A 71,416-nucleotide genomic window follows, 5' to 3' on the forward strand; every position below is an offset into this window, starting at 1 on the left:
AATTGGAGTGGTTTAAATTTGGGTAATCGCGTAAACATAGCCGTCGTAATGTCCGATTTACTTTAGGCTGTTTTTGTTCTTAACATTAGGACCCGATAACTCCCTTCTAGTTTTTGACCACTGCCATGATTAGATAGTTCATGTTACGAGCTTCGTTTTGATATGTGGTTCGTTTGTTTCCGATGTACGGTTTAGGAGAAACGGCCGTTTTAAGTAACGACGTTTCACGAACGAACCATTACCCCTCGCCTTACTTTGAAACATAGGTTAAAGACCTTAAAGGACTAATTGGAGTATGAAACATTTATGTAAAGTGTAATAGGCAGTTGGTAAGACACTCGCAAAAGAATCGCCTTAAAACTCGTAATGGTTAATTTATTAAAAATGGTGGAGCCGAGGGTACTCGAGCGACTTAAGAGAATCAGTAAGCGCAAAGCGAGCGTTAGAGTCTAATTTGGTTAAAGTATAGATTTATAAGTGACTTTGGTTTAATTCCAACTTATATGTTGTTTATAGGTTACCAGACTCGTCCCAAGCCATTTGTAACCCCCAGTCGCTCAGGCAAGTTTTCTACCCGTATAACTGTTGTTGTGATGTATATGTGTATATGCATTATCTTGTGATAGATGCATGATTATTATTAGCAAATTCTTGCGATATATTGGAGCATGTGATATGGTATATATGCATGTCTGTTTCGTAATCTTGATATATATCTGTTGGTTCAAATGCTTATTAGTTGCATAATAACTATGCTAGAGATAAGCAGTAGTTGCGTATACCCTGAGGATAGGGGACCCAAAGGTGAACCCTTTTCTAAAACCGGGAGTAGATGTTCCCGAGTATATGATATATATATAGTTATATATATATATATATATATTGATATAGTTTTCAAAACTATTAATCGAATAAGGTTTATTCGATAACTTTATATTATTTAATGAAAATTTTGAATATTCATTCGGAGGCTTATGACTCTGTTTATTTTATTAATGAATATTATTTTGAATATTCATTCGGAGGCTTATGACTCCGTTTATTTTATTAATGAATATTATTTTGAATATTCATTCGGAGGCTTATGACTCCGTTTATTTTATTAATGAATATTATTTGAATATTCATTCGAGGGCTTATGACTCCGTTTATTTTATTAATGATTATTATTTTGAATATTCATTCGAGGGCTTATGACTCCGTTTATTTTATTAATGAATATTATTGTGAATATTCATTCGAGGGCTTATGACTCCGGTTATTTTATTAATGAATATTATTTTAAATATTCATTCGAGGACTTATGACTCCGATTATTTACTAAGTAATATTCTTTATTTTATTAAAGAATAATGTTTCGATAATCAAACTTATTTTTGATTATTCAAATAAAGATAGTACTTTGGTATAAGTATATCTTTGGTTATTTAATCCCCATTTCAAGTATGAGTTTTAACACTTCTACTTCGATTATTTTTATAGAGATTATCCTTTTTGGGAATATTATTTAAATAATAATATTCGGATATTTTCTAATATATTGAGACTGATTTATTTTAATAAATCAGCAATACTCCAAACATTCTTAAAAATGTTTTCGAGTCTTCAAAATGATTTTTAAAAGTTTAGAGCGGATCCCAAAACTCGTTTTCAAATTTAAGATCTTCCTTTTGAAGGGGACTTGAATACTCGTTCAAAAATCTAAAGGATCCGGCTCTGTGGTGTATTTTATATTCGCAACGAGGTTGCTGTTTTGATAAATGAATTGATTACTTACCCAACGTTCGGGAAGTAAGTCCATCTATTTGAGTCCGCATACGCAACATGGGCTCAGTGGGCGTCCATGAAAGTGTAAGTGGCTCAGTGGGAGTCCATCAAATGCGTAAGTGGCTGAGTGGCAGTCCAGCATAAGGTCCTATTGCGGCCAGGGTGATGACCAGTGGGGAATTCGTCCATCTACTAGTAGAAAAGGTTACTTATTGGTATTTTTGCCTGATCAGCAAGATATCAGGTTTATGCCATGGTTTTCTCCTTTCCAAATTCATTGGATATTGCAACTCTGTTTATAATTTTCATAACAGAGGTTTTCAAGGAGTGTATGAAATGTATATATATAGGTGTATATATATCGGGACTTAATGAAGTATCTCGTAACTTCATTATTTATAATGATATTCAAAGATTGAATATATTCAAACCTTGTCTTGTAGTCTCATCTATGTGATGAACTTTTGAAACTAATTATAACTTGAACGGTGGAAGTTCAAGTAGTATTCGGAAAAGATATAAGTATATTGGAATATCTTGTAACTTCATCTTTTAAACTTATATCTAGTAAATGATTATCTTATGCATGTCAAAGATTTTCAGAAAAACGTTGAGACAAGGTTAGATATATGAGATCACCTTGCAACGATAGTTTTATACAGTTATAAACTGGAACTCTGTGTATATTATGCATGGAAGAGGACTTCTAAGATTTTAAAAAGTATATATGTATATATACTGAATATTTTGCGACTTCATCGCATTAAGATATCAAACTTGGTTCATTTCTTTTGACCAAGACTTTCATGAGTACTATGAGAAGGCTCATATATTATTAATCATTATATATATATTATTTTGGTGGGCTTGCTGCTCACCCTTGCTTTCTTCTTTCATTACACAACAACAGATAGAAAAGATGAACAGGACCAAGCTCCCGATTTGCAAGCGGTTAGAAAACGTTCCGCAGTCTTCTGGAAGCGTTGATGCCGCCGTAGCTGAGGTAGGAGCTACCAATAGGCTAGGTTTTCAACTATTGATGAACCAGACTTATGTATAATATGAATTGTAATAATGGCAAGGAATATGTAAATTTATTCAGAACCCTTTTAAGGTGTAACGGTTTATAATTGTGGAATATAAGGACTTGTGTTATTTTTGAGTATTCATCTCTGAGACTATAACTTGTGGTGTGTGTGTGTATATTGTGGGGTCACAGTACAGAGTAGTTGATTGTTTAATAAGATTGGGTGTTATTAAGGGAAATGGAACTCGTGACAACCCGGATCCCCGAACCCGGATTTGGGGGTGTTACACTAATAATCAAAACTCAATCATACATCAAGACAATAATGAGTCGCCTTAAGCTAGAACTAATCTACCTAACAAAGAAAATGGACAAAGGATCACCCCTTTGAGCTCGTCATTGGTGATGTATCTTCTAGAGTTCAAACAAGGAGAGAAACTCAAGAAGAATGTCTATATAGCAGTTTCCTATCTAAGGAAGAACCAAAGAAGGTAGAAGAAGCTTTTTTGGATGTTGATTGGATTTTAGCTATGCAGGAGGAGCTAAACCAATTTAATAGGAACAATGTTTGAAAGCTGGTACCCAAGCCTAAAGGAAAGAATCCAATAGACACCAAATGGGTATTTAACAAGATGGATGAAAATGGCATAGTAGTCAGGAACAAAGCTAGATTGGTTGCTAAGGGCTACCGTCAACAAGAAGGAATAGATTTTGATGAAACCTTTGCTCCTGTTGCAAGACTTGAAGCCATCAGAATCTGCTTAGCCTATGCAGCCCATGCCAATTTCAAGGTCTGTCAAATGGATGTCAAGAGTGCTTTTCTAAATGGAGATTTGGAGGAGGAAGTCTATGTCAGTCAGCCTCCTGGTTTTGAAGATCCAAATCTACCTGACCATGTATACTATCTTTTGAAAGCACTCTATGGATTGAAGCAAGCACCTAGAGCCTAGTATGACACTTTGTCAAAATTCCTTTTAAAGAATCACTTCACTAGAGGTACTGTAGACAAAACTTTATTCTTTAGAACTGTTAATGGCTCTAGCATACTTGTTCAAATTTATGTAGATGACATTATTTTTGGCTCTACAGATGAAAATCTTTGCAAAACGTTTGCCAAATTGATGCAAAGTAAGTATGAAATGAGCATGATGGGAGAACTAACTTACTTTCTTGGTTTACAAGTTAAGCAAGTTAGTGATGGAATATTCATTAGTCAAACTAAATACATTTATGATCTTTTAAAGAAGTTTGAACTAATGGATTGCACATCTGCAAAAACCCCCATGGCCACTGCAACTAAACTTGAATTAAACACTACTGAAAAGTCTGTGGATATTTCAAGTTATAGAGGCATGGTTGGCTCACTTCTATACTTAACAGCTATTAGGATAGATATAATGTTTGCTACATGTCTTTGTGCTAGATTCCAGGATGATCTTAGGGAATCTCATTTAATTGATATTAAGAGAATTTTCAGATATCTCAAAGGTACACCAAAACTTGGCATTTGGTATCCTAGAGATTCTGGTTTTGATATAACTTGTTATTCAGATGCAGATTATGCAGGTTGTAGAATTGATAGAAAAAGTACAACATGAACCTGTCAATTTCTAGAAAACAAGCTTGTGTCCTGGTTCAGTAAAGAGCAAAATTCAGTTTCTACTTCTACATCAGAAGCTGAATATATTGCTGCTGGCAGTTGCTGTGCACAGATTTTGTGGATGAAAAACCAATTTCTAGACTATGGTCTGCAAGTGGAAAGAATTCTTATTTTCTGTGATAACACAAGTGCAATTGCCATCACTGAGAATCCAGTACAGCATTCAAGAACAAAGCACATAGACATCAAGTACCACTTCATAAGGGAACATGTAATGAATGGTACTGTGGAACTATATTTTGTTCCAAGTAAAAAATAGCTTGCAGATATATTTACCAAGCCACTGGATGAATCCACCTTTTCAAGGTTGGTAAGTGAGTTAGGTATGCTTAATTACTCTTGAATCTTTTCAGATATTTTGCAAGTTGTAAAGCAGCCAGAAATTTAATTGATTTTTCAATCCTGGATGAAGTTTTGGCTAAGTCAAAATTTACATCCCGACGGATAATCATTATCCATCGAGTTCGATCATCCGTCGGAATACAATTTGTTAATAAAATCAATTATTTTTCTGGAATTTTTATAACTCGACGGATAACTGTTTATCCTCATCCGTCGAATTGTCTAAATCCTAGCCGTTAGAACATTATCCATCGAGTATACTTACAGTTTGTAAGGATAACACGACGGATAATTGATGGAATTTTTACAGTTTATCTTTTTAAACGGCTATTTTGGGTAATTTTTATTAGTCACTTTATTTTACTTTATTATTTTTGACAGTTATTTTTTTGGGTATAAAAGCAGAATTCATTTTCATTTCTTTTCTTTTATCATTCTCAATTCATCTGCTCTAACTTCTTTTTTTCTAAAAAGCAATTACCCTCTCTCTATCTATAATTTTTACTCTCTAACATTAGCACCAGTCATCAAAATCATGTCTCAAACTGGTTTCATCTATGAGAAGAACAATTTCACGACTCTAGTGAACAAGGGGATTCAACAGTCTAGCGACTACCACAAAATGACGAATTTTGTGCAAGGCTGTAATCTCAAATATGCCATGCTAGAGTCTCCCACTATTTACTGTGAGGTTGTGGAGGAAATATGGATGACTGTAGTGTACAACTCAACTGACAAGACCATCACTTTCACTATTAAAGGTAAGGAATTTTGTGTTAATAGTGATATTGTTAAAGCATGCTTTAGGATTCCTGATAATACTGTCTCTACCCCACACACAGACATTGATATTGTTAACATGTTAAACTCCATGGGTTATGCACTCACCATCTCTAAATTAAGTGAAATTAGGAGATTAGGTCTTAGGAAAGAATGGAGTTTCATGTGTGATATAGTTACTAAAGTATTTTCTGGAAAAATTAGCAATTTTGATTATGTTAATATCTCCATTCTCAACATGCTTTACATGCTAGTAACTAATAAATACTTCAATTTTAGTGATCTAGTCTTGTTTGAGTTGGGTTTTAAGTTAGGAGAGCTTAATAAAAGGGGTAAGAGTGTTTATTATGCTAGATTTTTCATGATGCTTGCTAACCACCTCTCTGAGGACATTGTGCTTGAGAACCCAACCAACAAGTTAAACTGTTGGATTCAAGAGAAAAAAAATATTGCAAATCTCAATAGAGCAGATCACCACAAAGAGGTGCCACTCTTCTACTTTCTAGTAATGGAGGCACCTCAGGTAAGTGAGGTAATTTCAATTGTCTCAACTCTTCCAACCTCAAACACTTCTTTGCCTTCTAGTGTAGCAGTGGCATCTGTGTCAATAACCAGACAGATGCCTACCCAAGCTACCAAAACCAAAGTTTCAAAACCAAAGACAAAGAAAGCCCCCTCTGGTGTCTCTCAAAAGATGCCAGTTGTAAAATCTACTAAACACAAAGAGGGGAGTGTGAAGGTGGGAAAGACAGGTGAGGGACATGGTGAAAATCAAAGAAGCCCTAAGGATAAGGATGGTGAGCATAGTGTACCCAAACCAAGCCACACCACAGTTTCCCAACAAATTGTGGTTGTTAATAACGATAAAAGCTCAATTCTAGTTTCATCCTCCCAAAAGGATGTAACTATTGAAATAAGCTCTCAACCAGGAGCACAGAACAAAAGGGGTAGGGACACAAGTTCACCACAAACCTACACAAGAAAGAAGAAAACTAAAACCCTTGGGGATGCACGGGGTACACACACAGTGCAAACTAGAGCTAAAGACCCAGTCACTGCACCATCTCAAAGTCAAATTGATGTGGCTCTAACAAATGTGGAGTCACAGCCAAAATCTGTACAAATTGAAACACCTCAAACACCAAATTCTCCCACACACTCTTTGGATGTTGACATGATTCAAACATCACAACCATATTCTCCATCTTTAACTCTATTGGAGAAGCCAAAAATCCATGCAAGTGAGCATCATCTTCTAGATGATTTGTTGGCTCACTTGCCATTTCTTTCTGAGACTGTTGAGACATCTGTGCCAAAATTTTCATCAATCTGCACAGAGTCCACAATAGTCTCCACTCCAAACTCATTTATTTCTACTCACTCGATGGATATTTTTCATCCGTTGAGTAGTGATTGTATCCCGACGGATGTTCCTAACAGCAGTCATCCGTCGGATAGTCAAATTACTAAGCCAATGGATATTTCTCATCCGTCGGGTGTCTCTGCACAACTCCAAAGTTCAACTATAGTTACAAGTGGAGATGACTTAGTAATTGTACAATCACTATTAGGATTGAGGGAAGGTAGTGACTTGAGTGAGAGTCTGGGTTGCTCCCAGGAAAAAGGAGAGAAAAAGAGTGATCTAATGCAGTCCATTTCTTCAGGACTGGCAAAAGTGAGTATGAGGAGTCCCACCTTAGATGGTGAAGGTGAGGGTGTGAGGGTGGGGAGCCAAGGTGAGACCTTGATGCAAAAAAAGAGAGATATTGAGAGAAATGCAGGTACAGGAGATATAAGGGTGGGTGTCATTGCAAGTGAGTTAATGAATGTCCAGGATGATAACAGGGAGTAACTATTTCAGCAAAGTCAAGCTGTTGTAGATTCCACCTCCTTGGATGCTGAGGCATTTACTCACCCTGTTCCAGCATACCAACTTCTAGCTGGACAGGGCAATGATAACACAGAAATGATGCTAAATTTGGTACACACCACACAGTCCATGCAAAGAGCTAAGGATGCCATCACAGCTTTTCCTTCAACAGCTGGTGATGTTGATTATGAGACTGGTGGTTCGGAAAAATTCTTTGAAGGTGAGGGTGGAGATAGTGAAGAAGAGCCATTGGACATAGGGGGAGAAGTAGGCCCTAGTTCCAGATCAGGTATGCCATCTTGGGCATTTTCAAAGCAGTGTGATGAACACTACTTCAAGACAACCCTGATTCAACTTATAAATCAGACACATTCTGTTCTTCAAACCATACCAAATGCCAGCACCAAGAAGCTCCTTCAAGAACACCTTGCTTTTCTGCAACTACAACAAATCCAAGGTCTTCAACATACTCAAGATGTCAACACTATCAATGGTGATATTGATCAAATGAAAAGGGACATTTCTGAAAGGTTGGACTCTAAACTTCCAAAAGCTACAATGCTTGACATTAAGAGACAACTCAGGAAGAATTCTAATCTTGCCATAAAAGTAGATGCCTTGGATACAAGAATGACAGCAATGGAAGTCTCTCTCACAGCAATTCATCTCCACCAAGCACAACAAACAAACTTGCTTCAGAAACTGGTGGCTGCACAGACCTCCTCCTCTACTCAGCTTGATGATAACAAAAGGGGGAGAAAGAGAGTTCTAGGAGTGGGGGGGAGCAAAAAGTGCTTAACATTCAAGTGAGTAAAGCAATTGTACCAACAATTGCTTTCACAAAGCCACCAGCTAAAGATAACATTGATCTAATAAATGAAGTAACAGCCACTTTGAGAGCAGCTGAGAAGAAGCAGCTTAGTCCAATAAACTGGGAGAAAATTGATGAGGATATTCAAAAGAAATTTGGTCTAGAAAAGAAGCCAAAAAAATCAGTTATTCATCACTCTCAAGTCAGGCAAATTTCTGTGAATGATATGAGCATGAATTATGTGGAAAGAGGCCAGACATCCTGCATCAAATCCCCAAAGGAAGATCTAATCATGAAGCCAAAGGTGAACTACCCAAAATCTTCACTAAAGAACCCTTTGGACATAGTGTATGAGACACCAAAGCCTGATGAGAAGAAGCTGATGGCCAGATCTATAGTATTCTACAAAGATCCTGCAGATTCAATTCTAAAAAGGAGAATTGCCAAGATTTTCAGAAATGGTAAGGAAATTTGTGTGGTGGTTGGACAGCCTCAATTTGTTGAAGCAAAAAGGGAAGAAAAGGCAAGATTAAAGCAAGAAAAGAAGCAAGATGCTCTAGATACTAAAAAGCTCAAACAAAAGAATGAGCAAGCTGCTATCTTGGCCAAGTTGCAAGCTGGGAAACCCACACAACAAATTTCTGCACAACCATCTGTAATTGCTGAATCTCAAGATCAATTAGTGCAAGATGAACCTCCATAGACAAAAGAAACCAAGGTACAAGCAAAGAATCAAGAGAAAATTGGATTTCAGTGATGAGGAGATGGAAAAATACTTTCCCAAAGAGTCTACTTCTACAACAACTCAAACATCCATGCCCTACGTGGCACATGAAGGATTCAAGATAGATCCATCCAAGAATTTCCATGGTGAACCTATCATTCCAAAGGATGAGCCAATAGACTGGGATAGTCTACCAATTCATGAACTCAATCTACCTCATTTCATGAAGCCAAACAAGACAAAGACCAGAGCAGTCAAGAAAGTGAAGCCCTCAACTCTAAGATCCAAGTCCCTAACCAAAGCTCAAACTAAGGTCAACAAGGGAGATTCATGTACATCTGTGACATCAAGGAATTCTCTGATCTAAACCTCTATCTAGATGAACTGGAAGAAGTTAGAGGAATTGATGCTTACAGGAATCTACCTGAAAGGTTAGTATTCAAGTACAAGGGAGGAAAAGAGATACCATGGTCACTTCACAGGATTATTCAAGAGAGCCAATCCGTACTGATAAAAGTTTATTCATCCTTCAAAAAGAACTTTGGATTCAATATGACAGCTAGAAGATTAGTTCTAAAGAAGATTGAAGAACTGAGGAGTATTAGAACCAAAGATGCACTCCCAAAGACTTTAACTATTCCTTACACAGGGAACAGAGTGCATCTAAGGCCCTACTGGCTGATGGAATTCATGGATGATAAGGGAGTTAGAAGATTCTTCAGATTGGAAGACCAGTTGAGCATCTCTAGCAATGAGACTCTTCTGGAAATACAAAGAATGCTAGATCTCTCAGAATCACATGAACTTGAATTCCACAGACAGCTCCAAAATCAAATAGAAGAAAACAACAAGAGGCTTGGAAAGAAATCCAGACAATCAAGGAAATAGATCAATTTGCTCAGACTAGAGGAGCACCTTGAAAACGATTGTGAGCAAATCTTTGAACACTTTGTCTTGTAAATTTTTCAGTAAATAATGCAGCACTTTTTGATTTTATCTACTGCCTTTTAAATCTGTATTTTTAAGGTGTTTTGTTATCATCAATTTTCTCTTAATTTATGGCTACAATTCTAGTAGGCATAAATTGGGGGAGATTGTTGGGAATATGTTGTGAACTTTATGATTACATTAACAAAACACATTAATAGATTTAACTTTGTGAAAAATGTAGCACTCGACGGATGATCAGATATAGTCCTGACGGATGACTCAATATAGTCCCTACGAATGATGATTTGACATCCATCGAGTGAGTAGCTTATGTAACAATAAGTATTGTAACACATTTCTGTGAACAACTTTGTATAGATCCTGTAGTAGTATATGAGTCATGTTGACTATTATTAGATATGCAGAATAGGCTGATTAATTGTAAATATAAGATGTCTTGTAATTCTGCATAAGTGAAATGAAGTCAAGTGTCAAATAGCTACCCGGCGTATGATCAACAAAGCTACCCGATGGATGATCAACAAGGTAACCCGATGGATGACAAGCATGTACCCGACGGATGATCAATTCAAATATCTGTTGACAGTGAAAAGACAGTCACATGCGTTGGGTGTTTACAAAAGGAATGTGGGAGCCTATTTAACAGGAAATGAAGAACAAAGAAGCATTACCATTTACATGCAAGCTAAGAAGATTTTCAAAGATGCTGGAATAGAGTAGTGAAGCAGCATGGAGTTTGACTTGATAGTTTTGTGTTATTATCCGGTCTTATTACCATGTAAACTTGGTGATATATAAACCAAATGTAGCTAGTGAAACAAATAACTAAGCAAGCACTTTTAGAAGAGAAATAGAAAAGGCTGTAATTGTTAAGAATTTCTCTGTAGTTTATTTGTTCACTTGTAAAGCAGCTGTGAGACAACTTGTTCTTCACAGAGTTCTTAAATCGATATATATATATATATATCTAGTGGATACTTTCAAATCCACCAGAAAGTTTTAAAAGCCTGTGTTTTTATTACTTTGTATTTTTGATTCACTTAACTTGTTATTCCGCACCTTGCAAATCAAAACACATATATATACATAGTTTGAGTTAGAACATTTTATAGTTCAAGAAAAAGTTTACTAGAATTACATTCAACCCCCCCCCCCTTCTGTAATTCTTGCTGCATTGTTAGGGACTAACATTTACCGAACCCAATTTTTTGGATTTGGATTTGGATATGGATTTAATTTTTAAACCCAAAATTTTTGGATTTGGATTTGGATATTAGGTATACCGATCTGAAACCCGATCCAAAATCTGAAACTCTATCCAAATCCGATCCAAACCCGAAATCCGAAAAAACCGAATTATTTTATATATATATATTAATTATATATATAATATTAGAATTTTATATATTACACATTATAATGTTATATATAATATGTATATATATATTCTATAATATACATTTTACATATTATTATATGATTTTTAGAACATATATTTTATATTTATGTTAAAATTAACTAATTTTATGTTTAATAAAATATAATTATTCAATCATTTAAACGGGTGATAAGTTTTATAAGGTTAACAAAACATCTTTTAGTTATAAATCTAAAAAACTGGGTATCAATTGAGTTGATTTTTTAAATATTAGTTATACATATAATAACAAAATTAATGATGTGGTGGAGAGATTGAAGGTGACACGTTAAAAATCTTTCTCTACAAGTCGTGTGTTCAATCCCAAACACTTGCAATATCAATAATTATATAAATTTTTAGATTTCGGGTTCGGGTTCGAGATTCAGGTATGAAAATCCAATTCAAAAAAATTTTGGGTTTCGGGTATACCCGAATCTGATCCGAAATCCGATGGATCGGGTTCAGGTATTCATTTTCGGGTATTTTTCGGGTTCGAGTTGGGTCGGGTTTGGATAAAATTTTCGGGTTTTGATATGAATTATGCAATACCCGACCCGATTACCATTCATACAGTTTTTCCAGAATCTTACAAATGCAACTCCAACCACATTCTCTATATTGGTTATCTAAAATAATGTATAATAATGGTTCTTTAAATTATAGATAACCAAAAAGGTGTGTGTCTCCAATGGTATGTTAACTATAATTCAAAATTAATATTCAATCAATTTTATTTCACATTCAAATTTCAACGGCTATAATTCCAATGGCTATATTTTTAACGGTTATAATTCCAACGGCTATATTTTTAACAGCCATTTTTTCATATTATATATATCACTACTTGTAAATTTTTAGATAGTATTCAATCAAAATTTATTATACTTGCAAACACATTGTCAAATATTATTCGATTAATGCGTGAAATGATGAAAGTCGAAGAAAAAGAAGCTGAACAAATGCTAACAATGACTATTGTTGTTCAACAATATCGACAACTTCACAATGAAAGTTCAGCTTCACAATATGGTGGTTCCACACTAAATCACCATGTCATCAATCGAAATAGAGAAGAAGTTCATGCTCGACTTTATCGTGACTATTTTTCCGGTAATCCAACTGTTAGTGTTTGTGCCCTAGAGACAACACTATGATGTTTTAGTTTAAGACATTAGGATTATTAATGTTTATGTTCTATCGATCATTCTCTTTCTAATTTATTAATTCTTAATTTACTGCGATATAAATGTTAGATTAATAAATGTCCTTGAAATATGATATGCAATTCTATATCCCTGAGTACGTGACTTAGAAATGAGATTATGAGAATAGTATCAATATTCCTAAAGGTCCCTAGTCGAGTATTATTATTAAGGGACAATAATAAAGCATTAAGAGTGGTGTGTCTGTTGACTGATGATCACATCTCATTGATCATAGGTATGATGATACTAAAGTCAAAAACACAGGCAGATGTATATGTACATGGTGCTAGACAAACCCGACATGAGATTCTACATGTCTGTTGTATCATAAGTAATTCTCACAGTGATAATGATGTAATGGTCCTTAGACCTGAAGTCATTATATTTCTATACGAGAATTAATATACATTGATTCCATTAAAAGTTATCCTTGATCGGGTAATGATAAAAGTGGACATTGAGTATATTATGAATCCCATGAGAAATGCGTGGTCACGCTCAAATGTTGATTTGATATGATAGTCTACTCATTGATCAATGAAACTTGGATTAAACTATGATGAGGATGACATATTACATGCCTCTAGTTTAATCTATAATATTTGGTTAAAGAGATTATATTACATTGTACATTATTCACGAAAGATTTAATCGATCACCGATTTAATTATTATTACTTGGGTAGCAATGATGTATTACTAGATGCCGCTCATTATTTACGATTTTAAATTAGATTTAAAATTTGTTGCCAACGTAATAATAACCTCTAGCGTCACACACAAAGAATGCTTGAAGGATTAATTAGATTTAAATTGGATTTAAATTAAAGTAATTTGAATTATTTATATTATTAATTAAGTTTGACTTAATTAATTAGATAAATAATGATATTCGAATTTACTAATATTAATTATGAAATTTATTTATTAAATAATTAAGTGAGACTTAATTATAATACAAATAGGAATTTCAAATTAATAGTAACTTCTAATTAGTTAAGAGTTATAATTTGTTTTTCTACTCTCTAGATAATATCTCTTGTGTGACTGATTTTTGGTGTGAAAAAAGACTTTTACTAAAACCCTAGCCAGCAAGGGAGAAGATGAAGAGAGCAAGAAGAAACGAGTTTGTGCTAGTACATTCAATCCTTGAGTTCAAGCATTCGTGTTGATATCGATAGAGCGTAGATCGCGAGAGCGGGATGCGTGGTGATTGAACAAGCTTTGGATCTCCATTAGTCAACCAATTGGTAAAGCTTCTTAAGGTAAACAATCTGATCTACGAATTAAATATATATTTTTTGCATGGATCCTGCGGTTGGTTTCGAAAATTCTGATTTTTTACGTTTTTAATTAATGTTACCGTTGCGTTTATGTGCTCGAAACCCAACAATGGCATCAGAGCTACTTGCGAAAAGTGTTTAATTTGTTTATGTGTTTATTGGTTTTATGATGATAACATGTATACAATATTCCATGATTGTTATGTATGTGATTTTGTATATTTTACATGTTGTTATGTTTATATATGCGTATGTATATATATGTTTTGAATATATGATATTCATGAGAGTTGTATAATCATATGATGATTATATAATCTGTATATATACTGATATATACATGTTTTGTGTTTGTTCTTATTATAAGAATCGTATTTGATATGATTCTGAATCGGATGCAGCGGATTTGCTGAAATCTGTGTCTAGTGTCCGATTTTGGCGAACGAATACGCTATTTCATATGGAATCGAGCGTCTGAATGAAACAGATAGCTAAAGCTATCATCGACTGATCTGTAAGGCGTTTGACATCTTTTAGGCCCTGTAATCTGCGATTTAATGTTATTAGATTTAATTTTGAATTTTCTGATTTTTGCCATATTTGGTTTTTATGATTAGATCATGATGGGTATGATATGTTAAGATCAGATTATGTGTTTTAACATGTCCTCTTGTGTTAATTGAGCATGGTGGATGGTTATGGCTTATGACCTTAGGTTAATGGTTTTGGTTTTTTAAATACGGCTTGCATGTCGTTTAATCTTTTAATTTTTAAATCTCGAATGTAACTCGAGTTCTTCTTGTAACTTCATTAGATTAGTTTTTGTATTTCATTCTTGTAATATACATGAAGATATGAAGATTTGAAGATCAAGGGTAATCCCACATGGAGGCCATCCAAGGAAGCAATACAAGAAAGAAGACATGTAATAGTTAGCCTGTATTTATTTTTCACCTTAGATTGACCTAGATCTTTGTCATTAGCTTGATGAAGACCACATAGGATAAAGCTATAACCAACCACATTTATTTATTGCAATTTATATATATATGTGCATATGATGAATGTATGTGTAGAGTAGTTTATAAAGATGTATGCTTAATTAGATTAAGGATGTATATATTAGATACGACACTCATGGCATGCTTGCTAAACAAGATAAAATCTGTAACGATTAAAGATTTTAAAATGAATAAACGATTATGAGATTCTCGTGTTTATGAAACACAGAATAAAATACAAATTTTCTTTATTTTTGACATGGGGCGATTTTGTCAAAAGCGAGTTCATTGAACTTGTAAGGTTGTGGGTTTTAAGCGAGACCATTATGACTCCCTCACTATCTGGAAATCAAACCATTGACGAATATTGATTTGAAGTATTTTATTCAAGAAAAAATTGGGAATCTCTTTATGATGGGATCATGATTGTTTTAAAATTAACAAAACCCTAAAGTTAATATTAAGTTGATCGGATGCCTTCCAATAAGTCTAATGCGTTAACCCTAGATCGATAAGGAGTGGGTTCGCCAAAGCGAAGTACTGCCATCTATCGTGGGAGATGTGTTGAAGTATATTGATATTTTTGACAATTGGGTTTGACTTAACTATGTTATCACAATAGGATTGTGAACTTAGAGGCATAGAGTTTGGCAAGATTTATTAGATAAATATGAACAAATGTTGTTCCACCAAGCTATCCAAGAGTTTTATAGTTGATATAATTGACAAATGTTGTCTACCTAAATAATCATGTTTTAGGAGAAAAAACCAAAGCTGACCTAACACGTGGTGAAATATGGATCTTGGCTCACTAGAAAGAATATAGAAGATATTTTTTCCGAATTAATAGTTAGGGATATTGATTTGATAAAAAAAATGGGAGATATATATTGTGAATATATATATATGAATAATCACTTGAACATAATTTAATGATCATTTGTAGACTAAGTCATTTTATGCACTTTAATATTGTAGATATCAAATGAAAAATAACACAAATAACTTATCTATGTAATAGTCCTTGAGAAGGACAAGATGACATGAAATAATTTATTCGATTGACATGGGAACTTGAGGATTGTCATCGGGTTCAAGGATGTCACTCAAACCCCTCCCTTATTTCTTATAGCTGAGAATGAAACATGTGCAGAACAAAATGCTTACCAGAAGCAAATTAATTATGCAACTGATGTTTCATGTCTCATGCTTGTAATTATGAGTGTTGAGCTTTAGAAGCAACAAGAGCATAATGATGCTTATGATATGATTGAGCACCTTCAAAAGATGTTTGAAGGATAGGCTCGTCAGAAAGATTTGACAATAATAAGGCACCCTACTTTTGCATTAATGGGAGAATCATATCCGACTGGACCACATGTTCTAAAGGTGATAGGCATATGTACCTTGATATTTTGGGTTTCAAGAATGGTCTAGAGACTCAGCTTGATTTGATCAAACAATCTTTGAACAACTTCTATTCTCGGTTTGTTAAGAACAAAAGGAATGAGATAGACAGAACACTCACTGAGTTGTTAGGCATGTTTAGAACTGCTGAAAATAACATGGTAAAGGAATGAATTACGTCCATATTAATGATGTACACATGGAATGCAAATGGGAAAGGAAAGTGGACAAGCAAGGTAAAGATTTGATCTTATTCGGTGCCAAACCAAAGTCCAATCCCAAAGGGCTTTTGAAGCATGATAGTGGTGTTGCTAAAGGAGATGATTGTCATTTCTGTGGAAATAACTGGATGAATGGAAGTTAAATTATCGAGCTTATTTGGAAGATCTAAAGAAAAAGACTAGCAATGGTCAAGCTTCAGGTATAGGGTTAGAATTGGAGCAAAAGTTGTTGCTCTAGTTGAAGGAACTCGATACATAATGCTGCCCATAAGGCGAGATTGAGAACTTGATAAATTGTTATTACGTGCATGCCTTTAACGGATACATTAAACCAATTTCTTGTCAGGACAAGAAAGGTGTTCATTTTAATTGAATAAACAATAGTTGTTTATTCTATTTTAATGATAAGGCTTATAATGTTGCACAATTAGTTAACAATTTATATTTTCTAAGATGACTCAAATCAACATTACCTCTAGCATTGTAGTTAAGCCATATTAATGAGAAACACATTTTTGAGTTACATATAGATGAATACTTGGATAAGTTTGATTTTGAATCATACGGAAGATGCGAACTTTGTCTCATTGGCAAAATTACTAAAGCTTCTTTTACCTGATCAGGTGAAAGGGCCACCGAACGATTATGACTTATACATAATGATGTATATGGTCGAATGCGTATGATGGAAGGGGGGAATATACTACTTCATAACATTTACTGATGATTTCAGTAGATATGGATATGTGGTTCTTATGAAGAACAAATCCGATTCTTTTGAAATGTTCAAAGAATATAAGGCCGAAGTAGAAAAGAAAACAAGGGAAAAGTATAAAAGTTTTATGATCAGATCGTGGAGGAGAATACTTAAAACTCAATTTCAAGAGTTTCTTGAAGGAGTGTGATAGTGTATCATAATTTACTCCTTCTGGAACACCTCAATGGAATAGAGATTCTGAGAGGAGAAATCGTATCGTGTTGGACATAGTGTGATCGATGATGAGTCAAGCGGATCTTCCATTCAGTTTTTAGGGTTATACTCTAGAAATGGCTGCATATACACTTAACCAAGTTCCGACTAAAGTGTTTCAAAATACTTTGTATGAGATATAGACTGATAAATGTCATAGCATGTCATTTATGAAAATTTGGGGACGTGAAGCGTTTGTAAAACGTTTAGCCTCTGACAAGCTTGGACCAAATTTAGATGGATGTTATTTTGTGGGATACCCAAGTGAGACTAGGGTATAGATTTTATAATCCTTCCGAGAATAAAGTGTTTGTTGCTCGGGCCGCTGTATTTCTTGAGGGAGAACTACTTTCTAAGAAAATCAGTGGGAGGATAATACATCTCGATAAAGATCGAGAACCAAATGATAACATTGAACCAGAGTTGGAATTAGATTAGGATGTATATCAAAATGTTGAAAGTAATCTCGTCCAAGAAACACAGGTTATTCGTAGATCTAGTAGGATTCACCATGAGCTCAGGAGAAATTATGAATTTCTTTTTACTCAAGATGGTGATGTGATGATTATGGATAATGATAAGCCTCTCACCTACCAAGATGCTATGAACAGTTCAGACTCCGAGAGATGGCTAGAGGCCATGAAATCCGAGATGGAATCCATGTATCAAAATAAAGTATTGACTTTAGTTGATCCACTCGAAGGGGTAAAACCTATAGGGTGCAAGTGGGTTTTCAAGAAGGAAATTGACATGGATGGTAAAGTCAAGACCTATAAGACGCGACTAGTGGCAAAAGTTTCAAACAAATTCATGGTATAGACTGTGATGAGACTTTTTCACCGGTTACTATGGTCAAGTCCATCAGAATTTTGTTAGCAATAGTTACTTACTTTGACTATGAGATTTGGAAAATGGATGTCAAAACAGCTTTCCTATATGGGAGCCTTGAAGAGGATGTATATATGATACAACCTGGGGGGTTTATCGATCCAAAGTTTTCTAAGATAGTTTGTAATTACTTCTATCTATTTATAGATTGAAGCAAGCCTCAAGGAGAATGAATATTCATTTTGATAAAACGGTTAAAGAATTTGGTTTTATTTAAAATGAAGATAAACCATGTGTTTACAAGAAGGTTAGTGGGAGTCATGTGACATTTCTAGTATTATATGTAGATGACATATAACAAATAAGGAATGGCATACCTTCTCTATAGGCTGTTAAGACTTGGTTGAGAAATAGTTTCTCGGTGAAAGACTTAGGTGATGATACCTATATATTAGGGATCAAGATTCATAGAGATAGATTGAAAAGATTAATCGACCTAGTCGGAGTACATACATTGATAAAATATTGCATCATTTTAGGATGTAGGAGATAAAGAAATGATATGTTTCGATGTCTCATGGGATAGTGATCTCAAAAGATAACTGCCCCCTAAATTATTAGATGATAAGGGCCGTTTGAGAAAGCTCCATATGCTTTAGCAATTGGATCTATAATGTGTACAATGATATGTATTTATCCTGATGTTTCGTATGCTTTGAGCATGACGAGCAGATACCAGTCTAATCCAGGTGAGGGTCACTGGATTATTTTCAAGAATATTCTTAAGTACTTAAAGAGGACTAACGATTTATTTTTGGTATGTGGAGAAGATAGGGAACTGGTTGTAAAAGGTTACATTGATACTAGTTTCTTAACTTAATTTCTGGATAGACAAGGATGATTATGTGTCTATGTCCGGTTTGTATTTTCTTTAAATATAATTGATGTTAGCTTGAATAGTTCACAGCAAGAACATTGATGATTCTATGGAAGCCGAATATATTGATGTTTTTGAAACAGCCAAGGAGACTGTTTAGGCATGTCCTTAGGCGATATCACCTTATTAATGAGATTAATGATCAAGGAGATATAAATGTAAAGTGCATAGTAATGATAGTGTTGCAGACCCACTGACTAAGGCTTTGTCGCATCAGAAGCACGATGATCATACTAGTTCCATGAGTATTAGATACATGGGTGATTGGCTCTAGTGCAAGTGGGAGATTGTTAGTGTTTGTGCCCTAGAGACAACACTATGATGTTTTAGTTTAAGAAATTAGGATTATTAATGTTTATGTTCTATCGATTATTCTCTTTCTAATTTATTAATCCTTAATTTACTGCGATATAAATGTTTGATTAATAAATGTCCTTGGAATATGATATGCAATTCTATATCTCTAAGTACGTGACTTAGAAATGAGATTATGAGAATAGTATCAATGTTCCTAAAGGTCTCTAGTCGAGTATTATTATTAAGGGACAATAATAATGCATTAAGACTGGTGTGTTTGTTGACTGATGATCACATCTCATTGATCATAGGTATGATGATACTAAAGTCAAAAACACAGGAAGATATATATGTACATGGTGCTGGACAGACCCGATGTGAGATTCTACATGTCTGTTGTGTCATAAGTAATTCTCACAGTGATAATGATGTAATGATCCTTAGACCTGAAGTCATTATATTTCTATACGAGAATTAATATACATTGATTCCAATAAAAGTTATCCTTGACCAGGTAATGATAAAAGTGGACATTGAGTATATTATGAATCGTATGAGAAATATGAATGATCTAGAAGGAATTTAACCCTCCTATTTTAGGAGTGATATTATTGGCCACTTGTGTGAGCTAGACTATGAAATGCGTGGTCACGCTCAAATGTTGATTTGATATGATAGTCTACTCATTGATCAAGAAAACTTGGATTAAACTATGATGAGGATGACACATTACATGCCTCTAGTTTAATCTATAATATTTGGTTAAAGGGATTATATTACATTGTACATTATTCATGAAAGGTTTAATCGATCACCGATTTAATTATTATTACTTGGGTAGCAATGATGTATTACTAGATGGCGCTCATTGTTTACGATTTTAAATTAGATTTAAAATTCGTTGCTACTGTAATAATAACCTATAGGGTCACACACAAAGAATGTTTGAAGGATTATTTAATTTAAACTGGATTTAAATTAAATTAAAGTAATTTAAATTATTTATAATATTTATTAAGTTTGACTTAATTAATTAGATAAATAATGATATTCGAATTTACTAATATTAATTATGAAATTTATTTGTTAAATAATTAAGTGAGACTTAATTATAATACAAATAGGAATTTTGAATTAATAATAACTCCTAATTAGTTAAGAGTTATAATTCATTTTTCTACTCTCTATATAATATCTCTTGTGTGGCTGATTTTTGGTGTGAAAAAAGACTTTTACTAAAATCCTAGCCACAGAGAGCAAGAACAAACAAGTTTGTGCTAGTACACATTTAATCCTTGAGTTCAAACATTCGTGGGGATACCGATAGAGCGTAGATCACGAGAGCGGGATGCGTGGTGATAGAACAAGCTTTGGATCTCCATTAGTCAACCAATTAGTAAAACTTCTTAAGGTAAATAATATGAACTACGAATTAAATATATGTTTTTCGCATGGATCCTGCGGTGGGTTTCGAAAATTCTGATTTTTTACGTTTTTAATTATTGTTTCCGTTACGTTAATGTGCTCGAAACCCAACAACAACATATCCAGTAAAAATGTTTCGTAGAAGATTTCGGATGCATCGGCTACGCTGTGACCGTTAGGCTTTCTTTCATTTCAGTGAGTAAGACTTTAAATTCATCTTCTTTACCTTCCAAATTTGCCTCGTGTAAGTAATCTCTTTGCTGCCTTTCTTCCAATCGGTCTCTCTTGCATGTCATCATTTTCAACCTCATTATTGACACTCACCGGACTTCCACTGGATGGTGGTGGAGAAGACTTGTCATTTGAAGATATCTTTTTTTTTGGATTTTGATTGATTGGATGCAAATATTGGTGAATGTCGCAATTCCGTCCAACAATGCATATAAGGAAAAGTATTGCCTTGTATTTTTTGGTACATCTCACTTGCCTCACGAATCTGAGATTTAAATAAATACAATTTAGTACAAAAACTGCTCCAGAATTCTGTCCAAAATAACTTAAAACTGTGGCAAATTGTGCAGAAAATGCTGTATAAATGTGCTGAAAACTGCTACAAAAAATTGCTATAAAAACTGCACATAAAACTCACAAAACTGCTCATATAATTTCTGTGTAAATGTGTAGAAAATGTTGTGTATATGTGCTGAAAACTGCTATAAAAAACTGCACATAAAACTCACAAAACAACGCAAATCTGCTCACAAAACTGTTGCGTAAATGTTCAGAAAATCAACTAAAACTGATACAAAAAATGGCCTAAACTTGCAGAATTTTGCTGCAGAAATGTGCTAAAAACTGCTGAGAATTCCTGCAGATTTCTGTACAAAAATGCTGAAAATAGGAGCAGAATTCTTTTTGCAGAAAATTGCAGCAAACTGTTGATTAGTTGCAGAAATTTTCAATAGAATGCTACAGAATTTGACGAAAACAACGCTGCAAACAAATTGATAAACTGCAGAAATTTATACAAGTACCTTGTCTTATTCACCGATTCCACTTTGATTTCTTTCGTCTATTTGATTATAAAACCCTTAAAATTTGCTCACACAAAGTTGTATCGATGACCAACGATTACATAGAGAGCTTGAGATTCGTTCACTTGAGAATATTTTGTACTTGTTGAAATAGCTTGTTATTCAACTCCAATATGTTCGTTATGTTTGATTGTTGCCTTGTATTAGGTCCAAACTCATATTTTTCCACACGAATATAAGTAACATATATTCTTGAATTGTAAAAATTTTTGACCGGCCCTTTGCCTTTTTCATTTTGTTTGTTACATCTTGTGTTTGTGATAATGGAGGCGATTTTGAACTCATCTCTTCATTATATACCCCATTATTGAGCAATTGAATGAAAGAGGAATCCATTTTCTACAATAAACACAATTTATCAAGTCACTACAATTTCTAATTCTCCTAAAACATCAAGACACATGAGAGCCCAACTAGACTGTTTTAGACTCTTCAAAGTAGATGAAGCACAAGCATGGACATGTTTAGATTCAACTACTATAACCATTAATTAATATATCTCAATTGAGACAAACACATGAAAATACTCAAAAAACCATGACAACATTAAAAGCTATTTACAACAATAGATCAAACACATAGTAGACAATCCAATATAATATGCAGCAAACAAGAAAACACCACATAAACATTCAAAATCTAATATGTTTGACAGAAAATTAAGCCCATCTCAATCTATTTTCATCATCTCTAAATTAACAAATAAAATATCTAAATTAAAATTCAACATCTATAAATGATAGTTGAGTTTTAATATACCTTTGATTTTGATTTTTGAAGCTAAATAAAATGTGGAGCAGGTGTGTGGAATAAAAGGGGCGGGAGAGGAATTGAAGGAGAGGCGGGAGAGGGCGGGAGTCTAGCTGGACTCTTTTTACCGAATAGGCTTTTCTAGTGAATATACATAACCCATATACAAAACTATAAAAATATAGATAATGGGAAGGCTGCGTTGAAACTGGTAAATCAGCTTTTATTCTCTATAATCTATGTGTCACGTCAAATTATACATAAAGGGATGGAGTTGTTTTAATGTTGGCTTAGGCAACACATAATGTTATCGGTGGGTTATGCCGAAATTACATGTAGGTTGAAATATTTTTTTAAAAATTTATTGCAAGTAATAAGTCTGGATTAAACCCAAAATCAAACCCAACCTGATTAAATCAAAAGTAAATAGGATCATATTTATTAAAAGATTATAAAACATTCTTAATCATGGGTTCCAAGTGCCTCCTTACCGAGTCTATGTCCGTCTAACCCATCAATTCAACCAAATTTTCTGTTCGGCAAATATTTAGCAACTGAAAAAATGCTCTTGTCGTGGTAAGTATGAACAATAAAGAGGACAAATCATATGACAACGTTTTAGCTGTCGTAACTGAAACTAACATCTTATTTTAGCAGTTTTATTCAGCAACTGTCATCCTCGAATGTTACATCAAATATTAAACTCACGGCATTCCCTTGCATATCGCAACTTAATTAAAGCTTGCGTTGTCTTTACTGTGTGCCTTGGATTAATTTTGATTTATTTAAGTGCAAAATCATATCTAAATTAGCTTTGTTCTGTTCGTGCAACAGATCAGGTATAGCAGAATTTTGTGTAAATTGCTGCAGTAGATATAAATTGGTAATAGTGCAACAGGATTGGGAAGAACATCAAAGCCAATGCCAATTAGCTAAAACCAAAGAGAAAGATATGGGTGATGCAGAGGCTTCTGTTGAAGTGAAGTCGCCAGAAAACGAAGAGAAAAAAATGGTTGCAAAATCTATATGCAATGAGTTTGTGGCAGAGGCCAAGCAGATCAGTTTAATTTTTATGCCAATGTTGATTGTTACAGCCTCGGATTATTCATTAAGATTTCTGTCCACTTTAATGGTTGGCCATGTTGGAAAACTATATTTCTCAGGTGCTGTCATCTCCTCGTCAATCACAAATGTTATCGGCTTCAGTTTTCTTGTGAGTTTAGTCTTTTACTGTCTTCAGTCTTCAGCTTTCAATTGATTCATAAGATATGCAGTCTATTAATATTTATAAGAGCTGGTAACTTGGGATTGTAGGCAATCTCGATTTCAAAAACTGAAACTGGTCCTAATTCACAAAGATAATGAGATCTAACGAATTATGCCATCATTATGCATATAGTTTCATGATATTTAGCGACTTGCATGCATGTTATTATTACTGATTGATTATTGACTCTGTCAAAAAACAGTATGGAATGGCTGGTGCACTGGAAACCTTATGTGGCCAAGCGTATGGGGCAAAGCAGCACAAAAAGCTCTCCATCTATACTTATGGGGCGATAATAACTCTACTTTTACTTTGCATACCAATAGCAATCATATGGCTCTTTATGGAAAAACTCTTAATCCTAATCCAGCAAGACCCTCAAATTTCACGAGTAGCCGGAGAGTTTTCAATCTGGTTGATACCAGCTTTATTCTCCCATGCTATTCTCCAGCCATTGATTCGCTACTTCCAGTCTCAGTACTTGATTCTTCCTTTGCTAGCAACATCAGTGGCAACGCTTGCATTTCATATCCCAATGTGTTGGGCATTAGTATTTAAGTTCAATATGGGAAGTAATGGAGCGGCACTGGCTATAAGCTTGTCATGTTGGCTCAACACCATCTTTCTTGGACTTTATGCCATGTATTCACCTAAATGTGCTGATACTCGTGCTCCATTTTCTATGGAGGTTTTTAGTACAATTAAGGATTTCTTCCGGCTTGGTATCCCATCTGCTCTCATGGCTTGGTAAAATATGAATCACAACTCGGCACTATTATTGTTATGAAATGTTTCTTTTTAAAAATTGTAGCCCAATTGTTTGATTATTGCCTCGCAAAATTTTAGTTTCAGCTCTATAGTTTCATCAGTATTAATTTCTTCAATCTCTGAAAGAATGCAATCTTACATTTCTTGACATATGGTTCCTTGCAGTCTTGAATGGTGGGCATATGAGATAATTATACTGCTTGCTGGAATAATGAGAAATCCCGAACTGGAGACTTCAGTGCTGTCAATATGGCAATGCTTCTTCTTTGTATTTTTTTAACTAAATGCTTCTTCTTCGTATTACTTTTGTAGTAATAATATGAATATGCTAATATTAGTGTACAATTCTGATAATGAAACTTCTCACTTCTGTTGATAAATCTTATTTGTAACAGTGTTACGGTAGCTATCCTACATTACTTAACCCCGTACTCTCTTGGTGTTGCTGCAAGGTGTTTGGAAACTTTCTTAATAGTCCGTGGAAACATACGTCTGAAAATGTATTTTATGTAATTTATAATAAGAAAATCTTCTACATTGGCAGCATTCGGATTTCAAATGAATTAGGGGCTGGAAATCCAAAGGCTGCTCGGAGGACTGTCTGGGTAGTTATGGTTCTTGGAGTCACAGAGGTGAGCATTTCTGCAGCAGTACTTTTCTCCCTTCGCTATGTTCTGGGACGTGCATTTGTGAGCGATAAGCAAATAGTGGAGTATGTGAGGAGGATGACTCCATTTGTATGTCTCACCATGATCCTGGACAACTTTCAATCAATACTTTCTGGTATTCAGCATAAGACTCTTCTCTTTATATAAGTAATAGATGTGTAGTATTTCCTTAAATAAAGTGCTGACATCTTCCCTATCTAACCATGTTATTTGCATTTTTAGGAGTTGCCAGAGGAACCGGGTGGCAGACTCTGGGGGCTTGTGTTAATCTCGGTTCTTATTATGTAGTTGGAATTCCAGTGGCTATATTATTGGGTTTTCAGGCACATTTGAAGGCCAAGGGTCTTTGGATTGGTATAGTAGCTGGAGCACTGGTGCAAAGTATTCTGCTAGCTATTATAACATGTTTTACAGATTGGAAAAAAGAGGTTCTGTTCTTAACTAATTCTTGAACGCATTATTTTTCCATTTTGTTCAAAAAAACAGGATGAAAGTACATTTAAATGTTTGAATTCAACATGTTTTTTTCTCAAGGAGAAAGAAGGGTTATGAAATGGAGTGCAAAATGTAGAACATGTATTGCAGACTTGCAGTAAAGATTTCAGCTAATGAATTAATATGTTCTATTACAGGTGGATAAAACACGGGAAAGGGTGGTTGATTTGAAAGTGAACGTAAACGAGAGAGGAAGAGTCTTGCCGTCAGGCTCACTGCAAGTGGAAGAGATGACCAGTTTCTGAGTGAAATTATAATGTTTATGTCAACTTCAATTCTAACTGTAAATATATTTTATTGTAGAAGACAAGTTGTTGAAGTCTTGATTGCAAAAGACATAGCAAGAGTATCAAACATTATATGTTACTTTCCAATAGCAGCAACACATAGTTAATTAATTGGTAGCCTAAATTTATTTGTTTTGCTCCAAATATCACAGAGACACTAGTAATTGTTTTTTTTTATCTTAGATCTTGTGTGTGTTTACTCTCTCTTCTTTTCTCTCTTATATCCTCAAACAGAAGATAGATGACAAGTCAAACAGAAGGCGCATCACTGTCAAAAAGAAGCTACTTACGTCCCTCAGCAAAAGAGTCAACTTAAATAAAGCTACGTAATTAAATTAAAGGCCACTTGGTGTGCGTTTTGGGTTGGAGTTGGGGAAGCGGGGGATTGGGAGGGGTTTAAATTTTTGAACTTCTTGTTTCAACTCTTTTTAATTTTGTTTAAGAAGACTCAAGATTTCAACTTCATCAATCAATAATGTTGTATGAAGTTGTTAATTATAGGTGTGAGTTTAAATAGAAAACAAGTCAAATAACACGGCAGCAGGGATCGATCGTTATGAGTCAGAGTCTTGAAACGTGCAAAAACGACCCTAAAACAACTCTCACTCCGCCAGCACCCACTTGTTATACGATTCTTATGTTTTTTGTCACTTACAGATTGTTACTGATGCTTAAACAATGCATGCGTGGTGGTGAGACTACACATAATTTATACTACATACCCCGTAGGGTTCAACTAAGAACTAATTTTCAATTAAGATGACGGGTGTATTATTGCATTAACTTTGGTCATTACTAGCTACTTCTTCTATACACCGTGGAAATATGCTCATAACTCCTCATACGGAAAAGGCTCGCAAATAACCATGACTAGCCACTAAAGGAAGTCCAAACTCATTGCCGATCACAGAATTTGGAAGATTAAATTTTAAATTTGGTCGTTGATAATGATATATTACTTATATCATATTATAATATGAGCAAATTTTTGTGGGGGAACACGCTCTTCTTGGAGTCTAGGTATCCTCTCTTTTTTGTTGGATATTCTTTTATAGAATTTTGAATCAGCCGCAGACTGAAAATAGATATTCCTAATATTATATCAAATAACGCAAAATAAAAATCAATTGAAGTAATTTTTGTTGTTGAATAATATTCATTGCAGTATAAGATCATGTTAGAATCATAACACAACATACTATTTAGTACCTTGACATCTATTAATATCTTAATAAGAATTTATGATATCCAAGTAAATACTAGAGTTAATCGGCATGACCGAATGAATTTCTTTGTTAAAAATAACGAATTAAAATTTGCGTCCCAAGATTACAAACCTTATTATCAATATTTTTACAAAACTTTACAAGAATTCTCCGTAGCGGTAGTATTAACTAAAGAAAAAAGTTAATATCTAGCAGGGATTGTTATGATCTATTACTAGCTAGTAGAAAGCTAGTAAGAAATATGTAAAACCTTTTGGGGTTAAGGATGAGGCTTCAACAATTCAAACTTAGATGCGGCCAAGTGGATTCCTCAACTTTTGCATACTCCCGTCTCTAGAAAAACCATTACGTAACCATTGGGAATCTCCAGTGGCTGTCTTTTGAAGATTTTTTATACATCATCTCTTTATTACTGTCAACGCTTTCGATTTCTATATATATTATACAATGCCTCCCCAACCCCTATAACTATTACAAACCTAGATCACTTCTAGTTATACATTTTTATATACTTTTTTTTATATAGCCAGCATCTCTTCTAAACAAGTGCAATTTTTAAGTGATACAATGGGTGATATTGAAGCTTCTCCCGGAAGCTCAATGCATGGAGTCACTGGCAGAGAGCCGGTTCTTGCATTCGCGGTGGCTTCACCTATAGTCCCAACCGATACCACTGCCAAGTTTGATTTGCCTGTGGATTCGGAACACAAAGCTAAAGTCTTCAAGCTTTTTTCTTTTGCTAATCCTCATATGAGGACATTTCATTTATCTTGGATTTCTTTTTTTACATGCTTTGTATCCACTTTTGCTGCTGCTCCTTTAGTCCCTATTATTCGTGACAACCTCAATCTTACTAAAGGTGACATTGGCAATGCTGGTGTTGCTTCTGTTTCGGGAAGCATATTCTCTAGGCTTGTTATGGGTGCAGTTTGTGATCTATTAGGTCCCCGGTACGGGTGTGCTTTTGTCATCATGCTTACTGCTCCTACTGTGTTTTGCATGTCTTTTGTTTCGTCTGCAAGCGGATACATTGCTGTTAGATTCATGATTGGATTTTCTTTGGCGACGTTTGTGACGTGCCAATATTGGATGAGTACTATGTTTAATAGTAAGATTATTGGGCTTGTTAATGGAACTGCAGCTGGATGGGGGAACATGGGTGGTGGAGCTACTCAACTTATAATGCCTATACTTTTCGAAGTAATTCAAAAATGTGGGGCTACTCCGTTTACTGCATGGCGGATCGCCTTCTTTATCCCTGGATGGCTTCATGTGATTATGGGGATAATGGTCTTAACTCTTGGCCAAGATTTGCCTGATGGAAATCTCGGTGCTTTACAGAAGTCCGGTGAGGTTTCAAGGGACAAATTTTCCAAGGTTAGCCCCTTCTTTTTCAATGTATACACGTTTAACATTGCGTTTGGTGCAATTAAATCTAATTGCATCAAGCATTGTTTGTTCTAATATATAACAAGACTCATTAGGCTAATTTCTAATTTCTCTTCTTATTATTGATCAGGTGTTATGGTATGCTGCGACCAATTATAGAACATGGGTATTTGTCCTCCTCTACGGTTACTCTATGGGTGTTGAATTATCTACCGATAATGTTATTGCTGAATACTTTTTTGACAGGTTTGTAATTTATTTATTTTATTTGTTTCAGTAATTGAGTTCGAATTTATCAAATGTGATCTAATAAAGATTTTCTTCCGTTTATGTCACAGATTTGATCTAAAGCTCCACACAGCTGGAATCATTGCTGCAACTTTCGGTATGGCTAATTTTGTTGCGCGGCCATTTGGAGGATATGTTTCTGATCTAGCAGCCAAAAGATTCGGCATGAGGGGAAGGCTGTGGACTCTATGGATTCTCCAGACAATGGGTGGAGTTTTTTGTATACTCCTCGGAGTTTCCAAATCACTCCCGATTGCCGTGGCCATGATGATCATATTCTCAGTTGGTGCACAAGCTGCTTGTGGAGCAACATTTGGCATCATTCCATTCATATCTCGACGATCACTAGGCATAATATCAGGAATGACTGGTGCTGGAGGAAACTTTGGTTCAGGACTAACACAATTACTGTTTTTCACAAGCTCGCAATTCTCAACTGGAACGGGTTTAAGTTACATGGGAATTATGATAGTTTGCTGCACATTGCCAGTGACATTAGTCCATTTTCCGCAATGGGGAAGTATGTTTCTACCAGCTACAAAAGATGTAGTGAAAGGGAGTGAAGAGCATTATTATACTTCAGAGTGGAGTGAGGAGGAGATGAAGAAAGGTATGCATCAGGGAAGTGTTCGGTTTGCGGAGAATAGTAGGTCAGAGCGTGGTAGGCGTATTGCTTCGGTACCGACTCCTCCGAATTTGACACCTAATCATGTTTGATTTCTGTAATATATTAACTATGTATAATACGATGATATGAAGCTCAAACCTAATATCATATTTTTCTTTTGCATTCGGTTTGATCTAATACTATATAATGTGATTGTCATCGATGATGCTTATAATATCTGAGAACTAGGTTGATGTATAATGTATCTGTGCTATATACGAATTTGATCTGATCATGTTTAAATATTGAGGAGTCTGTAGATCCAAGGAAACTACTGCAACATCAACATATTATAAGACACCTGCATCAGAGCATTTTAAGAACTTACATATTTTGTTTGTTGTGGTTGGTGAAGCGTAAAAACTAAAACAGAACAAATCATCATATACAACTCCCTGTAACTAATTTGACTCTTCTCAGTGTTTCTAAGTCTTGCAGCATTGCAAGTTGTCTTGTTCATGTAACAAGTATTCCGTTTTAATCATTTGTGTCGGTGAATCAGTATGGCATCAGAGCCAATGAATTTGGAGGCAACGTATGTGAGGTTAACAATTAAGCAGGAGGAGGCGGATGGAATAATAGTCGGAGAAGGGGATGTGAGGCAACAACAACAAACTTTTGTCCTTGTTGGTAAATTCCTCACGGAGAAAAATATAAACTTTCACGCTCTGTGGCCCCCAAAGGAGGGAGTTGAGATTCATGACCTCGGAGGAATCGATATTCTTTTGTGTTTTATCATGTATTGGATTTGCAGAAGGTGATTGAAGGGGGTCCTTGGACCTTCGAACAGAGTCTGTTGCTTCATCACAGGTTGACTGACAATGAAGACCCACATCTGGTACGACTTGATAAGATGGATATCTGGGTGCAGATTTATGACTTGCCAAATGGGATGATAACAGAGAAGGTTATACAAACTATTGGTAATTATGTTTGAACATTTGTTAAATCAGATCCATTGAATTTTAATGGGATATGGAAGACGTTTGTACGTGTTAGAGTTACAATGGACGTGACTAACCCGTTAAAACGAAGAGGAAAATTAAACGAGTAGGTGGTGATTGAGGGTAGATTAACTTCAAATATGAGCGTTTGAGTACATTCTGCTTTGTGTACGTGGATTGATGAGGCACTCGGAAAGAGAATTTGCGATAGTTTATGCAAACCCAGATAAAATTGTTGATCGTGCATAAGGTATATGGTTGCAAGCACCTCTCAAAAACACAAAAAAAAATCAGAACGTGGGAGCCTATTGGTTGAGGAATGAAGCTGGGGTAGCAAATGCATGATCTTCTGGAAATGGTGGAACAGGGCCATCATCCTCCGACGAAACTAAAGAAGGTGCGAGATTCATGGAGCTGGATGGACATGTCAGTGAAATTATAAGAGATGAGGAGATAATTAGTTAGCTTCAGCGAGATCGGGGGATAGGAGATAACATAATAGTAAAGAAGCGGATTTGGTGATTGACGGGAAAAGTTTTGAAAATGAGATAACTGTGTTGGATGCTAAATGTAAGCGAATAGAAAAGGAAACAGTTATTGTAGATAATGGGCTGGATAAGGTGTCCAATGAACTCCAAAAGAATGGGCTAAAAAATGTAAGAGAGGCGGGACCTAGTATCCAGGCTCGCCTAGAACAATGAGTCTACTTGCATGAAATTGTCGTGGGCTTGGTAAACCACGTATAGTTCGTTTTTTTAAAGATGTTACCAAACAACGAAATCATGTATTATATCTCTCTCTGAAACTTTGTCCAAAAATAATAAAGTCGTAGAACTATGTAAAAGCTTAAATTATGCTGACTGTTGGTCAATTGATGCACAGGGACGTAGTGGAGGTTTAGCATTACTCTGAAAAAACGAAGGTGGGTGTATAGGAAAGGATGGAGGGAATCATTACATTGATTTTGAAGTTGAGAATGAGCAGGTAAGTCGATGGAGGTATTCATGTTTTTATGGGTGTCCGGAAAGGGGGAAAAGAGGTGAATCGTGGGAGATTTTAAGGAATTTAGCATCTCGTTCTAATCTCCCTTGGTGCGTAAATGGGGATTTTAATGATTTGATGTCATTAGACGAAAAAAAGAGGAGGGCAGAGGCATCCTATTAACTTGATAGATGGGTTTGTTGAATTGACAATGGAGTGTAGTTTGGTGGATTCGGGGTATGTGGGGGAGCAGTTTACATGGGAAAGATCACGAGGGCAACATAATTGGGTTCAAGAAAGGCTGGACAGGGGTCTTGTGAACCGGGAGTGGTGTAATTTATTTCCATCTGCAGAGGTGAGGATTTTGGAATTTGCAACATCAGACCATTTTCCCCTTCACTTACAGCTTAATAAACAGGTTTATATGCCAAAAGAGCGTAGGTTTTGGTTTGAGAATCAGTGGCTCAGGGAAAAAGAATGTGAAACTATAGTCAAGAACGGTTGAAATGAAGCAAGGGGATTAAACATTATGGAGAAGATAACGTTTTGTGGAGTTAAACTACATGAATATGGAGGTGGGTTATGTAATGAATATAAAGAAAGAGCTAAGCTGTTAAGGGCCAGGTTGAGGAGACTTCGATCACGTAGGGACATAGAAGGGATTCGAATGTATAATGAGGCCAGATGGGAGTATCTAAATTTGCTGGAGAAGCGGGAGATATATTGAAAACAGAGGGAGAAGAGTTTTTGGTTGCATGAAGGTGACCGCAATACAAAATTTTTCCACAAGCATGCATCGATGAGGAAGAGGATGAATGAGATACAATGTATTAAGGATTGCAATGGGGAATGGAAAGAAACTGATGAAGAAATTCAAGCTGTGACTAAGAAGTACTTTGGTGAGTTATTTACGACATTGTCGTCATATGGGAAATTGACAGATATGGAGTGGGTTAATCAGGTCTCAGATGCCGAAAATATGGAGATTATTTCAGAAGTTACAATTGGCGAAGTTAAGGAGGCTGTTTTTTCTATGCATCCGAACAAATCACCAGGTCCTGATGGATTAAATCCAGAATTTTGCAATTTTTTTGCAGTGTTGTTGGGTAGGATGTGACTGAGTCTTGTAAAGATTATATGGCTACAGGTTTGTTATCAGGTGGAGTTAATCGATCACTAGTTTGTTTAATCTCAAAAGTAAAGATGCCTCAAACTATGGCGGAGCTTCGACCAATCTCTTTGTGTAATGTGTTGGTAAGAATCCTGTCTAATCGTCTTAAACCTATGCCAAATTCAATTTTGTCTGATAAGCATGGTGCTTTTATTGCGGGTAGGTTGCTAACTGATATTGCACTACTGGCTTATGAAATTAACCATTACATGAAGAGGAAGACATAGGGTATCACGGGAGTAGCATGTCTGAAGGTGGATATTTCGAAGGCCTATGATACACTGGAATGGGACTTTGTTTATAATATGATGGTTAAGTTTGGTTTTCATGAAATATGGGTTGCTCGAATTATGCAATTTATAAGCTCAGTTACGTATAGTTTTCTGCATAAAGGTGGAGTTTTTGGTGATCTTAAGCCTCAAAGCAGGTTGCGTCAAAGCGGCCCCATAACATCATACATTTATATTATGTGTGCTGAGGGCCTTAGTGTCATGATAAGGTGTAATGAGGAATTCATGGGTATATGGTGGCATCTGAAACTCCAACAATTTCCCACCTTTTATTTGCTGATGATGCATATTTTTTCTTTCGAGCTACAACAGCGGAAGCAGGTGTGATGCACAAAGGTATGAGATGATATCAGGACAAATGGTGAATTATGGTAAGTCGATTGTGTCTTTTTCTTCTAATACGATAGAAAATGATATGTAGGAGGTTTGTCGAATTCTAAACGTAAGTGAGGTAAATATACCAGGAAAATATTTGGATTTGCCAATATTTTTGGGACGAAATAAAGTTGTTGAGTTTGGTTTTTTTGTAGATCGAATAAAACAAAAGTTGCAGATGTGGAGAAATTATTCAATATCAAAAGCAGGCCAGGTAACTTTACTTAAAACAGAAGCACAAACTATTCCAAATTTTTGGATGAGTTTATTACTGATTCTTAGTGAGGTGTGTGACAAAATAGAAAAGAACATAAATTCTTTTTGGTGGGGTAATGGTAGTGCAAGTGCTGGAATTAAGTGGATGTCGTGGGATAGATTGTGTATGGTGAAAGAAGATGGGGGTTGGGGTTCAAAAAGCCGAAGGAGTTCAATATTGTAATGCTAGCAAAGCAAGCATGACGATTGTTAAATAATGATAGCCTCCTGGTGACAAAATTGATTCAAGCTCGATATTATCCTAGTTCTGATTTTTTAAATGCAAAACTTGGAAATAATCCAAGTTACATATGACGGAGTATTTTTGCAGCTCAGGATATTATTATTTAAGGATGTAGAAGAAAAATCGGGGATGGAGCTAGTACAAGGGTCTGGAAGGTCCCATGGATGCCATGCATTGATAGTGGATATGTCACGACAGAGATGCATGAGGAATTAAAAAATATTACAGTTCAAAGCTTACTAGCTGATGATCAGAAATGATGGGATGAGGATATCTTGAATGACATATTCAATGAACGGGATAGAAATTTAATACAACAAATCTCTGTTCCGATCCGAAAAAGGAAATATGACTGGTACTGGTTGTTGGAAGATAAGGGCAAGTTCTCGGTAAAAAGCTGTTATCAAAGAATGCGTGGGGAATTGGCTTGTATTGATAGAGGTTTTTGGAGAAAATTGTGGGGATTGCAGTTGCCGGGTAAGGTCACAAATCTGTTATGGCGAGTGAGTAGATGGGTGTTACCTACTACAGTAGCACTGGTAAGGAAACATTTGACTATATCTCCTGCGTGCTCGTGGTGTCATGTATGTAATGAGGATGACCTGCACATTTTATTCGATTGTTTCTTTGCAAAGGAAATCTGGCATGTAATGGGTCTGCAAAATATTGTCCCGGTAAATATGAATGATACAGTTTTGGATGTGTTGAAGCGAGCTAGTACTATGGGGACTAACGATCAATGGTAATGGTGGCACTGTTTTGCTGGAGCATATGGTATTAAACAAATAGATGGGTGTGGGACAAGGTGAATGTTTGTGTTTGGAATTAAATCAATGGCTTTGAATATGCTTACAGATTAGAGGCGTGTGATGGCAGAGAATGGGGGAAAGAAGGGGGAGCATCTGCTCGTCACAAAGTATGGTGTAAACCACTAGAAGGATTCATCAAGGTTAACATTGATGCAACATGTCACCAGGGATCAGAATTGATCGGGACAGGATGTGTAGCTCATGATGATAGAGGTCGGTTTATTCATGCTCGAGTGTCTTCGGACAAGGGTAGGGGTCATCTGCGGGAAGAGAGGCAATAATCTTGAAGGAGGCTCTCACATGTACTAAGGAATGGAGGACTCAAAAGCTAATATTTGAAATAGGTTGCAAGCTTCTAGTTGATGAATTAAAGGAAGTAGAGGGAAATCTATGTTTGCTACTATTGTGGAGGATTGTCAGGAATTATTGAAATTTGAGGAAGTGTTATTTTTATTTGTTTGTCGATCTGCGAATATGATAGCTCACTTGTTAGCTCAAGTTGCATATTTTTTGCCAGGTCCTCGGGAGTGGAATATTAATGCTCTTGATTTTATTGCTTGTAACCTTGCTTTAGAGGAAGTTTAATATCTGCAAGTACGGTTTTTATCAAAAAAAATAAGTCACCTGCATCAGTACAAATTTGATTATATCTTTGAACTTCTTGCAAGTGCCCTAGGCAACCCATACGTATGCGTGTACCGTCATGTATTCTTTCATCAACTTAATCTCAACATCCATATGTGAGCATGTAGCTGTGTATCGTCATTTATTTATTTATAAACTTAATCTCAACAGTTTGACATAAGTGACTTATTTACTTATAAGTTCGTAAGTACTTATCGACGAGTGTTTATCGATCCAACTTATAAGTTGAATTTACAACTTATAAGCTGATAAGTTAAATGTTAACGATATATTTTTTCTCAACTTATTTTAATTTTTCATTTTTATTAACTTTACTTTTATTATATATGTTTATAAATATTTTTCTAATTTTAAATTCACAAATTAAGATAATTGTATCTCAAAATTATTTATTTTTCATTTATTTAAGTAAAAAAATCTGACTTTTAAGTAAAATGATCCAAACACTTATATAACATATAAGTATTTATCTACTTATCATTTTTAAGTCACTTATTCATTTTAATTATAAATAATTTATTTGTAAAATTTTCCAAACAGGTACTTACTGTGCATGATGACTTTCAACTTGTCTACATCTTCCCTTCCTTTATATATAGGAAACGCTATTTCATTTGGCACTCCATTGTTTATATGTGCACAACTTTTTTATTAAAAATTCTACCATACTATTTATATATTTAATTTCCACCTATTTTCATGTTGATTTAAAATATTTTGATCCAAATTTTAATAACATATAAGCTCCCAAAAGAAAAACTAAGAACACCCAAACTCAGTTCTCTTATTCATCGATCTATGTCTATATTGTGGTATCATATTTTTGTTCAAAAAATAAACTTTGCATGTTTTCATTTTCCCACTTGCAAAAGAGATTATACGATGCAATTCTTAACAAACTGAAACTATAGCGGAAGCATATGAAAATATGATCATGTTATCTCATTTTCTATATATTATATAAGCCTTTCTTGAAAAAAGAACCCTCTTATACAGATAAACATAGAGAGTCTTTATTCTATTATAGAATTTCATCAAATTCGTTACCAATGTACAATAATAATTATATTTAAATATAATAAAATGTTTAACCATTGAATTTTAAAAAATAATTGATTTAAATTTGATTCTACCGTAAAATAATTCTGAATAAGTGTGATTTTACTACATAACTACTTTAAACTATTTCATCAAATTTCACTAATTTTTTAAATAAAAAAATTGTGTAACTTCGGTTTTAATTTGGTAACTAAAAATTTGTAACTATATATAATGAAAAATGAAATAAATTATGTATTTATATTTTTTAAATAATGGTTCTCTACGGTAAGAGAGCCCTCTATAGATTGCCACACATGTTATGTATGTAGATGAATCATTAATAAAGTAGAATAGAGTGGTGTGTGACACCTCTCGGGTCTCATGTTATTATTTTTTAATTTTCTCAATATTTTGGTAATAAATATCAACAACTAAAATTATCTTATATTCTCCTCAATATATTATTTATAATATTCTCCTAAAAATTCTACAACATCTTCTTCTATTAAAATTTTTGAAATAAATATAACATCATAATATTCTCCTAAAAAATTTCTACTTCCTCTTTAAATATACTTACCATTTTGATATTCTCTCAAATTTATTTCTTAATACTATTTCTTCTCCTTCCCCTAAAATCAACTAACTATAATTTATTTTTCTTTTAATTTTTAGACTATGATATAAACACAAGTATCTATAAATATTTATTATCGTTCGATATATTCTTCCAAGGTTTGTATAACATCTTCAAGTAAGATTTGTGAAATCAACTTAACATAATATTCTTCTAAAAATTCTCATTTTTCCTTAATTATCTTACCATATTTATATTCACCTTTTTAATATCATTCCTCATTTTTCTTCTAAAATCAACTTACAATATTATATTTTCCTAAAAAAATTATTTCAATTAGCCAATGAAATTTTACACAAACAAGTATTTATAAATATGTTTTCTCAATAATTTTTAAACTCGATATTTATAAATATGTTGACGCCTCTCATATGGTTTCAATCTATTTTTTTCATTTTCTCAAATTTTTATATTATTATAGAGAAATAATATTACAATAATTACTGACTAATAAGTAATATAATTCTGTAAAGTTAGATTTGTGAATAATGAAAGAGATATTTATTGGAGTAAACATGTAGAACAAGATCACTGTTTTTTTAAATATCTTGATTTATTGTATTTATTTATTATTCATAATTTTTGAATGATCAAAATCACATAAAAAAAAATTAGGTGGTTGATGCGAAAAGCTGTTTAATAAATTAGTTACATATAATTAGGTAAGGTTCAAATGAAAATATGAGAACCCTATTAAACACTACAATAAAAACTATTATCTAAAATCATTAACCAAAGCTAAAAATGTTATCATGTAATTGTTGCTCAACAACCATTGACCCAAACTGAGCTAAACATATCTATACGAAGTTAAGTTTTGTTGAAACCCAAAATTAGTAATATATCAAAAATATAAAGTGCTAAATTTTGATATTTGCTAAATAATTAAATAACTATTTTTAAAATTTTATATTATTAAATCTCAACAACTAGCACAAATTGATTTATTTTGTAAAGTTTAATTTTATTAGTTAGTAAATAACTTTATTGACTTTTATTTATTTGTAAAAGAAAAATTATTGATTTAACTGTATTATTGTTAGTGAGCATACCAGCTTGTGCCGATTTACTTTAAACTGAAAAACCTTTTTAATAATAACCAAGTAATAGTAAATAACTTTATTTACATTTATTTACTTTTAAATTTAAATTCATTGAAAAAAATAGATTTTTTGTGTCCATCCACCTTCTATTTACTTTAAAGTTAAAAAAATAGTTATTAGCAACTATTAATTTATGAGTTGTATTTAAAATTTATTAAGTAATATTAAATTATGTAAACCAGTTATATTTAATTTTAAGCTGAAAAATATTTTTTATCAAAAATTAATTAATAATAAATAAACTATATTAAAAGGATTATTATAAAGATAATTATCAAATAATTCTAAGTAATATTAAATTATCTAAAATAAAAAACAATTATTAGGTACGATTAATTTATTAATTATATTTAAAATCTATTAAGTAATATTAAATTATGTAAAATATATATTTAATTTAATTTTAATTTATCAATAATTAAGTAATATTAAATAAACAATATTGAAAAGAATAAATATAAAGATAATTATCAAATAATTCTAAGTAATATTAAATTATTTAAAATAAAAAAGATGTTTGGTCTATAAAATAATTATAAAATTAATTTCGCAAAATAATCATGTTACTAACACAGTTCACATGTTAGATTGTTTAACAAATAAAACAACTATTAGGTGCCGAATTAGAAATATAGTGTTAATTTTTATAACTACACTATGCTGGGATTTATTTTAAATTTATAATTTAATAACATTTTTTCATAATACACTTTCATCGATTCCAATTTTTTACTAGTATCAATTTAATAATTGATATTAATATTTTAATTATGCTATTATAATGTTCAATTCTATGTAAATACTAATGTATATTACTAATCACGTTCCGTGCTGAATTTTCGAACGAGAGAAATTATCATAAGATAGCTGGATTTTCGATTCTTAACCAGAGAAGTTATTTACTAATTTTTTTTCTTTATCTTTTTTCTAGGTTTAGAAATAGTTTGGAAATATGAAAGTTATACGGCAAAGTTAGAAAAATGATAATTGTTAATTAAATTTACAAGCATTAAAAATAACAATGTGATAATTTTCAAAACAGCTGCCTCTTATCTACAGCTGTTCGCGGAGCTATTCGTGAAAAAACTCGAACTCGACTCGTTAAGGGCTTGATTCGACTCGGTTCGTTAAGGATTCGAACTCGAACTCGATCACAAAAATATATTTGTTAAGAAAACAAGCTCGAGCCAAGCTTTTGGCATGTTCAGCTTGAGCTCGGCTTAAGTTCAGTTCGACTCGGTTCGGCTCAAGCTCGGCTCGAAAAAAAAATTTAAAAAAATAATTTTTATATATCGGATTATTATGAATATTTTTCATATTTTTTATAAATATTTCTCAATTACTGAACCGTATGAATGTCAACATATATATATATATATAATTTAGTAATCTAAAAAAAGTTTCAGATAAAAATAAATTTATTTAATTTAACATTTTAATAATTATCAAGTGACTTGACTACTACTTGTAACTAGTATATATATTCCCAAACCAGTTTTAAAACTTTTTATGAATGATCCAATCATACGGATGTCAAGATCTATATATGTTAGTGATATGAGAACAACCAGTATTTTGACAAGTATTTCTTACTGGTGTTTAGTTCTATATTGATGTTTTAATTTTTTTAAAAAATATTTATGAATGATCCAACCGTACGGATATCAAGGTTTATAAATTTTAGTGATATAATAATTTTTTTAGAAAAAATAAATAAATGTATTTGGTTTGCTATTTTAATTGTCAACCTAGTTTGACCGGTACTTATTACTGGTGTTTAGTCCCACATTGATTTTTTGATTTTAAAAAAATATATATATATATATATATATATATAAATGATCCAACCAGACGGATGTTAAGATCTATATATTTTAGTGATGAAATAAAAATTTTAGAAAAAAATAAATGTATTTGGTTTACTATTTTAATAGTCAACCTAGTTTGACCAATACTTCTTCCTAGTGTTTAGTCCCACATTGATGTTTCAAATTTTTTAAAAATATTTTTGAATGATTCAACCGTACGGATGTCAAGATCTATATATTTTAGTGATATGACAAAATTTTATCAAAAAATAAATTTATTTGATTTTTTATATAACAGTCAACCAGTAATTTGGCAAGTATTTTTTTATTAGTGTTTAGTCTCATATTGATATTTCAATTTTTTTAAAAAATATTTATGAATGATCCAACCGTACGGATGTTAGGATCTATATATTTTAGTGATATGACAAAAATTTTAGTAATAAATAAATTTATTTTGTTTGTTATTTTGACAATCAACTAATGGTTTGAACAGTTTTGTAACTATTTTTTAGTCTCGTATTAAAGTTTCAATTTTTTAAAATATTATTGAATGATCCAACCGTAAGAATGTGAAGATCTATATATTTTACTGATATCACAAAAAATTTAAAAAAAATAAATGTATTTGGTTTGTTATTTTAACAGTCAACCGATGTAATTTTTTACTTCAGCTCGGCTCGGATCAGCTCGGTTTGGCTCGTTTTAATGAAGAAAGTTCGTGTTCGACTCATGTTCATCTCAGATCGATTTTGTTCGATAAAAACTCGTGTTCGGCTCGTTTGTTAACGAGCTCGAACTCCAACACGGTTTTCTGTTCGTTAAGAAAATTCGGCTCCGCTCGGTTTATCAGAAAAAAATTTAAAACTAAGCTGAATTCGATCAAAACTCAACTCGGCTCGGTTCGTGAACCGTTCTACTCACGGCACCGATAGCCAGCCTTTTCGGTCGTCAACATGGATGAATCCCATGTTTATCACGTGACAAGATTCAAGTTTCACCTGGATGATCCTTAGTTTTTACTTCTTTTTTTACTAAAAGCTGATATGAAAAAGCATCCGTGCATTTATGTTTATCCAAATTTGAAAAATCAGAAGTTTTAATAGCATGCCTGCAGGAGGCAAGAGGGGGTTATTAATGCAACTTCCTCATATTGGACTATCAGGCCTGAACAAGAATAGAATCATGTGAATTATGTGTCAGCTATTCAGTGGTCTGTCATCATAATTTAATAAAATCACACCCGGAAGAGAGAAGAAGCTTAATATGCTTTGAATTCGCTCCTCAGAAATTACATGTCGGATCTGTCAGTGGTCACTGGTCACAACTCAGAAATTGCTAACATTAATCGCACGAATAACTCAACTTTTGAAATATCAGAGGCAGAGGACAAGGGCTGAAGGGGCACAAGCCTGCCACTGTACCAGAAAACAGGGCTACAATATCTGTCCGTCATAAGCCATAATCAGTTGGAAGTATGGCAACTGAAATCGATCACTGGCTTAATCTGATACCAATGACAATTTCATAATTTTATTTTGAACGTTGATTGTGAGATTCAATGTCATGTGGAGCGATATATGCCCCTCGCATCACTCGACTTAATAATATATAATGTCAACAATGCACAGAATCACAAACCTGTACGTGGAGAGTGTTTCCGACTACTTATACCAGTCAGTTTCAAGTCTATTTTAACTGAACACTCCTATCAGTCGGTTAAACTCTTTAAAATGACCGATTTTGTTCATTACCGACCATTCTCCGCGATCGGTTTTGCTATGTCTTTTTAGTGTTGGTCTGCTTTTTGAAGTGTTAAAAGTTAAAACTGGTTATTTGCTGCATACTTAGCTGCATATATTTCAGAAGTGAATTCTGTAGTAGTACAATAGAGTGCCTATAAATAATGTTGTCCCACTGATCAGCTTTATAATATAAGAATTAATTCTGGTGAAATTAGATTTCACAATAATTTTTTTGGCATAATGAAAAAAGTGTAAAACAATTATTCTGGGGGTTGTAACAAAGTCACTAAGACAGCGTGCTAGGCTTCATTTGTGAATAAAATAGGCTTAAATCTCAAAGTGGTCACCAAAGTGAAGGGCATATATCAAAAATATCATTCTTGTTATCGGGGACTCATTTGCGTCACTATAGTAACAAGTAATGATATAGCCGTTAGTCAAACTGTTGACTTGACGGAAAAAAATTTAACGTTACAGCTTGGCAAAACAGTACTGCTACCTGGTGTCCAACTAAGCTAATCTAATAAAAATATATTATTGTAACAATAAAAACTAACACAACATACTTACATACATATACATATAGATACACAGTTATATTCCATACTCATATATTATGAGCTCCCCCCATTTTCTAAATAAATAAACCCTAAAATGAAAAGCGCACAAACCTTCTACCAATTCAAAGACTACAAGCTTATATTTTCGGATACACAAAAAAAGGTAAAGTCCGGGAATTGAGAATGATTGAGAGATACAATTTTTTAATAAAATTATTAAGAAAAATTGTAAATTTAAAATTTAAAATTTGAAATCTTGATTGATTTTTAAAATTAATTTTAAAATTTTCAATACATTTAAATAGAGATGAAGATTTTAAAAACTAAGTTTTTCATTTTATGTTAAATTTAAGCCTTTTAAAAACATAAAAAGAAGATTTCTTTAAAAAAATAGGTGACTGATTTGTCCATTTTAAAAAAGAAACTTTTTAATTTTAAAATATTATATATATTTTTAACGAAATTAAAATGTAAGATTTTGATTTCTAATAATTAAACTTGATTTGAATTTAAAAAAATTTGAAACGATGTACTGCACCAACTGAAACTCGGGGAGGACCTTTCACATGTAATCTACCTTTCCACGTGTAACTTCTGTTAAAATCAACTGCCTTTCCGTCAAGTCAATGATGTAAATTAACGGGAGTATCATTACTATCAACTATAGTAGTGCAACTGAGTTCCCGATAACTTGAATGAGTTTTTTGATATATGCCCTTTAGTTCAGTGACTACTTTGAGATTTAAGCCGAATAAAATACATAGGCAGCGTACAGTCAAATATATATCATTACTAAATGATTGACTATTTCACCAAATGGAAGGAGGCCGTTAATGGAAACACTAGATTCGAATTCATATTAATTAAATCATGAAACCAAAATAAGGCACAAAATTATCCTACACTAAATTAGACAATAACATGTAATAGAATTCATTCTCTCTCAGAAACATAATGCAGCTGCTGCAAACTAAAAAACACATATACAACAATATTGTCAAATCACCCAAAATCTCAATCATCCTCAAAGATTCCATCTCCTTATCAAGGGATAATTTTAGACTGCCTACTACTTTCACACCCCAACAATCCATCAAAAGTATGAAAGTTAACATATCGGCTCGGAGCCGAAGAATGACGACGACCTTTAGGCATGCATGCTTTCACTTGTTTTCCATGAAATACCCTTCCTTCTTGATCCAACATTGGCTTCATCTTCATTATAGCATATTCACGAGCTTTGGTCGCTAACGGTGCCATCATCGTGCTAGGTCCGCTAGATGGGAGAGCACGACCAGCCATTGATTCATGTATAGGAAACAGGAAGAGGAGAATATAAATGTGTGCTACATAATTGTTGTATATTGTAGTAGACATGATGTTGGAGTATATTTGTTGAAGCTTGTTTGGTTGGTAGGAGAAGTTGGTGTGTGTATATATAAAAGAAGGGGGGGGGGACTTTAAATAAGCTCGTGAATGGGAGGAAAGGATGATAGCTAGGTGGCATGGAAACAGGTCATGATATATAGAGGGGAGTAGTTTGTTTGTAAAAGAGGCAAGAAAATTGAGGGATTGGGGTTCCTTTTTTGAGTGTACGTGCATTTTATCAGTGGAAGAGGTGAGAATGCTCGTGAGTTTCTGCCACAACACTTTAAAGTCTTAACTTTGTTATTACTTCACATCAACTACAAATAATTAAATAAAACGATTTAATAACATAATTATTTTATTAAATCAACTAATTAATTTAAATATTTTTATACTTAGTACATAAAATTTTTGGTGGATAAATGGGTTACCGGGTAGGGCGGGTGAACTGCTTGATAAATAAAATTTTACAAATCAATATTTTTTCAGATCGAATAAGTGTCAATTTTTCATATTTTTACTTAAAGATGACCCGGCACAAACACGATCCTCAACTCTAAATTGAGTGCCCTACATATATAATGGTAAATGAAAATTTTAATAGGTTGTATAATTTTCTCTACCGAGATGCCCAAGATTTCAACTTTTTTCTATTCGACATCGAAAATACTGCACTCAACTATTCTAAGCCCAATAAAAGTTTGGATTCCAAAGTCCAGGAACTATGTCCAGGTGTTTAAAAAGTCAGTAAAATGTAGCCCAATAAAATCAAAAAAAAAAAAAGATTCCTAGAAAATATAAGGGCAAAAGCGTAACTACAAAGAGGAAAATATCCACCAAGATAAGCTGGAGACTGAAAAAGCAAACAATGAAGGGGAAACTGTTCCGAGTTAGCACTTAAGTATTCTCCTTCTCAGACAAAAATGGAGCTTCTTGTGCACACTTCGCCATTTGCTATCACTTCCAGTAAGCTAACTTGCCCTTTTTCCTTCAACTTTCTTGTTAATTTTATACGTCATTTGGAATAAGACATAATCATATGAATTATTCTAGTTCTTGATTTTCTAAACATTGAATACATACTAGAGTACTATGATTCTAGTTGTAGCTATGTTTTTTTTTTTAGTTTTATAGGTTTTGCAATAGTCGAAAGGCAAACGAGCAACACGTTGTGCAGCTTAAACTATTGGATGAAAACTTGAGAACCATTCATCTGAAAGACCTCATTCATATACCTGCAACTCATGACATTACAACTAGAATGATCTCAATAGATAAATAAAATTACCCAGCTTCAACGATATTCATTTATCGATGTTTAACTGTATCTACATATAGTTCTAGACTCTTTTTTTAATGACATGTGCAATGAGTGGTGGCAATCTTTGTAGTGTAGGATAACAACATGCTCGGTATAAATACCTTAGTAGTGTCATCATGTTAGATTTTGGTTATGGGTTTGATTTGCTATATCCTTCACTCTTTACAGTACCTTCATTGGTGCCAAGGATGAATGAACTTATTGTTACATTTTAAGCTAATATTGCACAATCATGTATGCAATTTGAATGATAAGCTTCTAAACGGTGCAAGATTTTAACGAGTAAATTATTCCGAGAAAGTACCATTTATTTGAACTCATTTTGATTATGATTGTGAAGCAACTAGGATTAATAAGCTAGAAGCTGGTAATCATTCTATCCACAGAGGACATGATTTTTCAATTTCCATGAGATCAAGAAAAGGAGGGGTGATGAGAAATGTTATTTCTGCTGGACTGGTAGAAACAGCATCCTCTATTGCAGTTGCGGCCACTGTCGTAGGTGCAGCGGCTACCCTTCTTGTCAGAAGAACCAAAGCTTCTGAAGAAACTGAGGTCTGTTTTACCGACCATTAGATTAGATGAATGTGTTCAATATCATGATGTCTACCAATATTATAGTATTAAGAATTGTTAGTATGTCCTTGTGTGGGACTACTCCATACTTTACAATTCATATTGAGTATTGACCATGAAAATAGAGACTGGCTTAACAATATAAATGACGAACTGTTCTTATTGAGCATACTGTTCTGGTGTAGGTGACAGGGTATTTCACAAATCGCTCAGCTAGAAGTTTTGAAATCTTCTTATGAAATTAATTCTGTAAAGTCTTGAAATTATCTAAGAGATTATCATTCTACAAAACGTTCTTTTTTTGTGTTATTGTTGCCGTTCACTATTTTACACCATCTAATCCATGGAATTGTAGCCTAGTGGATACCCCTTTTCCCTCGGTAAGAAGAGGCTGAGGGTTTGAGCCTCAGTGGAGCCATGTGTCAATCGCTAATCAGAGCAACACCTATTGTAATGTAACTAATCGCCTAGACTGTGATGCCAATGCATCATATCTTATTTATTGATAAAAGAATTGCATGAAAATTTCTAAAGGTTAGGGAGAATTTGAAGTACATTCTTAAAGGGCTTCATATTGCATTAAGCCTAAAAATTGTAGATAAAATATAGGCATGCTGGAGTATTTCACCCTAACAATTCTTGACTGATCATAATTTAATAAATTATCCTAAAAAAGTCAGATGTGCTGTGCAATATGGTGTTCTTGTTTGGTTACTTGGATGATGGATTGTTACTCTTTGTAGGTATGTTAAATCTATAATTTTATATTTTGCACTTTAGGAGGAGAAATTATATCTGATGGGGAACGTTATTTGAAATAAGGAACAGCCAAGTGATAGCCAATATACACAAAAAATAATAAAATTTTCATAGTTTATAATTTGGTTTTTGTTGCTAAATTGCTATTAAAATTTTATGACTAGGCAAGGACCTGCAGTCAGCATTTATTTTTTATTCTGAATTCATGTTCAAAACACAGGTACCTTTCAAAACTTGTGAAGACTGCAGTGGTTCAGGTATTTGTTCCGAGTGTAAAGGTGAAGGGTTTGTGCTCAAGAGACTCTCGGATGGAAATGCTGAGAAAGCTAGACTTAGTGCTAAGAATGCGGCCACTAGATATACAGCAGGGTATAACCTTATTCTGTTTATCTTCATTGTGTATATGTTTTCTTCTGTAGTCTAATTTGTAAATTTCTTTAAAACGTTACAGGCTTCCTAAGAAATGGAGCTACTGTTCAAGATGTTCATCTGCCCGGTCTTGTAGCACATGCGGTGGCAGCGGGAAACTAGAGTATTAGCTTTTAACTCTGCACCAGATTTCTGCCCTTGGTTATACTTCCACCAGTAGACTTTTTAATTCCACAAATATTTCAAAACACTGAACTGAGCACACAATCAGTAGGCCAATAGATTGAATGCAGTTAGTTGTTTTTACTACGAAGTGAGTTACTTCTTTTCGATTTTTTCTGTGATTGATGTAAATATATTCCAATTTTAAATGTATCTTCAGTCTTCCTAACATCTTCTAAATGGCAATATATATCTATAGATTTTTTACACCAACTTTTTTCTAGAGTTCTTGACTGTTTTACCTCTGTTACTGGGATAAAATGATGCATGCTGTTCTTTTTCTAAATCATTGCAGTGCTGCATTTTTTTTGGTTTCCCCTATAACATTTTTTTTGGTCTTGTCTTTACTTATATTGAAGCTTACTTTGTCACTTTCTTAGCACCTAGCTACTTCAATTATAATAAACTCCTTTGTCAAACTTATGCCATAACATTGGAGATCCTCTAGCGTAGTTGAAATTACATATAATATGTACTCCATGTAAGGTGTCATGTTGATGGGTACCAAGTCCAAGGGCATTTATCATATTTGTTATTCTTTAGGGAACAAGAAATTTGTGAAAATTATTGAGGCAGAAGTAAGACCGAGACTTAAATAATAGATATATATATACCACTGGAAACTTGAAAGTGATCTGCAAAGATTTCTCATCAGAAACAAAGAACATATATACCAGCCAGTGCAGATCAGGAAGACTATACTGTAACTTCACTTATTTTCTCGTTAAAATATAAAATTTACTGCATGACGCTTCTGATCAAGCATGCTGGGGCTTCCATAAGGGGGAGTAAGTGGCACCGCCACAATCATTCTATTTCCACGCTCTGATCGGCTGTTCTCTGCAAACTTGAGACTTCCATTGTGTAAACCCTTCTCCTTTTCATCCTCAGTCCACTCAGATCCGTAGTAGTGTTCTTCTGAATGTTCTTCTTTTTTAGAAGCTGGGAAGAACATGCTTCCCCATTGTGGAAAGTGCACTAGAGCCACTGGAAGTGTGAGGGCAACGGCCATAACTCCCATCCAAGTGAGGCCCATTGCAGTGGAAAATGTGGTGCCCGTAAAGAAAAGTAATTGTGTCAAACCACCTCCAAAGTTACCACCTGCGCCAGTTAGTCCACTAATCAGACCTAAAGATCGTCGTGAAACAAAAGGAATGATGCCATATGTTGCACCACAAGCTGCTTGGGCACCAATTGAGAAAAGGATCATGGCTAATATAGCAATAGGAAGTGAATTAGCGAGGCCAAGCCATATACAAAAGACTCCTCCCATAGTTTGGGATATCCACAGGATCCATAGCCTTCCCCGCATCCCAAATTTTCTAGCTGCTACATCTGAAGCATATCCTCCCAGTGGCCGCGAAGCAAAGTTGGCCATGCCAAAAGTTGCAGCAACCATACCAGCTGTTTGAAGCTTTAGGTCAAACCTGTCATAAAAATATTCTGAGATAACGTTGTTTATGCACAACTCAACACCCATGGAAAAGCCGTAGAGGAGGAAAAATATCCAAGTCCTGTAGTTTGTTACTGCATACCATAACACCTGAACAGTAAAGAATCAATCATAAATAATTTGGACAGGCAAACAATTGTCATGCATTACACTATATGTGCAAGATAAAGACACTGAAACAGAGACTGACATTAGAGAACTTGTCTTTGGTAACATCACCCTTCTTTTGTAAGGAACTAAGGTTTCCATCAGGCAAATCTTGTGCAAGAGTTAAGACCATGATTCCTATGATCAAATGAAGCAAGCCAGGAATAAAGAAGGCAATCCTCCACGCGGTGAATGGAGTAGCACCAGCTAGTTTTATAACCTGAAAGAGAAAAGGCATTAGAAGTTGAGTGACTCCACCACCCATGTCTCCCCATCCTCCAGTAGTTCCATTAACAAGTCCTATAATCTTGCTATTAAACATTGTACTCATCCAAAACTGGCATGATACAAATGTGGCAAGTGAAAATCCGATCATGAATCGGATAGCTATGTATCCTTCAGCCGATGATACAAATGCCATTGAAAACACTATAGGTGCAGCTAAAATGTTGATAACAGCACAGCCATATCGCGGACCAATGAGGTCACAAACTACTCCCATGACAAGCCTAGAGAATATGCTTCCGGAAACAGAAGCAACACCAGCATTGCCAATGTCACTTCTGGTTAGGTTTATGTTGTCCCGGATTATGGGGACAAGAGGTGCTGCAGCAAAGGTGGATACGAAACAGGTAAAGAAGGAAATCCATGAGAGATGGAAAGCTCTCATGTGAGGTTGTGCAAGGGAGAAGATTTTTAATGTTGTTGCCTTGTGTTCAGAATCAACAGGTAAATCAAATTTAGCAGTTTTATCAGTATGTACTTCGGGTGAAGAGACGGTTAAGGCAAATATTTGTTCTCTTCCTGTAACCCCATGCATCGAGGTTCCAATGGAATCTTCAGAGGCTGCCATTTCTCTATTGAATGTATGGAAGAAATTAAAGCAGAAGGAAAGAAAGTTGGTGCTGGTTTGCTTATGATAAGTGAACTGGGCTAGGTATTTATAATGGTTTTTTTTGTTCACATTGCATAGAAGCCAATAAAATTTTTTATACTATTAGGAACCAAGTATATTTTACTAAAAACTTCTATGATAAGTATAAGTTGTAGTTATTTGTTTTATAAGTAAAATGTCCTCATTGATACTTGTATTCTATAACTAAAAAGTCTTCACAGATACTTGTATTCTATATCTAAATGTTTTACACATGGTTATAAAATACCTATGTTCAAGGGCCAGCAGTTAAAATAGAAATCACAAGAAAGGACGTAGCAACCCAACACCTCGTAATGTAGAGGATATCTAGGGTTCGAACCTTGTCAAGGACCGGACTGCCACTGGTGTGTGAATGTGTTTAACTACCAAGGGGAAAGAGAAGAGAACACAATGATTAACTTTAGACTATTACTAACTCACTTGAACATGCAAGTTATGTCACTGGGTGCACAAGATAGTTTCTTTACAAGGATCGTTTGTGAGTAACAACTTCAAATTTGAGCTCAACTATTTCTTACCGAAGAATGAAACTCAGACTCCATTGCAGCCCTATTCTTAACAAATTGATCTGGTTTCCAGTCGGTTGGAACCTTATTTATTTGTTCAGTTCTACATCCAATATTGCTGCAGAAAAAAATTTGGAATATCCATGTCAATACAAAAAGAACAATTATGTTATATGGTTTCCAGTCGGTTGGAATCTTATTTATCTATGATTTCAGTCGACCACGAACTTGAACTACTAAAATGCAGCAGGAACAGAAACTCTCAGACTGATCACACCAAATTTATTTTCAGAAGAAAAAAAATTGGAAGGTCGCCAATGTCGGACATCAGCTGACAACCGTGAGATTAAGCTACAATGTTAGGTATATGCTGCATGCATAAGTCAATGTAAGGAGGCATAGATGCAAGTGATCGATCAAGCACCATTTGGAGGAACTGAAATAGACAGGTGTATTTCATTATATTTTCTTTTAATAAATGTACGGTTCGGACTGCCCGGTACGCTCATTGACTTGAGTTAAAAACTATAAAATGTAATTGGTACTTCAGGATATTCCACTGTTATGAGAGTACTATATGCCACAAATTTTCATGCGTCGTTTACTTTAATTAGTACTCCCTCCGTCCCCGTTCGATTCTATACGTTTATTATTTGCACGTATTTTGAGACTTTTATAAAGTATGGTTTGATAATGTTTTTTTCAATTTTTTTTTGAATAAAAGTTTAAACATGAAACTTTTATTCAGAAAAAAAAATTAAAAAAAATATTATGGAATTATGTTTTAAATGAGTATTGAAAAACGTGCCGAAAAGTAACCTGGGACAGAAGGAGTGATACTTATCGTAAGTGCACAAGCTTCTGCAGGTCCCGAGAGAAAGTACCCTTTCAAGAGTTTTTTAAATAAAATGGCTCCAAAATGTTGCTCTTTGCAAGCTAGATACTTTGTTCTTAAACATGCTTGTTCGAGTGGGAGGGAATACAAATATAAGATCATGGGAAGGGTCTTCCTCTAACATTTTAAGGTTTTAGAACAATCAGATATATACTTAACATTATGTATAATCTAAGAGTATCAACGTCTTTTTAATTGTATGCATGTAATGATTTCATGAGCCCTGTTTCCATGACAATTTATAATAGAACAAGCGAACACAGATAGTTTTGGTTATAGTTCCACAGATGAACGCAAAAGAGCTGCGGTGTTTTACTGACAAATACATAATAGCCTGCATTCTAACCGATGAGCTTAAGGTAGAACATAGTTAGCTAATGACTAGCGGTGGTTAAAGTTAACCGCGTGAATATAACTAATTTAAATCGATCAAAACACTAGATTGGATCCCAGAAGAGCATATTCTTGCCAACATAATAATAAAGAAAGAAAAGCAGCTTGTAAATGAAACACTATTAAGAAAAGAATAGAAGAGTCAATACACAGCTCGTAATTAAATTAGAACAGAAGGTAGTTAAGTCAGGCTACATATAATATATGCTAGTACCAAAATAGGTACAAGATGAAGATGTACTGCATGATACAACATACAGGAGTGGTATATAAGTACGGGATTTTATAAGTTGACTCTGAATGAGATGCTATAATCAAAATTGAAATGACAGAGAGAAATAGAGAAGTACTTATTTAGTAATAAGGATGTAGCATTGTTACATTTATTTAGTCTGCAACTTGCAGTTTAACACATGGAGTTAACATAGAAGCCGGAGGTTTAGGTATTAGGTGATAAGACTCTTCTCTTCTCAATCTGTTAGGTATAGTTGACCTTGAGCTCTATGCGAATATGCCATCATTCTTTTGGTATATCCTACAAGTTAACAACTTATAATTTGATCCCAAAACACTAGGAATTTCAGAAAAATTACTAGCTAGCTAGTTAGCTAATGTGCTATCATTTTAAAATTTAATAAACAGCTCATTCACTCATTGTTTAGATTATAGTAGTAAGATGACGAGATGTATATGTAATCTATAAGTAAGGAAGATTAATTAGTACAGCGAGCTACAGAAAGTTTTATAAGTACGGACGGGCATTGATATTCGACTGCTTAATAAGATGCTGCAGAAATAAATGATATTCAAATGTCAAACGCAATTTTGGATAGCACTTTTTAGTGCGTATGTGTAGCTGCAACCTGCATATCATGTGATACCAGTGATTCTTTCTTTCCCGTCGATTGTACACATAGGGTCAGCGATCTACTTATCAAGAAGCTATATTATTTTCCAGTAAATATAATAGCATTTTTTTAAGAAAAATAAAATTACAACGATCGTGAATCTCTGTTAGCATTAATAATATATAAGTACGGAAGATTAACTAGTACTGCCAGGCAATCATCATTTTTTCTCTCTGTAATATGTGAGAGTCTTATATTTTTCTCTCCGTTCTCTTTCTTCTGAAATTGAATCGTGTGAGTTTGGGTAATTATGTCTCGGTATAATGATTTGAATGAGCAGTTAGTTAGCAGGTCTGAATATTGAGGATGAGGAAAACACAGCGTTTACGTTCGAGGGGGAGGTAGAAAAAGAGGTTAACAAATACGACCTCTGTGTGGTGGGGCGTTTTTTGACAGAGAGAAATGTAAATGTTCGTGCTATGAAGACTAAGATGGCGGATATCTGGCGCCCTGCAATGGGAATCAACATAAAGGAGATTGAACAAGACATTTTCTTGTTTCAATTCTATCATAGAGAAGATATGCATTGGGTGTTAAAGGGGTGGTCCGTGGTCTTTTGATGGTGCGATGTTGGTGTTGGCAGAAGTGAAAAAATGGGAGGAGCCATTGGAGGTCCCGTTGTGGCATTTGAATATGTGGGTGCAGATCTTTGATTTGCCAACGGGGTTTATGTCGGAGGAAGTTGGAAAACAGCTCGATAATTTCTTCAGTGAATTCCTTGAATACGATCATAAAAACAACACGAGCATATGGCGTGAATGCATGTGTATTAAGGTAAGATTAGATGTTCGTAAACCACTGAAACGTAAAAAGAAGATATTGAAGAGGAATGGCGCAGAAGTAATCGTCTCATGTAAGTACGAGCGCCTAGGTGATTTTTGCTTTACTTGTGGCATAATGTCGCATACGGAGAGGTATTGCAGGAAATTCTTGTACCGAGAGAATGATATTGAAATCAAGGAGTGAGGGAATTGGTTAAGGGCGCCGTCGAGAAGAGCTCCAGGTCCGGTAAAGAGCAAATGGTTGAGGGAGGATGGCGATACAGACTGGGAGAAACGACAGGGGAGAGTCAACGTTAGCAAAAAATCAGGGGAAAGCAGTTGTTTAGTTCCTGGAAATCAGCTTATTCGGATGAGTAAATCTCGCTCAGAGATACAGTCTGGTGCAACTGAATTATCTATCTTTAATGGGGAAAACAAAAGCGCGGAAGTTAAGGATGGTAATTTAAATTCTAATTTTGATAATGGGCCAGGGGAGGATGAGTTGGATGAGCTGTAGTTAGTGGAGAGAAAAAGAATGAGGGGAGGCCCAAGTAGCTATGAGGTGAGGGATACTGAAGGAGGCCTTAAATATATAACAGGAGTAGATACAAATAACAAAAACTCTGAGGTTGTTATTTCTGAAATGGATTTTTCAACTTCTTCTAAAACTGATTTGGCTAAGCTTGTTTTGCAAGCTAGCCAACAGCCATGAGTTGCTTAAGTTGGAACTGCCAAGGTATGGGGCCACCTTGGAAATTTCAGTTCCTTCAAGACGTAGTTCGTCAAGAAAGGCCTACGATAGTGTTTTTATGTGAAACTTTGAGTAATAAAGAAAGAATGGAGTGGGTTCGTACTAGACTTGGTTTTCAAGGGATGATTGTTGTAGAAGCTAATGGTCGAAGTGGGGGCTTATCTTTGCTGTGGAAAGAAACAAATCAGGTAGAACTTCTGAGTCTTTCGAAGTATCATATTGATGTTGTAGTGAATGTTGCTGGTTTGCAGTCGTGGAGATTAACAAGTTTCTATGGTGAACCGAATAGAAATATGAGAAGGAAAACGTGGGATTTGCTAAAAAATTTAGCAAGAGATTCTAACTTACCATGGTGTGTTATGGGTGATTGGAACAACATTATAGCTCAAACAGACAAGAAAGGAGGAGCTCCATACCCTCAGTGGCTACTTGATGGGTTTAATGAAGTGCTTGCAGAAATAGGCTTAAATGACTTGAAGTTATACGGTCATCAGTATACGTGGGAAAAAGGGAGGGGCACTGAGGCTTGGTTAGAAATCAGACTAGACAGAGCAATGGCAACAGGAGATTGGTTTGAGTTGTTTCCGTTGGCAAGATTGTACAACCTGGAAGGTACTCCTTCAGACCACAGCCCCATATTTATGATGCCAACAAACAGGAGTTCGATGGGGGGTAAAAAACGGTTTCGGTTCGAGAATGCGTGGCTTACAGAGCCTTGTGTAAATACATTGTCAGTGATACATGGGAGGCAGAAGGGGATGGTACCATATTGCCGAAGGTGAAAACCTGTGGAGAGAATCTGAGTTTATGGGGGAAAGAAATTACAGGATGTTTTGGTAAGAGAATTAAAGACTGTAAATTCAAACTTAAACAGTTGCGGAATAAACGAGATGAGAAGTCGGTTCTTGAGTATAGAGAGTTAAAAAACAGCTGTTTCTAATTCTTGATCAGAAAGAGATTTTTTGGCGTTAGAGGTCTAAACAATTATGGTTGTAAGCAAGGGATAAAAATGCCAGATACTTTCATAGAGCATGTAACACTAGACGTCGAAATAATAGTATTCACAGGTCACAAAATCAGGAGGGTGCTTGGGTTGATTGGCAGAATGGTTTGCAGAATCATATTACACAGTTTTATACAGACTTGTTTACAGCTGCTCATACGAACCACGTGGAGGTAATTGATGCTGTCTCTCAATCTATTTCACAGACTCATAACAGGGAGCTGTTACAGGAGGTTACCAAGGATGAAGTAAGTTTGGCTTTGTTTCAAATGCACCCGGACAAGGCGCCTGGTCCGGATGGCATGACTCCGGCTTTCTTTCAAAAATAGTGGGAGATAGTAGGGGATGATATTGTGAAAATGGTCAGTCATTTTTCTGCAGTGGTGAGATTTTGCAAGGTCTAAATGAAACAAACATTATTCTAATCCCAAAAAAGAAAAATCCTACTAAGGTGAGTGATCTTCGACCTATTGTGTTGTGCAATGTTTTGATGAAGGTAATTACTAAGGTATTGGCTAATAGGATGAAAGACATGTTGGAGAAGGTGGTTTCTGAGTCACAAAGTGCTTTTATCCCGGGGCGACTAATTTCTGACAATATCATGGTTTCCTATGAAATAATGCACTACTTGAAGAAAAAGAAAATTGGAAAAGATGGATATATGGCGCTAAAACTTGATATGAGCAAGGCGTATGATCGGGTCGAGTGGGAGTTCTTGAAGGCAATTATGAGGAAGATGGGATTTTCTGATTGGCGGGTGCATTTAGTTTTGAAATGTGTGACTGCAGTATCTTATTCGATTGTGCATGGTGAGCATGAGATGGGGCCTATTTATCCAAGTAGAGGGATTAGACAAGGTGACCCCCTTTCACCTTATCTATTCATTATATGTACTGAAGGCCTGTCTTCTTTGATTCGAAAATACGAAGCTAAGCAGTGGATTCGTGGGATCAAAATATGTCGGAAAGCTCCAACTATATCACATATGTTCTTCGCTGATGATAGTTACTTCTACTGTAAAGCTGGTACGAAAGAGGCTCGAAAAGTGTTGGAGCTATTGGAGGTCTATGAGCACGCTTCAGGACAGAAGGTGAACAAAGCAAAATCATCTATATTTTTCAGTACAAATGTGATTCAGTACAATAAGGAGGAAATTTGTTTTTTGATGCAAATGCCTGAGGCAAATGAGCACAGTATGTATTTGGGGCTACCTAATCTTCTGGGTCGAAACAAATCTGCATTGCTAGGATATTTGAAAGAAAGAGTTAATGCAAAAATAAAAACCTGGGATGGTAAATTTATATCGCGTGGAGGAAAGGAAATTTTGGTTAAGTCTGTTGTTCAGGCATTCCCTTCTTATGCTATGAACGTGTTCTTACTTCCATTGGAGATTACTAGAGACATCGAAAAAAGTATTTCCAAATTCTGGTGGAATTCATCACAGTCTAGTGCTTCAAAGATCAATTGGATGTCTTGGGAACGTATGGCGAAATATAAAATAGCAGGAGGTATGGGCTTCAGAAATTTTAGAGATTTTAATATCGCAATGCTAGGAAAACAAGGTTGGCGTTTCATTACAAATCCTAGCAGCCTAGTCTCCAGGTTGTACAAGGAAAAATACTTTGCAGATACTGAGTTTATCCATGCTAAAGTTGGCAACAACCCAAGTTTCATTTGGAGGAGTATAGTCGAAGCCAAACAACTGTTAATTGCAGGTATCAGATGGAGAATAGGACGGGGAGACAACATTCAGGTTCTGGATCAACCTTGGTTAATGGAGGAGGACAATCCGTTTGTTACGACCAGTTCCCAGTCACTTGAAGATAAAACAGTGAAGGACTTCCTGATTGCAGGGAAAAATCAGTGGGATGTAAATCTGGTTCGCGAACATTTTAATGAAAGGGATCAAGGGTGCATCTTAAACATTAGTCTGAATAGTTCGAGCAGTGAGGACATGATTTACTGGAGGTTCGAGGAATCAGGGTTGTACTCTGTAAAGAGTGCACATAAACATCTGCAAGTTCAGAAAAGACAGTGGACCATAGAGGACAATAGCAGTATCTGGAAGAAGTTGTGGCGGATCAAAGCTCCCCCCAAGGCCCTCAATTTGATATGGCGGGCTTTGTCTCAGTGCCTTCCAACGATGTCACAGCTTCAAGCTAAACATGTGCCAGTGCAAAGTAACTGTCCGGTTTGTAAGTCTGCAACTGAAACCATCATGCACAGTTTAGTAAATTGTCCTATTGCAAGGCAATATTGGCTTATTGTTTTGCCAGGTAAACAGTGGGATGCTCATATGGAATTCATGAGGTGGATAAAAATGGTTTTTGATTCAGAAAACAATTCGAAGTGTGCTCAGGTGTTCATGGTCTGTTGGACCATCTGGAGAGCTAGAAATGATTTAGTCTGGAACCATAAGTATACAAGAGTTGGAAGAATAGTTGCAGAAGCAAAGCAACACCTTACACAGTGGAATATTGCCCAGAGTAGGTTGTCACAGGCCAGTCTCCAGCCAGCTGTTGAAGGAGATGGTGCATCCGTTTGGGCTCACCCTTTACCAAACATAGTTAAGGTGTCCGTTGATGTAGTTGTTTTTGAAGACCGAGATGCAGTTGGTTTTGGATTGATAGCGCGAGGATCAGATGGCCGGCTTATCACAGCCAAGTCCATAGTGCACCCCCATTTGGTGTCTCCAGTCACAGCGGAGGCAATGGCAATAAAGGAAGCTTTAAGCTGGATTGATGTTATGCAGTGGCCTCATATTACGGTGGAGTCAGACTGTTTGGTGGTAATCCAGGCCATTCGTAGTAATACTCCAATGAGGTCGTATTTTGGAGTAATTATTGAGGAGTGTCGTAGCTTATTGAAACGATTTCACAAAGTTTCTTTGTTTTTTGTTAAACGATCTGCGAATATGGTTGCTCATCAGTTAGCTAGAGAATCATATGATTACCCAGGTTGTAGCTTTGACAGGAGGTCTGTTCCTGTTAATGTTCAAAATTGTATTGAGATGGATTTGAAGTAAAAAAAATTTCCAGCTTTCATAAAAAAAAAACTAGTATTGCCAGGCAGGAAGTTTTATAAGTACAGGCATAGATATCTGCCAGTTTAATAAGACGCTGCTAAAATAAATGATAGTATACAAATATCAAACACAATTTTGGGAAGCACTCTTTGAGTATGTATGATATTGAGATAAATTCACCAAGCACTTCTACATCCAGTGCAGCCGCTGTATATTCTATTTTGTATATTCTATTTTTAGTAATCCAATTAGCACAACTTAGCTATATATAGAAAGTATGAGCTGTTAGTTTAGAGGATAGAATGTATATAAGTAGAGGCTGAGAGTTTCTTATAACTACCTGTAATTTTTCATTTCTTACTTAGCTTTCTCTCTCTCTCTCTAAACTCTTTTTTTTCTTTCTCTGAGATTGTAAATACATTTTGGAGTTTATACAAAGAAGATGATATTCTTCCATAGCTGATTTTCATACAGTATTAGTGCATAGTTTTACATACTCGGATTTCACAGATTAACATGGTATCAGAGCGGTGTAGAACAAATCTCGTGGCGGTTTTTTTTCGTTTTGTTGACCGTAATCGATTATCAGGTGTCTTCGATTTCTTATTGCATTGATTTCTGAATTGCTGTGATTTATGCCTGTGTATTTCTCGTATCGATCTGTTAATTGTTGATTTGTTAGATATCTGTGTTGAGATTAGATTCTCGTGCTTTCTTGTTGCTGAAATTCAGGATATATGTGATTACTTGTATTTTGCTTGATCTGCAATGGCGGCATCTTCATCTACTACACAAACTACTTACGATGTGTCAAGTATCTATTATATTCATCCATCTGATGCATCTACTATGCAACTTGTTTCGGTAAAATTTAACGGAACGAATTATAATAACTGGAAAAGATCGATGCTGTTGATTCTAACTGCCAAGAACAAATTAGGTCTTGTGAATGGAACTTTGACTATGCCTGATATAATTGCTACTGATCATACTGCTTGGGAGCGCTGCAATTCACTTGTTATATCATGGATCTTGTATAATCTTGATGAAATAATTGCTAAAAGTGTTCTTTACTTAAAAACTGCAAGAGCTATTTGGAAAGATTTAGAAGAACGGTTTGGGCGTTCTTCGATCACAGAGTTGTTTTCTTTAGAACAACAATTGATGGAAATATCTTAGGGTAATCAATCAGTTTCTGATTTTTACACTCAAATTAAGACTATTTGGGATGCAATTGATGATGTGAATCCGTTTCCTACTTGTGCTTGTACTACATGTGTTTGTGATCTGGGAGAGAAGTTCTTGAAGAAGCAACAAGAACATTGTTTACTACAATTTTTACTGAAGCTTAATGATAAATTCAGTGCTGTTCGAGGTCACATTTTACTCATGGTTCCTCTCCCTACTGTTTCTCAAGCTTATGGACTCATAGCACAAGAGGAAAATCATAGAGATTTGTCTCAGTCATCTTCGAACAATGAAAATATGGTGTTTGTTGCTGACAGAAGGAATTATTCTCAGAATCAAAACCAGAAACCATATGGTTATCAACATTCTTCACAGCCTTACCAGTATGGTTATCAACATTCTTCATAGCCTTACCAGTCTTCTCAGAGGCCATTCGTGCCAAGATCACAGATGACTCAATCTGCTGCACCTCGATGGCCAAATAAGCCTGGAGCAAATTACTTTTGTACTCACTGTAAAGTTCAGGGCCATAGTATTGACAGATGTTTTCAAATTAATGGTTATCCACCTGGCTTTAAAGGTTTTAAAGATAAAAGAATAGCTGCTGCTATTACTTCTCAAAACATTGATGAAGATTCTCAATTTCAGACACAAGATGGTACTGCTGCAAGTGTCAATCCTGGCTTTTCGCCAACAATCACAGAGGCACAATATGCTCATCTTATCAGTCTTCTGAATAATACTCAGATATCATCTGAATCTCAGTCTGACCCCGCTAGTCATGCTCTATTAGCAGGTAATATCTGTTTGCTTAGTTCATCCAGGTGCAAGTGGCTATTGGACAGTGGTGCCATTGACCACATTTGTCCTAGCCTTGATCAATTCACTCAATATGAGCCTGTCAAAACTGATACATATATTACTATTCCTGATGGTAGTAAAATTCATGTTCTACATAAGGGAATTATTAAGCTGAATGATCACATAATACTGCAGGATGTTCTTCATGAGCCTGATTTTCAGTTTTATCTGATTTCAGTCACACGACTCTGCCAAGATTTGCACTGTAACTTAGTTTTTTCTGATTCTAAATGCTTTCTACAGGACCATTCTCATAACAGATAACTGATGCATCTTGGTAGTTTGACTGATGGACTGTATTCTGTCCAGACTAATGTTTCACCTAAAGCTGTTGTTTCTTCCATTGGTACATTTTCTCAGTCCCAAAAAGAAGTTCAGCTTTGGCATTTGTGTTTTGGCCACATGCCTTTTGCTCAACTCAAAATAGTTCAACCCCAACTCAATGTTTCTGATTGTATTCATTCTACTATATGTCAAATATGTCCTGCTGATAGACTTTGTCGACAGTCATTTCCACATAGTTCTATTAAGACTTCTGCTCCTCTAGAAATGCTTCATGTAGATGTTTGGGGTCCATATAGGACCAAAACTTATACCAATTGTACTTCATTTTTAACAATAGTTGATGATTTTACATGATATACTTGGGTGCATTTGTTCAATCAGAAAAGTAAAGTTCCTGCAATTCTTGAGAAATTTGTGTTATATGCAGAACGACAGTTTAAACCCAAAGTGTTATGTGTGCGGTATGATAATGCATTGGAACTAACTCAGGGTACTCTGAAAACTTTCTATCTTAATCATGGAATTATTAATCAAACCAGTTGTGCTCATACGCCTCAACAGAATGGCGTTGTTGAGCGTAAACATCGTCATTTACTGGAAACTGCTCGATCCTTGTTTTTGCAGTCTAAACTTCCAGCTTCATACTGGGGAGATAGTATTCTATGTGCTACGTATCTCATCAATAGGATGCCTCTTTCCAGCATTGGTAATTCTACTCCCTTCTTTAAACTGTATAACACCATGGCTGATCTTAGTGTACTTAAACCATTTGGTTGTCTTTGTTATTTCTCTACTTCGAAAGTCAATAGACCTAAGTTTCACCCTCGTGCTGATCCTGGTATTTTTCTTGGATATCCACCTCATCAAAAAGGTTACAAAGTACTTAATTTGAGTACTCGTCAGGTTTCTATATCTCGTGATGTTGTGTTTCATGAACTTCACTTCCCCTACCATATGTTGCAGCCTGATTCTACATCATCCTCCATTTTCTTACCCCGTACCACCTCACTTCATTCTGATTATTTAGATGAACCTATTCCAGTTCTTCATACTGATAATACTGGTTCTACTTCAAATACTACAGGTTCTATTTCTAAAAATTCTATTCCTATTAGAGTTTCAACACGTAATCGCACTACACCTTCTTATCTTACCGATTATGTGTGTAATATTGCTACTACGTCTACACCTACTCATCAGTGCAACTTTGTTTCTGCGCCTAATTTTACATCTGCTCATCAAAATCACATTGCTGCTCTTTCTATCATTACTGAGCCCACGTCTTATAAAGAAGCTGCTGCTCATCCTCTTTGGCGTGAAGCCATGGATAAAGAGCTGCAAGCTTTAGCTTTGAACAATACTTGGGAACTTGTTCATTTACCTCTGGTTAAACATCCAATTGGTTGTAAATGGGTATTCAAGGTTAAACTTCACTCAGATGGGTCTTTAGAACGATGCAAAGCGCGTCTTGTTGCTAAAGGCTTCAATCAAAAACTTGGTATTGACTACGAAGAGACCTTCTCTCCTGTTGTGAAAATGAATACGGTCCGTTGCCTTATTGCTTTGGCGGCTAGTCGGCGTTGGAAACTCTTTCAGTTAGACGTGAACAATGCGTTTCTTCACAGGGATCTTAAACAAGAGGTATACATGAAACCACCTCCTGGTCTTGATGTGGCTTCTAACATTGTTTGCCATTTAATTAAATCCATCTACGACCTCAAACAAGCTTCCCGAGAATGGTTTGCCAAGCTTGTTCTTGAACTCATTTCTCAAGGATTTGTTCAATCTCAAAATGATTCATGTCTCTTCATCAAACATTCAGTCACTGCAGTTACTATTATGGTTGTTTACGTTGATGATATTATCCTCACAGGTGATGATATGGAGTCAATTATTGCTATTAAACAGCATCTGCACACCACCTTTGGAATCAAGGATTTAGGATTTCTCCATTACTTTCTGGGTATTGAGGTTGGCTATTATACAAATGGAGTCACTTTGAGTCAAACAAAGTTTACCAAGGATCTGATTGCTGCATGTCCATTCGATCTTCCTTCTAAAGTTGTGACTCCTCTACCATTACACCTCAAACTCACACCTGATGAGGGCTCTCTTATGCTTAATCCAGAACTGTATCGCACTCTCGTTGGTAAGCTGAATTATTTAACTAATACTCGACCCGACTTAAGTTATACAGTTCAGGTATTAAGCCAGTTTATGCAACGTCCACGTTCATCTCATCTTGATGCTCTGTTACATGTGTTGAAGTATATAGCAACTTCTCCTAATAATGGTATATTACTCAAAGCATCTGATTCATTAACGTTGTAAGCCTATTCTGATTCCGACTGGGCTGCTTGTCCCACATCTCGCCGGTCGGTTACTGGCTATGTTCTTCTATTTGGTAATTCTCCAGTTGCCTGGAAATCAAAGAAACAACCTACGATCTCACGTTCTTCTTCTGAATCTGAGTATCGAGCTATGCCGTCTGCAGCTGCTGAGGTTACCTGGACAGTCCATTTACTTGAAGAGCTTGGCGTCACGTCGCTCAAACCTGTCACCCTTCATTGTGACAATCAATCAGCTCTTCATATTGCTAAAAACCCGGTCTTTCATGAACGTACGAAACATATTGATATCGACTGCCATTTTACACGGGATAAAGTTCTGGAAGGCCTTCTACAGCTCACTTATTTGCCCACTTAAAATCAGCTAGCTGATGTATTTACAAAGATCCTTCCCTCTGCTCAGTCACAGTTATTGTTATCCAAGTTAGGCATGTTTTCAACACTCCCTAACTTGAGGGGGGGGTATTGAGATAAATTCACCAAGCACTTCTACATCCAGTGCAGCCGCTGTATATTCTATTTTTAGTAATCTAGTTAGCACAACTTAGCTATATATAGAAAGTATGAGCTGTTAGTTTAGAGGATAGAATGTATATAAGTAGAGGATGAGAGTTTGTTATAACTACCTGTAGTTTTTCATTTCTTACTTAGCTTTCTCTCTCTCTCTAAACTCTCTTTTTTCTTTCTCTGAGATTGTAAATACATTTTGGAGTTTATATAAAGAAGATGATATTCTTCCATAGCTGATTTTCATTCAGCGTTAGTGCATAGTTTTACATACTCAGATTTCACAGATTAACCTATAATGTTGCTACAACTTGCATATCGTTTGATACCAGTGATTCTTCACTTTCTTTCCCGTCCGATTGTACACATAGGGTCAGCGACCAACTTAACAGAAAGCTAGATTTTTTTTCTTGTAGATATAATAACATTTTTTAAAAGAAAATTAAAATTAAAAAGATCATGAACTCTGTTAGCAAAGAATTTACATAGTATGTATTACTTCTTATATATTGTACATGTTGAATAAACTGGGGTCAAACCTTAGCACTTTCTAACTAAGACATATTATAACGGGAGATATGTATGATTGCAGTGGTTATATATCATCAGAGTATGAAATGAAAGGCCTTTCCTCAATCAAATCCAATATTTTAGCTTTGGAATTCTACTCTTGGATATGGGAAGAAAGAACTGTATGCTGAAAATTCCGTCTTAAGTAACCCGTATATTCACAGTTTTGAGTCCATCAGCTACTAAAAAAATAATGCGTGCAACTTCGATTTTACTAATTTTGTAGTTCAACTTGATTGAAGGTCCTCTAAATTTATTCTTAGGTTTCACTACAAGAAAACAGACTAAAACCGACCGGACATAACCGACCGATGTCGATTTGGTCACCTTAAAACCGACCGACGTCAGTGGTCGGTTATATGCCAACTAAACGACACTGTATCGATGATGTGGCACACATAAAACCGACCATTTGGGGTCTGTAATGAATCAGGAACAACAAAATATAATAACTTATTCAGGAAAGAAACAGAGGGGCAAAGAGGCCAATTTTTGTGGCAAGGTCAACACAAACAGTCAAAGGGCAATATGGGAATTAAAGTAAAAAGGGCAGTAATAAGAGAATGGATTTGGGGGAAAATAAAGTATCGAGTAATTGTATTCTCTTTTATCTTGTCAAAACCTAGGAGTACCTGAACCTCTCGAAATTCCTGCTAGCATATTAGTATTGTGTACTCGTTGTTCTGATTTTAAGTAGTAAACATTTGTGCTTGGTTAATTCATATTACATTAGTCAGTTCATCTCAAGCGGTATCTGAGCACTTCGCTCCGATGGGACCACCAGTGACAGCACAACAACTAGATATGATTAAAGAGAAGGTGATGACAATGGAGGAATCAATTTCGGAGATGGTGTCCAAGGAAATAGAGAGTGCAATGGAAGCGATGCACCATTCACTTCCTGAGATGGTTAGGAAGGTTGATAAAACTTGTGAAAATGATTCGCAACCCTCAAATCAAGTAAGTCAATCTTCGGATACTCCAACTCAGGATTTAGTTGTTGATAAACTGGATAAATCAGATAAATTGGGTAGAGTTGAGAAAATAGTTGATAATGATATTGAGGATTTAGAGCAATTACAAGTGTTAACACCTGCAAAATATGCTCCTGAAGTGTTTGATTTAAGTTCCCAAACTGATTTTGTATTTTTATTGTTGAGTCAAGTGAAAAAGCTATGAATAGAGAATATGTATATCCTTTTACCGGGTATAAATCGATTCCAGCCTAGAAGTTACATAAAAATGAATATGGGAAGAAAGCGAAATCATGTGATAAATTAATGGTAGGAATGTTTCAAATGGTAATTGTAACGCCCCCAAATCCGGGGTCAGAGGATTTGGTCGTCACTATGAAACCTCAATCCAAATCAACCTGTTTAATCGATAAATAAATGCCAGCGGAAGATAATTATCATAAATGACCCCTAACTACTCCAAGATCTTTTAAGGTTACAGTTCTAGAAACAAGAATTCCAAATTCCACAAATAAATTTTTCACTTTCTTTTAAAACTCTTTTAATAATTCTCAACCTTAAAACTTAACCCGCTAGTATAACTTCGAAAAGAAGTATACTAGGCCCAAATACAATACACAATTATAATATAATATAATATAAACAACTTTACATAATAAAACTTACACTAGTCCGCAAACCCTGGACCAACCACCTTCGAAAAGCTTCCTCTTGCTTCCTCGAATTACGCGGCTAAACAACAAGCTAATCCTCACTGCAGGTTAAATTTAAAAACAGGCAAGTATGAGCGAAAGAAATGCTCAGCAAGATCATTATGACATATATAGGGTCTTTTTGATATAAAACCGACATCTGCATTAGAGCAGAACATTTAAAATCATAATTATTGAATCATAAAATTTTAGTTGAGGAATCCTAGATTTAATTCCTTAATTGTATTCAAAACCAATTTGATATTTTTGAGCGAGATGCTTCAGCAATACTTTAAATTTTGATGAGAATAAAACTCGTAAAACAGTGTTTACGGAAATATCGTAAACCACAATAACATGAAACAATGATTATGGATTGAATCATAAACTTTATTCAAAACCGAACTCTTCAAATTAATATTTATTTTGCTGTCATATCAAATTAGATATCAATACGAACTTTGATGCTCACAACATTCCATACTGAAGTCAACATCATTCATCTATATTAATACCACCTTTGATATTTAACAACAACGTAAATATCAGCATAAATCAAAATCTGAATCAAAACCGCACTTTACCATTATTCCAAAATAGAAACAGTTGATAAATCATTCCTTGTAAGATTATCAAAAGCAATATGATAATATCGATTGGAACCAAATTATGCACTATGTTGTTCCTGATGATCAGTCATGAAACAACACCGGTATCCCGCAGCCATACCGTTAATATAGGTACTACCCGTATCCCAAAGACATACGGTACCTATAGGGCGCCAGAAAAGGCATACCAAGCCTTTTAAGATATTACACTTCGGTATTACACTTCTGTATAATAGCTCACGCTGGACCGGTGCTTCGGCCTCTTACACAATCAGTAACCATTCAATCTCAAAACCTTTTATTGAAAAGGGGTCATGATACTCGACACCCGAAATAATTTTATTCCCCCATTAACTTGGGTAGGAATATTCACAACCAAATCACTTTTCTCAAAATCCAAAACATTTATAAATCCAGTAATTGGATAAGTAAAATCACTTGACTATTTTGAATATAGAATAACAGATGAGTATTTGCATAAACAGAATTATTTAATTCAGCGATATGTAAAATATTTATCTATTCCGAACAGAGAATAGGGAAAATAATACTTGCATAATATGATTCGAAATAAACGTCACTTGAATGATAAGTGAAGTCAGGGGTACTTGCCTTTGAGTTTTTTTAGCAGTTAATCACACTTGCAAAGACGCATCTATTCTGACATTCTGTCTCAAGACATCTTCGTCCTGCTTTTCAACACCTTACTGATATGCTGCTCCTGCGATTGCTAGAATCCAGATATCCAGTTCCATTCCATCTCACTCTTTATCCAACATCTTGTCTTGATCAACTCGAATGATCCGCATCTATAATTAAAATATAGAACTTTAATTGTCTAATCGATAACCACTCGACGAACTACGCGACAAAAGCCTATCGTCTACCCATACGATAGCCCACACATAAATATAACAGACAATCACAGGACTCTTGATCCACATATACACGTAATTCACATAGCACATAAGCACATAACTCATGTATCACATAATTCATATCACATATGACTCAGTTCATCAAAAGGCTCGACTCGATATGTTTAAAATTGAAATTAGGTCAAAAATATGATTTATCGATGAATAATCGACTCAGAATCATTCGTAAAACAAGAGACCTTTCGAAACCAAAGGATTTAGGTCTCGAAAGTATTTTTATTGAAAGCGAAATATGTTTCTGAGTCTGTACGCGTTTTTTTCGTATTAAACGGACGAACGGTTTATTTATTATGAATTTTTGAACATTTTTTGGAATTAAAACAATCTTCGAATCATTTAATAATAAAATAATAGGGTTCAAACACCCAAAAATAATTTTATATGATTTATCGAGCCTGGAAAATAATTTAAAATAATATTTTAAAGCTCAAAACTATTTTTCGGAATTTTTAAATCAAAAATAAATAATTAAATCTAATTAAATAATCAATTAAAATTAATTAATAACTAATTAAAATAATTAATCAATTAATATTTAAATTAATTGACTAATTAAATAATTAATTATCAACTAAAATTAAATAATTAAATAATTTTGATTTATTTTTGAATTAAAAATAAATTTCAGAATTAAAATAATAATTTTTAGAATTAAACATAAGGTTTTTGAAATAAATTTTAATAGAAAAATCCAGAAACAAATCAGGTAATTGAATTTGGGGAAAAATTGAATCAAATTCGGGTCAAAGCAATTAGGGAAACGGACCCTGAAGAAATTTTCGGGTCGGGCTTGAAGCCGACCGGAAAATTGAGGAAGACGACCGGAAAACGTCCGGCCGCCGAGCTCCGGTGACTTCCCAGGGCAAAAACGAGGCCAATCTTTACGGTTTTAACTCCAAATATTCTCTAATTCGACTCCTAAACTCAAAAACAACATCAACAACGATCACCAATCGCTAGAACCCGGTAATCGATCGGGAAATTAACCCCCGACGTACTTTCCGGTGAATCGCGATTTTACTATTTACTGAACCAAATTCAACAATTAACATCTTAAAACGAAGCTTGTAACACGCATAATCTAATACAATCAATTATACAAGCCAACAATCAGCAAATTAAAAACCCCTAAATCTGAATAAGAACCCTAAAAATCGATTTTATAAATTACTAGTCCTCTGATAATTTTGATGAGTAAATAAGAAAGAGGATGTTGAGAGCTTCAAAACGGATATTCATACTTGTGATTTGGTGTTCAATAACACCTTCAAAATTGACTTTGATTTTCAGAATTCTTCAAGAACACCAAGAACACATATTCAAGAAATTTTCAGAAAATCAAACCTTAATTTCTATATGATATTGAACTCTATTTTTGAAGTATAATATACCAAATCGACCAGAAAAACATGCTCTACAACATGGAAGCATCAAATCACATCAACAACATCAAGAACAAATTTTCATAATTTAATTATCAAATAATTCGAATATAAATAATTAAATAAGAAAATTACCATGATTTCTGGAAAGAAACTGATGATTGATTCAGAAAGAAGATTTCGAGAGCTTCGTTTTGATATGCTGCACGCCCGAATCGGAGTTCGATAACGCCTTCATTCGTGTGTTTGATTCTCGGGAACGTATCGGTTTCTCAGGTTTTTCTCTGTATTTACGGTGTTTTAACTGGTTGCAAATGAATAAACGGAATAAAAGAAATAAGAAATAGGCTATTTATATTTATGAAATATTGGATCGTTCTGGATCATTTTGGATAGTTAAATTAGTTGCTTAGCCATTAAGTAACTACAAAAACGATACAATTCAATACCAGAATTGGATAATTATCAAAACCGAGCTTTTTATAAAACACTATATACGAAAATAACGTAAAAATATCCCGTCTCTCGAGAATACGGGTTTTTGTCGATTACCGAAATGATTATCGTATTGAAAATATTGCGCCGGGCCACGCACGGGTCAAACCGTAATCCGGATCGAAAAAGTCAAAACACAGAAAATGTCCGGAATTACCAGATTAGGTTAGGAAGGAGTTTTCGGAAGAGTTTCGGGTTGTAAAAACGCAAAAACGGTTGAAGTCGGATGATTCCCGGCTTTATAAAATAATTTTGGTAATTATTCAGAAAATAATTAATAATTCATAACTCAATATAAAATCATCTAACAGTCCAAAAATTACTAGAAAAATATCACAATTATCTATATTTTATTCTGGACATATAAAAATTCAAATACTCAAATAATATCACATCTAAATACCCAAACATCAATTCCACTTATCAGATAATTCACTAAAAGTCACATAAATAATTCCAAATAATTATAATAATAATATTTGAAAATATGGGATATTACAGTAATGGGCGGGTTGCTGACAGAAATATGGCCTATTGAATGTGTGTATAATTTTCTTGATAAGTCAGGTGAATTGTCATCATTGTGTGAGAGAAATGGAGTTTCACTGGTCAATAATACTTCATTGATTGTCAAAACTCAATGACCTTTATGTGTTCCTGGCCCTGAAGGGTTCCTCATTCCTTCTAAAGCGCGTGGCAATATATAAACACTTGTTGTGCAAAACATGCATGTACTATAACAAGACTAAGTCATATTGACAACCCTAAGATTTAGTTGTATGATAGTCTAAATCTGTATTTTGTATTGTATTACTTGAGTCTGTAAAAATGTTAAAGATCAGACTTGAGTATTTTTCTGTGAAAAGTCTCAAGCCTAAGAATAAACTTTGGAAGAAGATCAACAAAATCATGCCTCAGAGAAAAGGTGAAGAAGTTTAGAGTTGAATAAATCTGTTTTAAGAAAAATGTTCTAAGTCAATATATCTACAAGTCACAGATCAAGTCATACAGAGAAGTCATTCGAGAAGTCCAGAATGACTTATCGAGAAGTCCAAAATAGCTTATAGAGAAGTCTCAGAGATATCGACAAGTCAAATGAAGATGTGAAGATTGGAGATATCGACAAGTCATTTCTGCATATAGAGAACTCAGAGATATCGACATGTCAAAATGAAGATATAAAGATTGGAGATATCAATAAGTCAATTTCTCATTAGAGATCTCAGAGATATCGACAAATCAAAATGCATATAGAGATCTCAGAGATATCGACAAGTCATTTCTACATGCAGAGGTTTGGAGACCTCGACAAGGCAAGTTCACATATAGAGAACTCAGAGACCTCGACAAGTCAAAGATACTTATAGAGAACTCGAAGATCTCGATAAGCCATTATACTTATCGAGATGTCTGTTCTCTATTGAACAAACTGGAGATCTTGATAAGAACCTCAAGCACAGAATGCAGACAAGTTAAAGATTCAATATTATCAATCAACAAACGATCTAATCACTTAGATTGAAAAGTCTACAAAAGTAGCTTGAAGAGTGCAAGATCAAGGGCCAAGATTAACTGACAAAGGAAGGTCACAAATCTACAAGATTTGCAAGGATTTACTCATCCATAAATGGAAAGCTTTAGAGATAACTTAAATTAGGGTTTAGTACATCTTATTGCATGTTGTGTAAATATGTGTGTACTAATCTATAAAGTAAACATTGGTCCTTTGCTTTTAAAATGTAACAAACAGATCCAGATTTTCTGGTACTCTCTCAAGATAGAAGATGAGTTCTTTACTTATAAAGAACCCAGGATTTGTAGCAAGAAAGAACTTGATTGTAATACAAAATTAAGTGAGTTTTGAAATATTATGTTTGCTATTTTATTTCTGCTAACATAATATAACTGTATCTCTAATATGCTTTGTTCATACATCCATAAAAGTTTGAAAAAGGCTAAAAATATCCAAAACACATTCACCCCCCCTCCTGTGTTGTATTCAATATATAACAAGTGGTATCATAGCAAAATCTGAAAGAAAACAGATCGAGATCATGGAAGAATGAATACACAGAAGTTAAGAAGTATCAAGATACCAGCCTTTGACAGAGCCAACTATACATTATGGAAAAAGAAGATGATGCTATTTATAAGGATGGCCAACCCACTATATGTTCAGATTCTAAAGAATGGCCCTTTCACTGCCATAAAAAGAGTTAAGGAATCTACAGATGGAGACATGGTCATCCCATCTCATAATGCTCCTAAGGATCCCTCCAAATACTCTGAGATTGAAAAGGAGAAATTCTCTCTGGATAGTGGCTGTAACACCCCCAAATCCGGGGTCGGGGATCCGGGTTGTCACGAGTTCCATTTCCCTTAATAACACTTAATCTTAATAAACAACCAACTACTGCGTACTGTGACCCCACAATATACACACACACCACAAGTTATAGTCTCATAGATGACTACCAAAAATAACACAAGTCATTTTATTCCACAATTATAAGTCATTACACCTAAAAAGGGTTTTTGAATAAATTTACATATTCTTTGCCATTATTACAATTCATAAATATACATAAGTCTGGTACATCAACAATTGAAACCCTAGCCTATTGGTAGATCCTACCTTAGCTACAGCAGCATCAACGCCTACAGGAAACTGCGGAACATTTCCTATCCACTTGCGAATTGGGAGCTTGGTCATGTTCATCTTGTCTATCTGTTGTTGTGTGA

General features: G+C 34.7%; 8 protein-coding genes across 9 annotated transcripts; 7 read left to right on the plus strand and 1 right to left on the minus strand.

Annotated features, from left to right (window-relative positions):
- Positions 1-23,555: 23,555 nt before the first annotated feature.
- LOC141705933 (protein DETOXIFICATION 14-like) lies at positions 23,556-26,339 on the plus strand. 2 transcript variants are annotated; one of them, XM_074508792.1, is made up of 6 exons: positions 23,556-23,982; positions 24,239-24,783; positions 24,970-25,256; positions 25,349-25,587; positions 25,695-25,900; positions 26,105-26,339. In XM_074508792.1, exons 1-3 carry the CDS (start codon positions 23,722-23,724, stop codon positions 25,082-25,084), a joined length of 921 nt encoding a protein of 306 aa, XP_074364893.1. In that variant the 5' UTR covers positions 23,556-23,721; the 3' UTR covers positions 25,085-25,256; positions 25,349-25,587; positions 25,695-25,900; positions 26,105-26,339. The 2 variants fall into 2 exon arrangements, with proteins under 2 accessions (XP_074364893.1, XP_074364892.1); XM_074508791.1 differs by having other exon boundaries at positions 24,970-25,587.
- LOC141689405 (protein DETOXIFICATION 17-like) lies at positions 25,089-26,212 on the plus strand. The gene is made up of 4 exons (XM_074493688.1): positions 25,089-25,115; positions 25,200-25,587; positions 25,695-25,900; positions 26,105-26,212. Exons 1-4 carry the CDS (start codon positions 25,089-25,091, stop codon positions 26,210-26,212), a joined length of 729 nt encoding a protein of 242 aa, XP_074349789.1.
- A 1,582-nt stretch (positions 26,340-27,921) lies between the features above and the next one.
- LOC141707394 (high-affinity nitrate transporter 2.1-like) lies at positions 27,922-29,947 on the plus strand. Its single transcript, XM_074510533.1, has 3 exons — positions 27,922-28,857; positions 29,000-29,115; positions 29,208-29,947. Exons 1-3 carry the CDS (start codon positions 28,048-28,050, stop codon positions 29,872-29,874), a joined length of 1,593 nt encoding a protein of 530 aa, XP_074366634.1. The 5' UTR covers positions 27,922-28,047; the 3' UTR covers positions 29,875-29,947.
- Positions 29,948-33,228: 3,281 nt separating this feature from the next.
- On the plus strand, positions 33,229-35,174 carry LOC141689414 (uncharacterized). The gene is made up of 3 exons (XM_074493698.1): positions 33,229-33,531; positions 33,632-34,020; positions 34,940-35,174. The coding sequence occupies exons 1-3, from the start codon at positions 33,229-33,231 to the stop codon at positions 35,172-35,174; spliced, it is 927 nt and encodes a 308-aa protein (XP_074349799.1).
- Positions 35,175-44,629: 9,455 nt separating this feature from the next.
- On the plus strand, positions 44,630-47,218 carry LOC141707395 (uncharacterized). Its single transcript, XM_074510534.1, has 4 exons — positions 44,630-44,766; positions 45,462-45,676; positions 46,677-46,825; positions 46,908-47,218. The coding sequence occupies exons 1-4, from the start codon at positions 44,724-44,726 to the stop codon at positions 46,993-46,995; spliced, it is 495 nt and encodes a 164-aa protein (XP_074366635.1). The 5' UTR covers positions 44,630-44,723; the 3' UTR covers positions 46,996-47,218.
- A 553-nt stretch (positions 47,219-47,771) lies between these two features.
- Positions 47,772-49,500, minus strand: LOC141689423 (high affinity nitrate transporter 2.4-like). The gene is made up of 2 exons (XM_074493707.1): positions 48,691-49,500; positions 47,772-48,590 (listed from the first exon to the last, which is right to left on the minus strand). The coding sequence occupies exons 1-2, from the start codon at positions 49,498-49,500 to the stop codon at positions 47,772-47,774; spliced, it is 1,629 nt and encodes a 542-aa protein (XP_074349808.1).
- Positions 49,501-53,755: 4,255 nt separating this feature from the next.
- Positions 53,756-57,826, plus strand: LOC141689433 (uncharacterized). Its single transcript, XM_074493716.1, has 4 exons — positions 53,756-54,576; positions 54,866-55,049; positions 55,169-55,252; positions 55,298-57,826. The coding sequence occupies exons 1-4, from the start codon at positions 53,756-53,758 to the stop codon at positions 57,824-57,826; spliced, it is 3,618 nt and encodes a 1,205-aa protein (XP_074349817.1).
- A 768-nt stretch (positions 57,827-58,594) lies between these two features.
- Positions 58,595-59,422, plus strand: LOC141689441 (uncharacterized). Its single transcript, XM_074493726.1, has 2 exons — positions 58,595-58,891; positions 59,006-59,422. The coding sequence occupies exons 1-2, from the start codon at positions 58,595-58,597 to the stop codon at positions 59,420-59,422; spliced, it is 714 nt and encodes a 237-aa protein (XP_074349827.1).
- Positions 59,423-71,416: the final 11,994 nt, after the last annotated feature.

This window comes from Apium graveolens, chromosome 2 (assembly GCF_009905375.1).
Source record: "Apium graveolens cultivar Ventura chromosome 2, ASM990537v1, whole genome shotgun sequence".
In the NCBI taxonomy this organism is placed as follows: Eukaryota; Viridiplantae; Streptophyta; class Magnoliopsida; order Apiales; family Apiaceae; genus Apium; species Apium graveolens.

Bases quoted from the DNA above. Each gene is read 5' to 3' on its own strand.
- LOC141705933 (XM_074508791.1), top strand. From the start codon at position 23,722: ATGGGTGATGCAGAGGCTTCTGTTGAAGTGAAGTCGCCAGAAAACGAA. The intron at 23,983-24,238 runs GTGAGTTTAGTC...GTCAAAAAACAG, and splicing joins TTATCGGCTTCAGTTTTCTT to TATGGAATGGCTGGTGCACT. The intron at 24,784-24,969 runs GTAAAATATGAA...GGTTCCTTGCAG, and splicing joins CCATCTGCTCTCATGGCTTG to TCTTGAATGGTGGGCATATG.
- LOC141707394 (XM_074510533.1), top strand. From the start codon at position 28,048: ATGGGTGATATTGAAGCTTCTCCCGGAAGCTCAATGCATGGAGTCACT. The intron at 28,858-28,999 runs GTTAGCCCCTTC...ATTATTGATCAG, and splicing joins CAAGGGACAAATTTTCCAAG to GTGTTATGGTATGCTGCGAC. The intron at 29,116-29,207 runs GTTTGTAATTTA...TTTATGTCACAG, and splicing joins GCTGAATACTTTTTTGACAG to ATTTGATCTAAAGCTCCACA.
- LOC141689441 (XM_074493726.1), top strand. From the start codon at position 58,595: ATGGCGGCATCTTCATCTACTACACAAACTACTTACGATGTGTCAAGT. The intron at 58,892-59,005 runs GTTCTTTACTTA...GAAATATCTTAG, and splicing joins ATGAAATAATTGCTAAAAGT to GGTAATCAATCAGTTTCTGA.
- LOC141689414 (XM_074493698.1), top strand. From the start codon at position 33,229: ATGGTTAAGTTTGGTTTTCATGAAATATGGGTTGCTCGAATTATGCAA. The intron at 33,532-33,631 runs GTGTGATGCACA...AATGATATGTAG, and splicing joins AGCTACAACAGCGGAAGCAG to GAGGTTTGTCGAATTCTAAA. The intron at 34,021-34,939 runs GTAATGCTAGCA...ATATGCTTACAG, and splicing joins AGCCGAAGGAGTTCAATATT to ATTAGAGGCGTGTGATGGCA.
- LOC141707395 (XM_074510534.1), top strand. From the start codon at position 44,724: ATGGAGCTTCTTGTGCACACTTCGCCATTTGCTATCACTTCCA. The intron at 44,767-45,461 runs GTAAGCTAACTT...ATGATTGTGAAG, and splicing joins GCCATTTGCTATCACTTCCA to CAACTAGGATTAATAAGCTA. The intron at 45,677-46,676 runs GTCTGTTTTACC...TTCAAAACACAG, and splicing joins AAGCTTCTGAAGAAACTGAG to GTACCTTTCAAAACTTGTGA.
- LOC141689423 (XM_074493707.1), bottom strand. From the start codon at position 49,500: ATGGCAGCCTCTGAAGATTCCATTGGAACCTCGATGCATGGGGTTACA. The intron at 48,591-48,690 runs GTCAGTCTCTGT...TTTACTGTTCAG, and splicing joins CCAAAGACAAGTTCTCTAAT to GTGTTATGGTATGCAGTAAC.
- LOC141689433 (XM_074493716.1), top strand. From the start codon at position 53,756: ATGAGTTGCTTAAGTTGGAACTGCCAAGGTATGGGGCCACCTTGGAAA. The intron at 55,050-55,168 runs GTAAGTTTGGCT...GAAAATGGTCAG, and splicing joins AGGAGGTTACCAAGGATGAA to TCATTTTTCTGCAGTGGTGA. The intron at 55,253-55,297 runs GTGAGTGATCTT...GTTTTGATGAAG, and splicing joins AAAAGAAAAATCCTACTAAG to GTAATTACTAAGGTATTGGC.
- LOC141689405 (XM_074493688.1), top strand. From the start codon at position 25,089: ATGCTTCTTCTTCGTATTACTTTTGTA. The intron at 25,116-25,199 runs GTAATAATATGA...TATTTGTAACAG, and splicing joins TTCTTCGTATTACTTTTGTA to TGTTACGGTAGCTATCCTAC. The intron at 25,901-26,104 runs GTTCTGTTCTTA...GTTCTATTACAG, and splicing joins TTACAGATTGGAAAAAAGAG to GTGGATAAAACACGGGAAAG.